The 72,089-nt window shown below is 37.8% G+C and overlaps 2 protein-coding genes across 9 annotated transcripts; both read right to left on the reverse strand.

Annotated features, from left to right (window-relative positions):
- Window positions 1-227: 227 nt before the first annotated feature.
- On the reverse strand, window positions 228-29,718 carry BTBD10 (BTB domain containing 10). 8 transcript variants are annotated; one of them, XM_026705765.2, is made up of 8 exons: window positions 29,552-29,718; window positions 10,089-10,279; window positions 8,867-9,152; window positions 8,095-8,197; window positions 7,196-7,316; window positions 4,899-5,096; window positions 2,060-2,170; window positions 228-1,380 (listed from the first exon to the last, which is right to left on the reverse strand). In XM_026705765.2, the coding sequence occupies exons 2-8, from the start codon at window positions 10,240-10,242 to the stop codon at window positions 1,070-1,072; spliced, it is 1,284 nt and encodes a 427-aa protein (XP_026561550.1). In that variant the 5' UTR covers window positions 10,243-10,279; window positions 29,552-29,718; the 3' UTR covers window positions 228-1,069. The 8 variants fall into 8 exon arrangements, with proteins under 8 accessions (XP_026561550.1, XP_087777281.1, XP_087777283.1 ...); XM_087921155.1 differs by having other exon boundaries at window positions 29,535-29,696; XM_087921157.1 differs by lacking the exon at window positions 29,552-29,718 and adding an exon at window positions 28,842-29,046.
- Window positions 29,719-36,727: 7,009 nt separating this feature from the next.
- On the reverse strand, window positions 36,728-37,986 carry PTH (parathyroid hormone). Its single transcript, XM_026704363.1, has 2 exons — window positions 37,901-37,986; window positions 36,728-36,980 (listed from the first exon to the last, which is right to left on the reverse strand). The coding sequence occupies exons 1-2, from the start codon at window positions 37,984-37,986 to the stop codon at window positions 36,728-36,730; spliced, it is 339 nt and encodes a 112-aa protein (XP_026560148.1).
- Window positions 37,987-72,089: the final 34,103 nt, after the last annotated feature.

The raw sequence follows: 72,089 nt of genomic DNA on the forward strand, positions 1-72,089 counted from the left end.
AGTCAAAAGCTGTCAGTCAACTTTATCATGAGAATTTCCAAAATCTCGTGAATTGCCCCATTTAGCCTTATTTTCAGAGGAAAAGTCCTAAAAATGGGGAATCGTAGAAAAAGCAAGCCACTCCATATTAAATAGCAGGAGAGATGACCTGATTATTTCTTCTGTAAAATGTAAACAACTTAGACTGTTAATCACCAATTTCAGAAGAATGAATACTACTGCTAATATTAAAATAATGGAAATTTTATTTGAATGAAAAACTTGAGTTTACAATCAGTTATTAAGTGAAGAGTGAACAATTTGCATTTTTCTATTCTATGACACATATGAAAAACCTCTCAGTAAATAAATATTTCTGTGAACAGATTTAAGATAAGGCATTTTTCAAAGATAAAGCCCATATCAGTTGTTCCTCACCCTTCAACATGGCTCACATCAAACATGAAAAAAAATTCACTGGATAACTCTGAAAAAAAGTAGGCTGTTGGATCACAACCCAAAAGTCCCAGTGGCAAGAATGTTGTGCTCATTCATTAGAGAACAAGTTAATTAACCTATTACCCCTATTCAGAACAAACTATTTACATTTTGTTGAATAGGGAACCTCTGAAAACAGCACTCTGTTAGAATCAACAATGTACACCCAGACTATAAAAATGGCTTTAAGAATATTTTTGTCCACCATTTGTAAAGTGCCACTATCAATTTTAAGTCTGCATTTTGCCCACTGAGTACCAAAATACTGAAGAAACCATAGCTTCCAAATCCTGCTGTTCTTGACAAGAGTTTGAGGCTAATAACAGTCCACCATACAACCAATACCACAAAAGCTACTTACTGGGAAACAAATGCAGGTATGTAACTGAACCTCATGATGTTACATATGTACTCCTACAAACCATAATCGGATCCCACTTTGGTCTTTGTGAAGTCCATACTGCAATATCCTGAAACATTTTATGTTCATTACACAATGGAGAGAAGCTGGAATTGCAGTGCAGTATGAGCTCATTACAGCATCTTCAATTTTTTTAATAATAGCATGCTTTTGTTTAACCCGCAGTTTGGATCAGAGTGGCAAGTTCTGTCCTTCAGGATCTGTGTCGCTGTTGCTGGGTTGAGGATGGATTGGTAGAATATCTAGCTCATCCACCTGGGGGGTGGGGTGCATCACCACTAGCTGGTCCTGGGGAATGTCTGCTGCAGCTGCTGCTAGGTTGGTAATTGATTTACTTTTCACACACTGGAAGTCAACATGGCGACTTTTCCCTTCTTCCTTCTCCCATGACATCCTTATGAAAGGTCTTTGGACATAATTATAGATTACCTCTGGTCTCCCACCAGGTCGCTTCTTAACTTTTTCTTTATATGTGGGATAACCTAGAAAAAAATCACCAATAACATTTACAAATTTTATTTCACTCAACATTTTTGAGGACTCTCAGGTAGAATACAGCATTTTATTCAACAAAAATATTTTATTAAGGTACACCATTATGTAAATCCTTCTTCCAGCTGTTCACCACAGTTTTACTGACACTTTACTTTTAACACTTTCTGTAATTAGATTCATTTCATGAAAGATACATGATTCATTCTAAGTTGAAATTTCAAGCTATGTTTCTGTATAAGAATAAAGCTTAAACTTCAGCAGAACTACAGTTTACCTGAATTAAGACATGATATTGTAGAAAGGACAACACAATGACTGCCAAGGCTTATCTCTTTTTTTGAAGTCATTATGTTGCAGTATTATGTGGTCCTCGTTTAAGTGACTGTTTAATCTTAACTTATCAGTGACTGTTCAAGCTTATGATAGCACTGAATTAGTGAATCCTCAAGGTTCTGGCTGTTGCAGCATCCCTGCATTCGTATGATTGCTATTTGCAACCTCCACTGCCAGCTTCTGATAAGCAAAATCTATGGGGAAGCCACAACTGTTGTTGTTAACAAGGACTACCTTACTCCCTCTTATTTCACTGTGGTTTTAGATCATAAATGTCTACATTCTAGTTTTTCACTACATGTTGGATTAGACAACAAGATCAAATTATCTTACCTTCTATACCTAATCGAATTTTCTTAAGACCCCTTTCCTTCAGGACTGATTTGGCCACATCTCTGTTCTCAATATACTTGAAGAACCTATATAACTTCGTGCTATAAATAACTGTGGAGAAAAATACATTTCATGAAATCAATAAACTGTATATATGTTCAGCCAGTATACAATAATGGTAAAAAAACATCTAATGCATTTTGAAACAAGTTGATTTGAAAAATATACATTGCACACTTCCGGTTGTCGGCTTTGCTGACAGCAGGGATTCGCTTTCTCTGCGATTCCTGCTGTGCTAGCCGCCTTGGTGCCTCCGATCCTGACGGATTTGGAGGCTAAGGCTGCCCTGTTGGGGCAGCTGAAGATAGGGGGGGATCCGGACGGGGGTGAGGGGCATTGCAACCCCACTCCAGCCGGCAATAACCCCCTTTTCTCAAGACGGTCCAGCGGTGGTCTTTTTATGGCCACCATAAAGAAGCCGGCAATTGGATAAAGAATGCGCAGGAGGGAGAAGGAGTTTTCTTTTTTTTTTTAAAGAAAGTTTTTTCTTGGTCGAACTGGGACCTTAAGGATATATTTAACACCTGGGAAAGTAATGACTTGGAAGCTATAATGTTCCCGATTGATGTTTTCAGCTGCGAAGAAAAGTGACGAAAAGGGGAAGTTACTCTCCCTCCCCTATGGAATTAACAAATGGACAAGGGAAACCAGCCTTTTGGTAGAAGGTAAAACCTAAACTCCTTTGTTATAAGTGGGAAGGGAGAGGCTTGGGAAAACAAATTTTTACTCTAAGACTTTGCTGGAGGAGATGCCTTGAAGATAAAGAGAATTTTCTTTCCCTAATTTGACTTCACCCCTAGAAGAGAAACTGTAAAAAGAAGAAGCTTCTACTCTGCCTGGACTGTTTGATGACTGTGGGACTTTGGGACTTTTGGGAATTGTTTTAAGCTTGGAAATAACTGATTGGTTTAAGAAGAGGATACAGAAAGAGAAGAAGAAACTTTAAAATGGCTCTATCTCTTGATGAACTAAAAAAACAATATCTAAAAACAAAGAAAGAAGGCAAAGATGTTATGGGAGAAGCCCTTTGTTTCCTAGATATGGCGCTTGCTATGTGTCAGCAAATTAAACAACAGCTGGAAGAAACCGAGGAAGAAGAAGCCATTTTTAATGAACTAAACGGTGTGACTAAGAAAGGAGAAAGAGAGGAGCGAAAAGGAAGGACTTAAGAAATAAAAAAATATTTATGAAAGAGAAAAAGAAGATGCAAAAACAACAGAATGCTAGAAAGCAAAAGGAAAGAGGAATGCAGAAAGGGGAAATTAAGAAGGCAGAGGTTTTGAGAGGAGGGGGTAAAAGTTTAGGCGGGCTAAGAAGGAAAGGGAAAAGGGGGAAAAAGTTACAAAGATATAAGACAAGATGGAGATAAGGAAATTTTTTTCAGGGATAATGGGTAATATATGGGTTTTTTTAAAAAAGGGGGGGATTCTGCAAAGTACATATGAGTATTGTAATAGTGGTATTTGTATTATAAGTAGATAACCAGAACTTTTTAAGATCTAATAAAAGGCTAAAATATCAAGGTATAACTTTAAAAGGTTTAATAATGAATGATAATAAGTTTTAATAAAATACTAAAGGGAATGTTTAAAATATTAGTTTGAATATAGAGTTTAATGGATTAATGTGTTGATTGTTATGGATTTATTATTGTAGTATTGGTTTTTGAAATAGTAGAATGTACTAAGCAGAATCTGATTGGGATTTAGGTGTTATTTTAAATTTTAACTTAGGGGAATGATAGAAAGGCATCATACTCCGATTAGTGATTCCAGGGGAAACTATTCTTTTTAAATTGGAAATGAGACAGATGTAAATGGAGAAATGGACAAAAGATATAAAAATATTTTTTTTAAAAAAAAGCAAGATTAAATATATAAAACAGAATTAAGATGAGGCAAAAGTGGAGAGGAGTTATATAATAGATATAGAATGGTAAATAAGATGGGTAATGGTATATAAGAAAAGCGTGAATACAACTGAGTCCATACAAAAAGAGGTAATCTGGGGCCAAGTTACTTTCTAGAAGAAAGCTTTATGTTTTTATGTCTGTGTTTTATGTGTGTGTGTTTAATTAAGAATTAAATAATAAAATCTCGGAAGAAGACTAGATGAGAATAATTATAAACAAGCCAGAGGGAAATATAAAGTTGATGACTGGATAGCAGATAAATCAGAAAGGAAATATGATTGAATAATGATTAAAGAGAAACAATGTGGAATTTGGTAAAGGGAATTTACGTGTTTATATGGAAATGGGATAAATTATAAGTATGTGATATAAAGCAATATGTTACCTGCCTTGTAAGGATCTACAATGGAAAGAGGTTTTATGTTTTTAATGTTTAATGATGTTTTGTCTTGTTTGTTTGTTTGTAAAATCAATAAAACTTGTTTTAAAAAAAAAAAGAAAAATATACATTGTATTATTTACATTATCTAAGAATCCATGTATTACTAGATTGAAGAGTGATCGGACATGGTAACCGAGGCTAATATGCCCCGTGCACACTGACTATACTGTCATCTTACACACACAAATGGAACAACGTGATCATAAGCCAAATATGCCTACAATTCTCCAAACGACAGATATGACAGGGCACATTACAGTCAATGTGCTGAACTGCCATCAAATTACGTCTACTAAATGATGCAGGTCTGTACAATGCAGAGTGATCAGAGGTACTGTAGTGCATATATTTCAAAAATAAATGATACAATTAATTATATAGAAAAGGGAATGAGCCAAATTCAACTGCAGTGCCAACTGACTTACTCTGAGAATATTCTTCTCCCATTTGAGGTGGGTACTCTTCATCCCAATCAACAACATCATCATCAGTGAGCACTACAATATGACACTCTCTTTCCCCACTCTGAGCACTGGCTACCATCAGTGGCAGTATCATTTCTTCAAGGTAAAATTCAAACTGTTTCCGAGCACCATCATTTGATAATTCATGCATGAGAGCACCTGAAATGAAAACAATTAAATTCATTACTCTCTGTTCATAAGAATACTGAGCTGGATTTTAGATGATCCATTATTAATTGTTTCAATAAAAATATTACCTTTGGCACAACAGAGGTGCAACTTCTCATAATTCTCATAATTGCTAAATGATGCTCAAATATTTTAAATATGTTACCTTGTACTTCCTAGCTTCTGGACTTAGAATAGTAATTGCTGATGTTTACAAGGCACCTCTGATTTGCATATAAAGCTAAATAAGCTGAACCAAAGTAATGTAACATGAGAATTAATCAACACATCAAAATCATTAAGATTTTGCAGGAACCTCAAAAATTATGTCTTGAAAATAGTCAGATAGTTATTTGAGCACATAACATCCTTTAAATATTTTTCATTTTAGTAGAAGGAAGTCTCTTCCTATATTACCCGAAGAACTAAAAGGATTGTATCTACCATCCTTAATATAGCAAACAAAATGGAGTAGTAATTTATCTGCTACACTGAGCAAAAATACTGGCATCAACGTTTTATGGGGGACCTTCAGTCCCTATTTTAATTTGGCTTTCTACAGAAAGTCTAATCTAAATGTTTAAACTGAGTAATCCAGGCCCTCCACTATCTCAATAAATGTACACTACCTCTAGAGGCTGCTGTGAGTGGAGGCAAAAAATTAATATTATTAGCTAAATATATATTTTTATCTTCTGCCTTCAGTTCCTTTTAACTGTGGATGAATTTCAATCTGTTTGAAGTTAAAGTTGTCTAAAACTCTCTACTTTCTTATTTACTATCCTTGAGATCTGATCAAGCCAGCTCTGTGCTGAACCAGCAAATATTGAAAGCTAATGTGGTGTATTAATTAAAGTGCTGTTCTAGAAACCAGGAGACTGTGAGTAACAGGCCTCACTTAGGCATGAAAATTAGCTGGGAGACTTTGGACCAATCTCTCTCTCTCTTAGCACAACCCACCTCACCTGTTGTTGTTGTTGTTGTTGTGGTGGTAAAAATAGAAGGGAAGTAATTAGTATGATAGCCATCTTGATCTGACAATACACACACACATAACAACTATGGATCTAATTATACATTACTCATATATTTATAGATATAAAGCCTGATCTAAGTAGTGCTCAAATTCTCCCTAATACTGACAGCACAGACATACAGAAGCATCAACAGCTTGACAGCTTTAAACTTGACAGCTTTAAGACTTGTGGACTTCAACTCCCAGAATTCCTTCTCCAGTCATGTTAGCTCAGGAATTCTGGAAGTTGAAGTCCACAAGTCCTAAACTTGCCAAGTTTGAAGATCCTTGATCTACAATATATCTTATTCAATTTAAAGTATCCCAAATGTAGAAGGGGCACTACTTTGACTGTTTTGAAAGAAAGATGTGGAAAATCCTATACTTGGGACATTTAGATCTCTGAAAGTTTAGGGAAGCGGAGCTGAGCGTATGTTTTCCTTCAACATATATACATTGAAAATACTCCAAACTTTTCACCAATTGAAAAGTTTACAAGTAACACAGTTCAAGCTATGCCTATTTATTAGACTAGAACCCCTTTATAACAGCTTGGTCATCTTGATATTATTTATGATTCTTACATGCAGTTTTCAGAATTACGATGTTCATAGTTTTGCAAAGTTTAAGCTCTATGTTCCATAGCTTAGATAGCTTATGTTCAGTGACATGTTTTGTGGTTCTCTAATCTATTAATATTTTTAAATATATTTTATATTGCATCTTCTTTCTATATAATCAGTAAAATTATTTAATGTTAGACATTTGTAACAGTAATGCTAATACTTTAAGTATTTCTCCCATTCTACAATCCAGATATATATGGAGTTGTTGGTTATAAGCTGCATTGTTAGATGCTGGTCTACGAGTGAAATAAAGTTTTATATATAAAGCCTCTATGTACTTAACAGGTATAACTATAGTATATATTACTAAACTCAATCATTAACCCAATCTATAATATATTTTATGATATTAAATGCTCAAATATTACTTAAAGTGGTTTATGGGCAGGAAACAGCATCTTTAAAATGTACGTATAGATAAAGCAGGTTAACAGCAATGTTACACTTACTGAGGTCTCTACATTTGATAGTACTATAATCAAAAGAAATACATAGATAGTCACACGCTTCTCGTAGTTCAGGAATAGATATTCCATCAGGACAACGTATCACCCCAGTCTTGTAATAATCCTTAAATTAAAAAAGAAAAAAGAAAAATTTATGAGAAAACATTTATTTTGTACAGAATAGTTTTTCTAATCCTTGCATGTTTTTCTGCTGCTGCAAACAAACTGGGTATCCAGTGGTGTTGCAGAATGAAGTAATCTTCCTGTCATATGGAGACTGAGAAGAGATTATGATAGAACTCGTACAAGAATTCCAAGAACAATTCAAATTGCTTGGGCTAACAACATTATGTTTAATGAATCTTAGGAAATGTCTCTCCCATCAGAAATGTTATCATACGAAGATTTTAATGTCTTCATTCTGTCTCTCAACTTTAGTTTTCTACTCCCTTACTTACAAATAGCAGTGTTGAGGAACTCCGGTATTTTCTTGGGCAAAATCTTTTCAATTAATATATTAGTAATCATGAACACATTTTTATGAAAAATAACTTGCCTCACTATTGCTGCCTTTCCCCAACAATGCACTGCAATATTCCAGAAAATGGCACATAGATGGCAAGCCCAAAATGAATGGCCAGTATCTTAACTAAGCTGAGAATCCTTTAACATTCAGACATACCAATGAGATGTCTGAACATAGTAAGTCAGACTTACATCTAAATTCTTTATTCCTGAATTTTCCAAGTTTTTGTAAAATTCCAGCATGTACTAGTAGTACTTAGTATCTTGTTTAAATAAATTATAGATGTTCATGATAAGCTTTTATAGGAATGGATTCCTTTTTTAAAAATTTCATAAATATGAAAGGGTGGGAAGAACAGTATCTTATGAAACCTCACCAAGATAGCACGAAACACAGTGGAACCAATTCCTTCAGCCACTTCATATTCTCCTTTTTCATTGGGCCGTGTGAAATTATGTTCCCTTCCAGAACCAAACATCCTATATATAGAAGAAAAAAACATGTTATTCAAAATCCACACAGTGCACATAGTTCACCAGTATTTGAATTCAATTTGGTAAAATTTAGAAGGAATTATAGAAATTCAGAATATGTACTGTTAAGGGGACTTACAGATTTTACAAGAGGTTACATTATGTTCATATATCCAAAGTAAAAAAAAATATTTTGAAATATTTTAATGCATGCAAAATATGAATTCAAAAACATTCATATCTGAACTTCAAAGTTTAAGACAGAAGTGTTTTGCAATTTTTAATAATATTTCTATGTAAAGAGATGAGTAAGGAAAAATACTGATCTCCACATAAGTAGTATCTAGTAGTATTATTTAAGCACTTAGACTTATATATCATTTCACAGTGCTTTACAGCCCTCTCTAATTGGTTTACAGAGTCAGCATTTTACCCCCAACAATTTGGCTCCTCATTTTACTGATCTCAGGATGAAACACTAACATGAGAATTGAACTGCTGGCAGTTGGCAAAATTAGTCTGCAATACTGCATTCTAACCACTGCGCCACTAGGGCTCTTTAACAGAAGAGCAAATAATGAGATAAATAATATTTCATAATATGAAGACATTTGTTTTTAGCCATGATTTACAGGGATATCTGATGGTATATATGCAATAAAAAGCCATACCAACCTGCCCAGCATTGTATTTGGCTGTGCAGTAAAAACTGAAGGATCTACAACAAATCGAGTATTGTCCACTATAAGTGTGACTCTCTCTGACGTTCTTATGTTCCGTGCTCCCTCTTTTACATTCTCATACACAAAAACCATTTCTCCAGCATTTTTGCAACTCCCATCTGAACTTGACTGGCTGCTGTTTCTACTACTGTTTACTAGACTGCTACTGGATCCATTCGGAGAAGCTTTCTGAGGACGAGGGCTGCTTGGTCGAGATGAGCTATGATCCTTCTCACGCTCTGCAATGAAAAGTAATACAAGTATTTAAAACTAGGGTGTAGTATCAGAACATGTTATAACTCAAAAACATATTTACAAGGGCAACAGTTTTTTCCTCACATTAAGCCAAACTTATTTTTGGATTTTGGTTTGGTGCCAGTAGTAACTCAGAGTACGATCTCTTGATGTGTTAGAGAAAACAGGCAGTCTTCTGGCACTAGCATGTTTGCTGCAACTTATAAAGTAATAAAGGTAGGGAAAAAAACTAATTAAAATATAATTCAGCAACAGGATTATACTTTAAATTATTCTAAAATCTGAGGTACCATAGACCAGTTTTCCCTAATGCTCTCCAGATAGTTTGGATTACATTTGCCATCACAAAAGGCTTGCCAGCATCCAAAACAAGTGGAAGATGATAGATTGAAGAAAAATGCCACACAACCAGTTTCCATGCTTGGACCTCAATACAGGGTATCAAACAGAACATACACATGTAACATTGTCCCGAACATTTATGTATCTGAGGCTTAGATAATTTCCTTGGTAATTTTTAATTTGACACAAATTATAAATATTAAATGGTGAATGAGGATTTATATTTCTTCCATCCTGGAGGCAGTTACTGCATTAGAAGATTCCCCCTCCACTCTATTGTATACCCTCCACTATCTTAGGTATTTCTTTCTTTTTAATGTATCTGTACATCTTACCATTTTAATATTTTCTACTGTTTTACCAGATCATAAGCCACCCAGTGCCATGTTACATAGGCAGTGAATAAATTTAATAAACATTCTCAATGAGATTCTTAATTATGTTAATTTTGAAGCTTTCACATTTTAGGTTTGTGACACAAGAACCAAAGTGAAAAGATTTTATGTTTGACAAAAATATGTACTAATAAAAAATAGAAAATAAATATCTTAAACAGAAACAGGTTTCTTGTGATATACCTCCTTGATGTTGCCTTGTTGGTGAAGTAACATTTCTGATGCATGGAGTGAGCTGGGATTCAAGACGTTCATGGGATGAGTCACGTGATCTATCACTTGACCGTCTTCTGTCTCTTGATCTTTCATGTCCACCACTAGCCCCATGAAGACTCATTTTGTGGCAATCACCCTTAATAAGATGAGATGAAGTACTAGAAGATAAATGAACATGAGATAGTATTTAGAATTTTTAAATAGCAGTCAATATAAAATAGATCTTATATTGTGAATTTTTATTTTTTCAATTTCAGTAGTAATCTAATACCAACCTCTTTCCTGAGGAGTTTAGAAAGAGGCACAATGCTTGTGGGAAAGTCATATGTATATGGCAAGATTTTCACCTTTTCATGACATCCTGACAATATGTACATAAAGAGTTGGGAAATGCCTTGGAAACAAAATGAGCCAAACCAGAAATGCAATGGATGTCTGGATCGGATGCCTGAAGGCTATCAGGCACTCATGCTGCATCACATCTCAATAACTGCATCATACTGGGGTTGCCTTCTGAATAACTGGTCATGGGGTTGCCTTCTGATTAAGATTCTTAAGTTTGTACAAAGTGTTAGGCCATGTGCAAACAGATGAAAACTGTTTCACAAATAGTAACTCAAATTTAACCAGTGTACTGTTTGCCAATGAATTTCTGAGAATAATTCAAATGCTGATTATTACCTATACGATGGTATGTTCATGGTAGAATCTGTCCTAACATTACGATTGCATGTTTTGTCTTTTCAACCCTTATGGAGTTAAGAAGACAGGGATCCAAAAATTTGTCTTTCCTATGTAACAGCCTGATACCATCCACATATGAACACTCCCTCTTTCTCTAGTTTTTCAAATATTAATTGTAGTCATATATTGTTACCATATATTATCAACTACGCTTAATATCTTTTAACTATTTTGTGATTTTTTAATAATTTATAGATGAATATGTAAGCCACACAGATATATATTTTTTTTTTGCTAAATCATGAAATCTAAATACATCATTATGAAGCATGTCAAGTTTAATTTAAAGTTTGGAATTCATACTCTTTTCCACAGAAATCTCAAACCGCTCTATTTGAAAAAATTCAAAATTAGATGAATATTTCAGGCTACATCAAACTGAAATTTTTACTAGTTGCTTAATGTCAAATTAAAATGTTAATCAACTGGAACATTAAAATCATATTTGGCCTGGTAACTTTCTATTAAACCAACTAAATACAATATGAGGGGTACCAGAAAAATAAAGTACTACTTTGCCTTTGAAGTTTAATAACCTCTTCTACACACAAGCACTGAAGGAAATGTACGGTACTTGGCTTCCAGTTTACATTATTTTCCTATAACCTCTAACTCCAATCTCACTTGAGGCAATTGTGAAATCAGCAGCAAATCAAATCATTTTTTTTTTTCATATTTGAGACTTTTGACTATTTCAAGAAACTTTACATTCAGGTGCTATAATTTTTTTAGAATGTATTTAACTTCTTATATAAAGACAGCATTTTCCCCATTTATACAGTACTGACAGGATTTTTTTTAAAAAAACAACAATATTATTGTGACATCCTCTGGCCTTTTACAACTGAAGACCCACAGATATGCAGAAAGCCCACAAAAATACTGAAATTGGTTACAATAATATCCAAAATAGTCAATACAAAAAAAGTTGCTTCTGAGAAGGTGAATATAGTGGAACCTCAGGTCGCAAACTCTTCTGTTTGCAACCAAATCGAGTGATAACCAGAATTTTTAGAACAGTTTTGCTTCTGGTCGTGAACAGATCTTCGGGTGGTGACCAAGCAAACCTGAAAATTGCCGCAGCTATTTTTCCTGCCACGCCCATTTCCCCCTTGGCACCATTTTTTGGGGGGGTCTGCACATGTGCAGACGGTTCTGCTTCCGGCCAAATCAGGTTGCGGCTGTAGTCCTGGAACAGGTTACAGTCGCAACCCGACGTTCCATGGTATATTCAAAGAAGAAATCCATTTAGGAAAAAATTTAGAATTGCCCAAGGAAGTGCACCAGCAGCATAATTTTTATCCTACTGAGCACATCAATTATACTGAGTGCATTAAATTTTGTGATCAATATCACTACAGTCTCATTGGTCTATAGATACACAGAACTTAGGGCACTGTCCTAAAAAGGAGGAAATGACAAATCATTTCTGAAAAAACCTTGCAAAGAAAACTGCAGGGACTTGTCCTGGTACTCTGAGAAGCCAACATGACTGAACTGAAGGAAATAACAAACCTTTCAGAACTAGAGATTTTTCTGCAATTAAAACTGGTAGCAAATCTTTCTTCACCCTGCATTGCTTTAAGTAGATGAAGGAAATGGGGATACAAAAAGAGAAACTAATTGCATGAGTCAAAAAGAGGGTTGTGAAAATATTTACAGACCCCTCACATCCTGAGCATAAACTGTTTCAACTCCTTCCCTCAAAACGATGCTATAGAGCATTGCACACCAGAACAACTAGACACAAGAACAGTTTTTTCCCAAATGCCATCACTCTGCTAAGCAATTTCCTCAACATTGTCCACCTATTTACAAAGTCTGCACTGCTATTACTATTAATCTTCTCATCACTCCTTATCATCCATCCCCTCCCACTTGTGACTGTATGACTGTAACTTTGTCGCTTGTATCCTTACGATCTATATTGACTGTTTCCTAGTTTGATTTGATTGCTTATTGTACCCTATGACTATTATTAAGTGTTGCACCTGATGATCCCTGACTCTTGACAAATGTATCTTTTCTTTTATGTATACTGAGAGCATATGCACCAAGACAAATTCCAATCACATTTGGCCAATAAAGAATTCTCTTCTTTTCTGTTCTATTCTCTTCTAATGTGAAAGTATGTACTTAGCTACACATTTTAAATAGCCAATGTTACAAAAGTACTTAATTATATTAAATAAATATGTTAAATGTAATATAACATTCCTTGTATTAAAATAACTGAGAAAGAAAGACAAGATTACATAAATTAGGGATAGTAATTTATGCAATTTTGTAACAGTCAAAAATAGTATTTTTTAATAAATGTTACTGGTAAATAACTTAATTTTCCTTGCTGTTCAATATTATATGTATATTTTCAAGTCCAAATCATGTTTAATGGCCCTTGCTTGTAAGCCTTAGAACTGTAATGTTGGCAACATCAAGCAAAATATTGGATAATAGATTCATACAAATACTCAACTAATCCATTTAAAAGGTTTTCAAGTTTATAATATGAATACAGATTATACTAACAAGCAACTAAACATTTTAAATAATGATAAAGAAGAATCTTCAAAACTTTAATATTTCATATAACTTCTTGGAAATGACAAAAAAAATTCTGTATTAGCATGGAATTAATTTTACACATTAATATAGCTAAACTCATGTTAGAAAGTACTGATAGCATCAGTTATGACATAAATTAGACAAATGATAAAACAGACACAAAAAAGACAAACTTATTAGGAAGTTCTTATTTGTCACATATGTAAAATAAGTTTTTTTCTTCTAAAATAGCAATATTTTTATCCAGTTAGTATATATTTTTGCTTCTGCATTTTAAAGTTAATTTTCCCCAATGGCTTTATATATTCTGTATGGATAGATGCACGGATGAAATATGCCTAAAAAAAAGGATGACAAGATCTTGGGAAAGTAGAATTTGTTCTTAACCAGTAAATCATATCACAGAAATTTTGTATCATGAAAGTGTACCCCATATTCCATCCAAAAGAAATAGAAAATGAGAAATCATACAGAAATATCTAATGCTAGTGTTATATTTTATTATTTCTCATCCATTTCCTAAATGCTAAAATGCTTTTCTGAATTCATTTTCCAAACCTATAAGCTGCTTAAGGAGAAGTGCTAGTTGGTAAAAAAAAATAAAGAAATCTCAAACTTTAAAACAAGGAATAAAAAGATAACTTTAAAACCCTGAATTTTAGCCATGGAAATATAATATTTTCACCAAGTAAGTAGACATTTTGTATCTATTTCCGGACATAAATGAAATCCATTTGTAGCTGTCCACTGGTAAGAGCTAGTGAGCATTTTCTGCTTTTTATTTCTATTCCTCTATCCACTTAATTAGTTCTAGATACTCTAGCACAGGGAAATGTGATGCAGAAAAAAAAAACAGGAAACTTCAATTATAGGAGCAAAAATCTGCTTACCACAGCGTTAGATGAAACACAGTTTTTGCTCATTCCAGAAAGATAAGTTTTGCTCTACAGCAATCTTATAAAACCCGCAAAATGAAACACAATCGTCTTCAGAAATGTCCAAACACAAGGCAAGTTCATGCATATTAACACTTAGATATATCTATGGCAAACACATGCTACAGGAAGCATGCCTGATGACTCAGATAAAATGCTTCCTACTCAAGTGATAAAAACTCTAGCGAGATAGTCATTATGCTACAAAAATTTCCTCAAAAACAATAGTATAAAGGTTTATACTCAATGTTCTCATCAACCAATTCAATGGCATCTATTAAGGAAATTGGTTTTCTCTTGTTTGCAGAATCTTCCTTCCAAGTTTACTCAAGATTCTAGACATATCCAGAAAAGATTTGGGTAAATTTGCAGGGGAAAGAGAAATGTGTTCAAACAATGTTATCAATTTTACTTTTAAGATTCCTAAAAATGAAAGGTTTAAATAAAAATGAAAATATAGTTCTCACTGTATTTGTGAGAAGTAAACTAAACCTTCAAAGTGAATCTATTTCACTTTTATACTGGAAATTAAATAACCCAAACCTTCTAAAAGTTATAGGGTATGGAAATATGAAAAATGCACAGGAAATTTTTACTAATTTTTACAGCAGCTTTGTAATGTAAAGTTCAACCAGCTGCATTATTCAACTTTCCTTTCCCATCTTATCTTGCATATTTTTTTTCTTTTGCCAAATTCCTATTGCTCAACTGCTACTACTGTGTTTTTTTTTCTTCACTTAAAAAAAAAGCATGTAGCATCTGAAAGTGATTTGTGTTTAGGGACATTTCATTCCAAGAATAAAATACTGCCAAATAGTATTTTTGTTTATTTGAACATTTATATCCTAGTAAATGAGATATGATTTCCCATTCTCCTCAAATATTTTAGTTCTGTTACATTTTGTTTAATGAGGAAAGTGAGCCTTTGAGATATTTATAAAACATGTTAAATTACATGCCACTTTGCTTTTATTAAACAAACTATTTTGCTAGATTAGATTTGTTTCTCACTTGCTCCCCCCAAAAAACCATGTTAACTATAAATCCAGGTGGAACACTTTATAACCTCTATATAATTATAATACTCTAATATATAGGCATTTGTAGCACCAATTTCTATCTCAGTCCAACCTACATAGGTGATGTCCTTGTTCAACTTCTATATATTGTTGTTATAATGTTGCTATTATATAGCAGGCTCTTCACATTGTTTCAGGGTGACAGCTGATCCAAGCTGTTTCCATACAGCAATCTTGCTGCTAACAATTTACTGATCAGCCAATTGCATACAGCAGAAACGTCTTGATAAAATACACACACCCAACTTTAGAGTGCTCTTAGAGAGTAGTTCCTATATTATGACACTGTCATTCATTCTAACTATTCAAATCAATAAATTAAGCATCACCAATAACAGCTGAAAAAATTGCATAACATCATTAACAGAAATTGAAATGTAAACTGTAAAAAGATGTGGTTCATTTTAATATTGTTGTGTAAGGTAAGGATGATATGATCTAACTTGCATCATACTCTCATGAATCATCTTTTTTCTTTCTTAATACAGAGTGGACTTGAAACTTTAAATGTTACATTTATAAATTCTTGGCCCAGAAGACCACAAATAAAGAAAAAATAATCTAATGAAATCTAAACAATAATCAAATTTTAAATACATCATTTCATATATTTTCTATTTCTGCTAAATTCAGCTTTTGCTCAATAATATTTCTATTTATGTTATAACAGTTACTTTAGATTCATGGTCAGACTTCTCTTTATCATATAAATATTTCAAGAGATCAATTACACAAAGAACTATTCCTCCCCTTTTCATATTCCCGTCTTAGTTAAGTACTGAAAACCGTATTGGATTGTTAACAGATACGCACCTTCTTTTTGAGTAGAAAAGGGCAGGAACACAAAAACATGGAGAAAATGTTGAAAACAAAGTACAAAAGAAATCTGCTCCTCTCCAGCCTGCAGATTTAGAAGCCAGTTCAGCATTCTCTGGCATTACTTGCTAAGTTCAGCATATTTGTTCTTTCCATTCTCCTCTTAATACTTTACGTCTACAGCATATATTAGCCTCACTTTCTAGCATCCTCTTTTCTTCTCCATCTCAAGGGTAACACTCTTGTTACAGCTTTTCTGTGCATTAAGTACTCAGAGAGGTAAGCCCGCAAGATATTATTTCAATTCATTTTCTCACAGCCACTGACTCAGCCATGCACAGTGCAGCACTGACGTCTAACCTCACAGCCTCCAGTAAGCTGAATTGATGCTTACCATTTCCCTTTTTCTAAGCTGCCATTGGCTGGCATATTTGATGGATAGTGTACAGAACGCATAAGGAAAGAGCTGCCTGGTATACTGCCAAGTGCCATCTGTGAAGCTATTTCTAGCCCTACCCGCTTGTCAGATTTTAATAAACTAATAAAGCATCTGAAATGTTTTTTCTGTCACCTATCTTTCATGTCTCATTCTTTAGGCTTTCACTGCAGCTGAAATACCAGAATTCATTCAGCATATAGTAATTTGTCTGGACAGCAATTCACAGCAAGAGATTCTTAATAAAAGTCCTGTGCCGTTTGTTTGAAACACAGGAGAGAAAGACAATTGTCATGAGAAATTTATGTCAAGAAATTGCATGTACTAAAAAAGGAAAACATGTTAATTATTCTAAGCATAATATTTCAGCCCCCAAAAATAACATTTCAGTTACATGAATGCAAAGAAAAATCTTAAGGTTTTAGTTTCAAAGAACAAGTCAGAGAAACAAATAAAAAAGTTTCTGGTCTTATCCCAGCAAGCAAAATTCAGTTTGTGAAAATCTGTGATTTTCAGAATATGTGCAATATATTTGCACAATGATAGCTGTATATATGTTTGTATCAATATTATAACTTCTGCAAAACTCTGAATTTGGAAGAGATGCTGTTCAATACATAGGTATACAGCACCCATCTATGACTTATTGAAACAATCATGACTATTTCCCAATTAAACAGCAACTGTCAAAGCCTCCACAGAGCAGCCCCACAACTACTGTCTTATACCTATACTATACTAATCTTTTTTTACACCTATGATCTGCCTGCTTTACTCAGGACTCAGGGCGCAAACAGTTCTTCAAGGAATGCTAAAGAAATGAGAGAACATAGTTCAACATGCAAAAGGCATAAGGCAAATATGGCTGGCAAATTAAAAGGCCACATCTGCTCACATACATAAGGGTAAACAGGTTCTATCTATTAGGTTAGGGGCTGAAAACTAGTTTTCTCACCTGCCAGCAGGCCAAAGGAGACAATCTACTTTAATGTCATTGAAAGGAACAGAGCTGGAAGGTGTTAAAACAATTTCAGTTGAAGGCTAAGGGTAGAATGGGATTCCAAAGCCTCTAACGTGGAACCATACCCATTATCGTTTGTTCATTGTTCAAAGAAAAGTATTATCACATTCACTTACATCTGTTATATGTATCTAGATATCCAGAATCCAGTTTCAAGTTTAAGATTTTTAAAAATGTAGAAACACCTACAAAATACACAAGGAAACAATAACAAATAACCTCCAAAGCAGGACTCAATTCTGCAGAAATGTGAAAAATGTGAGTCATAAACTGAATGAAAACATTCTGTGTATTTAGCACTCACATTTGCTGGGAATATTTTGAATATATGGAGTTGTATTCAATTGTGCCTTCTAGAAGAATACCTGCCATAAAATCAGTTTCTCATTTAGTAGCCCCAATTAGAGCCAGCAATTTGGTTGTTAAATGAAGTGATTGCAAAGTGAAGCATCATGAATTTATTATTCTATTTCAGCTTTCCTTTGCTTTGTAGACCAACAAAAGTCATAAATACAAAGAGTGGTTTGCAAGATTAGTTTTTCATTACCATCATAACTGCAAATGGTCTCTAAACATGGCAGTCAGTTAAGACTTTCTTCAATAGGAGTTTCTTCAATCACCACCTTTTCAAGATAAACGGAAACATGTCCTCTTCCAAAGAAAAGAGGACATGAGGACTACTTGTATTTCCCTTCTGCACACCTCAATTTGCATAAAAGTTATTAGAATCTCTGGAATGGGACATAAACAGAATTGTACATAGGAAGAACAATGGAAACCATTGTTACACGAGCAACTTACAGGCATAACACTGCATAAAGTTGGTAACCCTATCCAGAGCTAGTAGTGCAGCCATGAAGTCATGTTGTTTCTAGAAAAATAGAAATCCATCATGTTGAGATTAAATCTAAGCTTGTTTATACCCATCACAACTCTACAAACTGGGTTAGATTTGAGGGCATCAGTGAAAAGCTGACTATCATCAGTGGACTCAAAATACTTTGGACGGTCGGACCAAAGAAATATATGACTTCTCAGTAGCTTCATATATGTATGTGCTAGAGCTACTGCCACCCTGATCACTCCTTACTCACCAGTACTAGCTGAAACCAACCACAAAGAGAAGAACCTTTGCAGAAAGGTACCTTCATCCCTTTAACACAAAAGTAATCCAGTAGGATACCGTGATAGTAACAAAAGCGGCTGGGAGAATCTGAATTGAAAAGAATTCAGATAAACCAATTCATAAAGGTCCTTTATACCTGAATCACCCATACTTTCTGAACAAGAAATAACAGCACCAAGAAAGGGAAGTTGGAAATAAGGCAATAATTCTCCAACAAGACTAGATCAGACTTTCTTTAATATAGGCGATTCTTTAAAACACCACCTTTTTCAAGAAAGCAAAATCATGTTTTCTCAGAAAGAAGCATTAGCCATCTCTTGGATCCAGCCACTGACGTATCTACTGAATCTAGAAGAAGGAAGGGCATTGTCCCTGATCATATGCACCAACTTTCAGAGAGAGAGCCCTTAAGTTTCCCAAAGTACAAACTAATCTCAGATAACATTACAAAATATTATCTCTACTGTCACATCAAAATCTATTAAAGAAGCATCAAGCTCAAAATTAATGTAAGCAATTTTATCCTTGAATTATTTAGCAAGAGTGTCACAAGTTGCCACTTGAAACATCAACTCCACTATTCCTCTAAAGAAGGGAGTAAGCTAATCTAAACAAAACAACTAAAAATTGCAGACACAATAAGGACAATAAGGACAGAGAAGTCAGCATTCTCCCATGAACTGTTCAGAGCATCCAGAAGTGGGAGGTGCTTCAGTCTCTTCTGGAAAGGCTGGGCTTAAAACTCCGGGACGCTCCTCCTCCTCCACGGGACACCTCCTCAGCATCCCCCCAGCGTCCGCAGGCAGCTTGAGGCTACCGCCTCAGGCAATTACCTTATCTAACTTTCCGATCGTCTTCTCTGCGATCGTAGCGGAGCGCTCGCAGCCGCGACTCACTTCGCCTTGCCGTTTTGTCTGACAGGAGCATTTAACTCGCAAGTTAGAGCCTCAGCAGCAGTGGCTCATTAGACGGCTCAGACATTAGCAATGGAGATTCTGCTTCCCGCCCTTTTCAACGGCTGGCTCAAGTTCACGCCTAATTATCACAGGCTCCATTCCCCACTGGTTTCCCTTTTGGGGGACCGGGGCAGTACCTTCCCACTTTGTTCTCCCTGGGTTTAGCTCTCCCTTGTCTGGCTGACATTGGATAAGCAGGCTAATCATTAAACAGGCATTTCTTTGCAATTGCCTTCAGATCATTTCTTCGGAGTGAAACTACAAGTGCCATTTAAGTTGAAGGATGTTTGGTTTTGACAGGAATGGATTAGCTCAGATCCTGTATAGCTGGTTTCCCTTGTTGGGGACCAGGAATCCAGAGTTTTTCTCACTTGGAGCACTTGGGGGTTTCCCTTGTTGGGGACCCTTAGATACTGTTTACCATATGCACAGTTTTACATATAGATATAGGCACATGTATACATATACAGGTGTGTGTGTGTGTGTGTGTCTATATATATATATATATATAGACTTACTCTCCTGGAGGAGCGTTCTACTTTCAACCACAGGGGAAGGCATCACCCCAAACTACAATTACTAATAATAATACTAATAATAATTAATTAATTAAAAATTAAAGTCGGAGGCAAGAGAATCAGTCATCCACAATGGAAGGTGACAACGCCTTAAAAAAAAAAGCTCCAAGACAAATAAGTCCTGAGATAAGCCAGTGGGCCCCCAAAAGGCCTCTAAGGTGGAGGATAAGGATGCCCATAGACGGCACCTAGCTTTGGAAAGGCAATTGCAGAAACGAGCCAGGGAGGCAGACAAGATGGCTATGACACAACAATCTGCTCGATCCTTTGTGCATATGGGACATCAAACTCAGGTATTCTCCAATATTCCTAACATACCAGCCCAGAGCCTTCGGGAGGAGGTAGAATTTGAGGATCAGGATGTTCCCATGGAGGTGGGGTCGATCCATCAGATGGACTTGGGGTTGTCAGAGGCTGACCCACTAGAACAGGGAATGTTGGACGACGAAGGCCTCATTCCGGACCAACCTACTTTTTCTGGCCTTTTTCGTCCGTACCTCTTTAAATCCTTATTGTTCAAGGCAAAGAAAACAGGGTCTCAGGACGAATCCGAGGATCTAATATTCTCACAACTGGCTAATTAGGCAGAAAATATTCCTGTCCCTCGTATGTTTGCTAAATTAGTACAAAATCAATGGGCATCAGCAGCATCATACCCAGCCCCAACAGGGTACGATAAACGATATTATAATTTGGCAGCAGTTTTCAAATTTTTTCAAAACGCTGGAGGTGAATGAGCCCATTGTGGCACTGGCTTCTTCTTCAACCTTTCCCAACGAGGCCGAGGAAGCCCTGAGACCGGAAGAAAAGAAAGCAGAGTTGGCACTCCGTAGGGTGCACGTTCTGATGCCTGGGTCATGAGGGCAGCTACAGTGCCGTCCTTTTTTTACATGGTCCTCCCTCCAATGGCTCTTCCACTTGAGGGATATATTGCCGGTGTCAAATGTCAGAGCCCACCAGGACATAGCTAAAATTATTGCAGCAGCAGAATTCTCCACCGACACCACATTTAATGCAAATTCTCATCTAGGGCCATAGCATCTTACGTATCAGCACAGAGACTGCTATGACTCAGACATTGGCAGGCGGATACCAAGCATAAATGCAAGTTGGCATCAGCCCCAATATCGGGGGATAAATTATTTGGCAGTGTCTTGGAGCCCCTCCTTATAGAGAGTAGAAACAAGAAAAAGGTGCTTCCCCCTCTCTTTCAGAGGTTTAAAAACAGAACGCCCCAGTCGTTTAGAAGGGGTTCCTCTTGGCCCTACTATCAAGGCCCATACGTTCCCGGATCTCAGAGAACATCAGGCTACAGATCCAGTTTTAGACAGGATAGGTTTCTGCTACCTTCCCAGCGATCTGGAAGAGCCATTTCCAACGTCCAGATAAAGGTACTGCACAATGTTCTCTGATCGCTCTGCTGGTGGTCGGAAAACATGATAAACAAGGGGTGTCCTTTCAAGGAACCTTACAGGGCAACGATCATAACCAATGCCCAGCCCGGTAGGATGGGGAGCTCACTTCCAATCCCACACTGTGCAGGGAATTTGGACTATTTCCGAACAAGCACAAAGCATCAACCTGTTGGAGCTGCGAGCAGTTCACCTGGCCTTACGCAGCTTCTACCCCTTTTCCAATCACACCACGTTCTGGCCGTGACAGACAATATCACAACCAAAGCCCACGTAAACAGACAGGGGGGTACCCATTCCAAACTTCTGATGCTGGAGACGGCCAATTTGTTCAAAGGGGCCAAGGCCGATCTTTTTTCGCTCAAGGCAGAACACATAGCAGGGGCCTTAAACACACAAGCGGACTGGCTCAGCAGGGCCACGATAGATCAGGCAGAGTGGCGCCTATACCCGTCTGTCTTCCAGGAAGCAGTGCGGAGGTTTGGGCAACCAGTGATCGATCTATTTGCCTCTCCTCTCAACGCCCAATTGCCCCAGTATATTTCAAGGTACCCGACTCAGGGGGCAGAAGCCGTCAATGCCCCGCGTTGTCAGTGGCCTCCCAGACTTCTATATGCGTTTCCTCCACTCCCGGTAATACCCAGGTTGATCCAGAAGTTATTGGAGGAACGAGCGGAATTGATATTGGTCTCCCCTTACGGGTCCAGGCGAACGTGGTTCGCAGACTTACAGGACCTGTCAAGAGAACCTTGGAAAATTCCACCGTTGAAGGTTTTCCTCTCCCAAAGGCCGATACTTCACCTGAATGGCTCAGTGTAACCGTATGGAGGTTGAGCGGAGCCGTTTAAGGGCTCAACAGATTTCAGAGGATACTATTGCCACCATTCAAGCATCCAGACGGTCCTCAACAAATCATGTATACGAGGCCACGTGGTCCGCCTTCTGTCGCTGGTGCTAGGGGTCTAAGATCGACCCAACTGCCCCATCAATATGACAATTATTGGCCTTTTTACAGGAGGGGTTGACCAAGGGCCTATCTCCAAATACTTTACGCAGACAGGTGGCGGCTTTAGCCTTGGTGATAGCCTGGGTGACCTCTAGCCCACAGCGCACCATCCACATGTCTGCAGCTTTCTTAAGGGTGCTGCAAACTTGCGACCTCCTGTAATTCACCACTATCCCACCTTGGACCTCAACAAGGTGTTAACCGCACTTACAACTGGCCCGTTCGAGCCTTTAAGAACCGATAGTCTTAAATTCCTGACATATAAGGTGGCCTTCCTAATTGCAATCACATCAGCAAGTAGGATTTCCGAATTGGCGGCATTGTCAATGAGAAAGGACCTGTGCGTGTTTCATGCGGACAGAGTGATTCTCTGACTGGATCCATTGTTCACTCCTAAAGTAAATTCAGCCTTCCACAGAGCGCAGGATTTGGTGCCTCCAAATTTTTGTCCGAAACCATCTCATAGACTGGAGCATCAATGGCATCGACTTGATGTTCGAAGGGCCTTAAGCATCTATCTAGACCGCATGGCGGCATTTCAAAAATCTGAGGCTCTATTCCTATCCTCCATTTTAGGGCAAAAGGTGTTGATGACCATCAGTAGATGGTTGAGAGCCACCATAGCTAAAACTTATGAATGCCAGCCCATCTCAGTTCCTAAGGGCATTGCAGCCCACTCAACAAGGAGTGCGGTAACATCAGCAGCATGGGCCACACGGGCTTCCATAGATGAAATTTGCAGAGCGGCAACTTGGGCTTCACCATCTCCCTTTGTCAGAAATTATAAAATTGATGTCTATGCCTCAGCAGATGCTTCATTTGGCAGAAGAGTCCTGCAGAGGGTCCACAGAGTTTAGGAGTGGATTTCGATCCAGATGGAGTCCCTCCCTAAGGACAGGCCAAGCTTTGGTATGTCCCACTTCTGGATGCTCTGAACAGCTCATGGGAGAAAGGGCGTTGGTACTTACCTGATATGCCCGTTCTCTGTTAGCTGTGAAGAGCATCCAGCCCCACCCATTTCTTTCCGTCTGGTGGGGTTCCATTCCAGTCAGGGATCTAGATTAGGTGATGAGTCCCGGACTTTGGCACTCAGTCTTCGCAAAACTGGGGGACGCTGAGGAGGTGTCCCATGGAGGAGGAGGAGCGTCCCGGAGTTTTAAGCCCAGCCTTTCCAGAAGAGACTGAAGCACCTCCCACTTCTGGATGCTCTTCACAGCTCACAGAGAATGGGCATATCAGGTAAGTACCAACGCCCTTTTCATCACTCTTAACCAACAATGTATAACGTATTAATGTAAAACATGAGCACATACTTGTGGTCAGTCTTATTCATTCCTTGCTAAAGGAAGGCTGGAACTCACATAAGTTAAAGGAAAGGAGAAGCAACATGAAGCAATATTAAACATCAAACATATCCTTTTCTTAGTAATCTAACTTTCTGTATGTGGGAAGATAATGTGCCTAATTGGATAAAGCTGGAGTATGTTTCTAAATAAGCTAGGAATATGGATCTTATTTTAACCCAATATTTTTAGTCATTTTATTAACTAAATACAAATTGGCACCCTATGAGATGGGGTATTGCTGTCTGAACACTTATTACAACCATTTAATTGGCGAATCATTCAATAAAAACTGATAGTGTCTTTATGTGTAGTGGAAGCTGCCTTTATGGATATTTTACAATGATGCAGGTGTTTTAAAAACAACTGCTATAATTATTAGATTAATCATATTATCAAAGTTTTGAGCATATTATTTTAGCCAAAAATTATAGCAATATTCTGTCTTCTGGTTCCAATAATTAATGCACATACATGAGGTTTTCAGAACCATCACATGAAAAAAGAGACAAGCTTTCGGAAATGCAAATCTATACTAACTATACCATTTGAGTTTCTAATATATTGATCTATTGATTGTTTTTACACATTTTTGAATATCGATACACTAGTAATTAAAATGAAATTCCATGCAATAGTTAAAACCTTGATTATTTTAAAAATAATGTAATGATTTATACAAAACATGTTTTCAATAAATATCATTCCAAAATTAATAACTTGGTCATTACAAGCAGAAGCTACAAATGGATATTGGTTTACAATTATTTCCACCTGAATTCACCTAACCTAAACAAGGCTTTATTTGCATTAACTATAGTTACATATCAAATGCACCAAGCTATGGTACAAAAACCACATTTTCAAAATAAGCTATAATTAATTAGTTCAAAATCAAGCATAGCCCATTCTATTTTATTACAGAGAATCTAGGGAGGATTTTGAAAAATCTATGCGGATACATTCATCAGAACTATTTGAGAGAAACCATATTTGCATGAGAAACATACCTTGTTCCATAACAGCAAATTGGCCATATTGTTGGACTTTACCATGGAAAACAAAATCCTTGAAAACAGTTTATTTCTCATTGGAAGGTTTTACAGAGCCCCAACATGGCAGCTAGATACAAGTATTCTTGTAAAGACTGCTTGTGGTACCTGGCAGTTCAGACACTATTCGATTCTAAAAAATAATTACAATATTTTAAATACAATTAATTAGGGGGGTTGTCATGCTATTAAGCAAAGTAGCATATTTTAACATTATTTCGTAGATTGCACGCCTTGATGTTTCATAGGCCTAAAAGGCAGTCTTAAATAAAATACTAATAGTGAATTGGTCCTATGTTTCTAAATTCATCCAACTGCCCAGAGGTGTCTGCCTGCTTAGATAAAATACCAGAGTAAGCCAATCAAAACTCAGGCAAATATAGGCCTATTAACAAACAAGTCTAACATAACTTCAAATGTAAAAGAAGTATATATTTTAAACCAATAAAGGTCTACTTTAAATCAACAGGTCTATTTAGGTTCTGATTAAGTGAAATGTACAGAAAGGAGGCTGTTTTAATCTTCAAACTGGATTTTAATATGTTCTGCTGATGAATAGAGTGTCTTCAGCTGATTAGGTACACATAAATTCGATATAATACTTTTACAAATGATAAAATGTTTGCTCAGAGCAGTAGTTGTAGCTATCTAAGAATTAGGAATTATCTTGTTATACCTTGCACATTACCAAATTAAACAAAAAAATCAATAATACAAATTAAAGGCAAATAAGTATAAAATCACATCAGGAAATAAATCATTTGTCTTTAATCAGCAAATGTCCATTATAATATTGTAACTAAGGTGTTATCAGAAAATAATTAGAATTTTTATTTATTAAATTTATATCCTACCCCTCTTGCTATTATGGAACTCTGGTTTTAATTTGTACAAAATTACATTAAATATGACCCAAAACAAGATAGACATATGAAATAGAATAGGATCATATTACAGTAGTACAAGGTCCACAAATATCTAAATCAGGGGTTGCCAACCTTTTGGACCTCAGGGACCACCAAACTCATAATTTTAAATCCAGCAGACCAAAGACCCTGGGAAAATCCCCCCCCAAAGTCTGAGGAAAATTCCCCACCCCGTTTTCCTACCGATCATTCTTTATTTGGGATCACAGGATACTGTCTCCAGCTCCATTCTCAGGGGGAGAAAGAGAGAGAGAGAGAAAGAGAGGGAGGGAGGGAGAGAGAGGGAGACAGATAGACTTTTGGCTTCATGCAAGGAAAGCAGCAGAAGCAGCAAAAGTCTTTCTTTCTCTCTCCCAAACTCCGCCAGAAAGGAGCCTTTGTGAGACTTGTGCTAGCACAGCCTCTTGGAGCAGGATGCCTTGCAGGGTCCCAAAGACTCATTTCTGGGGGAGTTTGGGGGAGAGAAAGACTTGTGGTGCTTTCCTTGCGTGCAGCCAAAAGCAGAAGAAAAAAGCAGAAAGAAGCAGCCCAGTGGCCTGGCCAGGCCAGGCACATGGGACAAGTTCCCCCTTCTACCTCACTACCACATGTTGTTCGCAATGCAAGAAACGCAAGCCTTGTCTTCCCGTGGGCCATGTGGGCGGCACAGCCTTGTGTTCCCAGGCAGCCTGGATTAATTGCTTTGTGGATCATATTTCTTTGCAGATCACCAAAATTTTCTTGTGGTCCCTGGCCCACTGGTTGGTAACCACTGATCTAAATCACTGACAGACTTCAAAGGAAGTAGCAAATTAACAAAAATATCAGGATTATTTCTACATTTTTACAATAAATTGTACATTTTACAAGTAATTTATAATTTAGAAGATAAAGAATTGCTCATTGAAACATTAGTACCTAAGTATTTTAAAAATATGTTTGTATTAGTCCATGGACAGTAATCACTGTTTACACTTGTCAATTTTAATCATTAATCTAAATCTCTGGAATAGCAAAATACTGATTTTTTTAAGAATTCAAGCAACCCCAGGGATGAATTAGCATTAAAAAGAATGTAAAAGGAAAATCTTGTATGTTTATAAGGCAGTTGTATTATGAAAATAAATGATTAATAGGCAGCTTTTGTTAGACAAAAGTTAGCTAAAGGATTAATTTTTAATCTACTCAAAGAGTTATATTAGTTAAAATCTTTATAATGGTATAGATGGTATCAAAAGAACAGGTAAATAACCAATATGACTCTCTACTAGAAGGTGTTGTCTAATGAAAGGGAGAAAGGGAAATTTCTCACACTGCCTCAGTCTCATTCTTAAATCAGCAGCCCTGGAAAGGTGGTTATGGAATACTAAAAGTCTGTGACTGGAAGCTTCTCTTATTCAAGTGTCTATTAATGTAGAATCACTAAAGGGCTAACCAATGCTTTAAATATATTATTTAAAATACTAACATTTAAATTAAGAAAACAGAATTGAAATTGTTACTCAAGGGTCGCAAAATACATGACAAACTGGAATAATGACAGTCATTTCTAATGCACTGGATTTTTAAATACTAATATGGATTAAAAAATTTGTGACTCTTTTTATTCCACTCATAGAGCAAGTTAGATAAACCGAGGTTCATACTATTAATATACAATTTATGAAGGTAAAAATTAAGCATATTGAAAACCTTGCCCCTGGATACCAACTGTTGGAATTAACTCAGAGCAGCCATCCAAACTCCAAAAGAAGATGTCCACATCACCTTCAGCACAAACAAGATGTTCACAAGGCAAACTGTGACCATTCGATTCACAGGGCAACTATCTAAACACAATGCAGCCTTTCCAATGAATTTTCCATTTGAAAAAAAAAAAGTGTCTGGAAACAATACAGCACAGCAAAAGCTTTTGGTCAAACATGACAGCCGGTCTCCCTAATCTGGTTTCTTAAACGGGATCACCACTTCATTAGCTCTAAAAGCAAGGAAAACGTACAAACAGTGGCCCCACAGGACAGAATTGCGCAAAACAGAAGGAGTGAGGCCATGACAAGGCAATTTTCGCAGGAACTGCCACGCACACAAGCCCTCCAAAAGCTAACGTCGGTTCCCAGATGCGTGGAGGTTAACAGGAAACCTTCATCCTGGGCGTCAAATTTCCATTTTTTTTCTCCCTCGGGAACGGCTTGTTCCGCGTTTGCCGCAACGGAAATCACTCCCCTCCTCTCCCTCTGCCACCCCCACAGCATCTCAAAAAGCCATGTCCTGCCTCCCATTGCCACCAGCAAGGTCTCCCTCACCAATGCCACCATCCCACACACCCCGTCATCTTTCCCACACTTGTCTACGTCGCACAGCGGTACCTGGCAAGCCGTTCTAGTTGTGGCACAGCAGGACGATACCATCGCCCACGACGCCATCCAGCCGGCATCCTCACAGCCCAGCTAGCGACCTACCGAAAAAAAGCCCTTCCCGAGTATTACTCCTCCCAAGGATTACACACAACCCGAAATCAGACCAGGACTCAGCAAGGTATTCATTTAAAGCCAATGCTCTCCCCCCACTCCCCCCAAGCATAATCCGAAACGCGCTGAAGAGGTTTCCTCCAATGGGGAACGAAACGTTTGCAACCAAATCGCCAAGTTCGGAGCTCAAACCAACAACATACCTACCAACCCGAGCTACTAATAGTCAGACATTTCATTACTCCTCCCTCCCGAGGTCTCCGCTTCAAGAAACCTACCTTCACCACCGGCCGTGCCCTACCTGTTGGTATCGATATTGCCCATAAACTACTAGGAAGTTCCCCAAACTGACAGTTTCCGAAACTGCCGTTTCTCCCACCGTTGGGCTCTTCTCCTGCGCCCCAGACAGCTTCCCGTCTATTGAAAGCGTGCGCGCACACACATACACGCGATACACCACGTCTGAATGTCCCAAAGGCGCTCTCCCCCAGGCAACTGGACTTTCCGGTTTTTCTTTGAAGAACGTTTCGCTTCTTCAGCTTTTTGGATGAGAAGGCGAAACGTCTTCAAAGAAAAACTAGAAAGTCCAGTTGCCTCTTCATAAAAAGCACCTTTGGGACAACCACGACCCGGATGACTGAGAATCTCCACAGACATACAACGTCTGGATGTTGGCGAAAGAAACAGACCCGCCGCCGAACATCATTCGGGTTCCCCACCGCACATGTCATATCTAAAGCTGGATTAAAAACAAAAACCCGACCCCTTATTATCACGAGTCCACCACCCAGACGTCCATCTTTCAGGGGCTCCATTGCCACTCAGAGGCTCCCTTTCTACGGGCAAAAGGAACCCGGGGCGATGATCACCACCTGTTTCTCAACCCTCCAGGGAGCCTTCCCGACCTCCAATATACCTTATCGCCAAGCAATTAGAGGCACGCCAAAAAAAAAACCCTCCCCAAATCCTACCTTCTTTTTCACCTCACCTGCCGCGCCCGACGTCCGGGGGTTCAAAACGACTCGCGCTCCTCCCCACCCCGACCCCCGGCACCAACCGGAGGGATTACTACCTCCACAGCTGAGTACGATGCCTAGGCCCAGCCAACCGTCAGCTCAGCTCCCGCGAGAAGTGGATTGCCCTCGTCTGACGTTCGAACGCTCGCGATACTTCGACCAGAAAGAAGAAGTCAGGAAAAACCGATTTGAAATTTCCCCGGGGAAATCAGCTGATCTCTGCCGGCTCAATAACAAGCGGCTCGGATCCAAGTCGCCGTAGTGGGAGTTCTGCGGTTTCGTGGCAACGGCTTGTTTCTTAGCGCTGCCCTCGCGGGTCCAGGAGAAGCTGGAATCCTTGCTTTTTCGTCCTCGCGTCCCTTCCAGTAGTAGCAGCGCCAGCAGCGTCGTCTCCTTCTGGCACTTAGTCAGAGAACCGTCCTCGAGGTTGTGGCTCGGGATGAACGTCCGAACTGCCCTCGTTATATATTCAGTGCCGTTCGTCTATGGAGATTTCCAGTCATCCGGGTCATGGTTGTCCCAAAGGTGCTTTTTATCAAGAGGCAAATGGGCTTTCTGGTTTTACTTTGAAGACCTTTCGCTTCTTATCCAAGAAGCTGAATAGAACAGAATACTTTATTGGCCAAGTGTGGTTGGACACACAAGGAATTTGTCTTGGTGTAAATAATCTCAGTATATGTAAAAGAAAAGATACATTCGTCAAGAGTCGAGAATCATAAGTTACGACACTTAATGATAGTCATAGTGTACAATCAGCAATCAAATCATATTAGGAAACAGTCAATATAAATTGTAAGGATACAAGGACAAAGTTACAGTCATACAGTCACAAGTGGGAAGCGAAAGAAGAAGCAAAATGGCTTCAAAGAAAAACAAAGCCATCCTGGAGTTTAGAATAGAATATCAGAGTTGGAAGGGACCTTGGAGGTCTTCTAGTCCAACCCCAGTCGGAAAGCCCAGTTGCCTCTTTAAAAAATTTTGGTTCAGCACCTTTTCCTTCTGTGGTGGATCAAAAGGTGCATTCAGCTCCTCAGCAGCTTAAACCTAGATCGTCACAGCTTCTTCCAAACTAGAATCTATACCAGAGATAACTCTGGTTGATAAAATACCACGAGTAGAAAAAAAAAAGAAAGAAAGAAAGCAATCTGTTGCACAGTGGAGACATTCAAATTAAAGAACCAGCGGCAGATGGTGGTTTGGACACCTTAATGAAAAGGAGTCCAGTCCGCCCTTATTGAGAAAATCTGATTCTTTAGTGTTTGTTTAGAAAGAAACCTCATCAAGTTCCCTGGATTACAGTTCAGATTATAGGTTTGAATCCTGCATTTGATTGCTGAATCCATTGAGTTTCTTTATGGCTGGGCATGACCCCAAAAAGAAGAGCAGAAGTCAGAAGTCCATTTAGCAAGCACATGTAATATCCATGTGATAACATGGGCCACTGAGTTAAAAACAGGAAGCTACCTACCACGGTAATGTATTTTGCAAATCCAGATGTATTGTTATTCCAGCAGAAGAGATTCCATGTAGTTTAGGGTTGAACTATGGAATCCTTCACGGTCTCTGGGCTTGTTTGCTTGCAAGAATTTCATTATCTGATTAAGTCAGGACAGTGGGAATTTAAATACAATAGCTTGCTCTGCCAGTGTTGTGGGGGAAGGGGTGCTTTTCTCCTTGATGGTTACTGGATTAGAGTACTATTTTCTGCTCTATTAACAGTTGATTGTTAACACTAGACAAACAAATAGAAAACAACTCTAATCTGGGAATTACCAAAGACACACACACACACACACACACACACACCCCTTCACACCTTCCCTCTTAGGGCAAGCTGCAAACCCCACACTTACTAGTCCTGATATTACCTTGGATAATGTAATGTCTGCAAATAAGCAATTGATAATTTTATATTGTATTTTTAATACTGCTCTCAAATTATGCGTAAGTAAGTTGTGTGGTATTTCACATGCCTTTGCAGCTACAATAGTTCCTAGATCATAAATCATTTTTAAAAATGTTTTAAAAGCCTTCTGAAATCCATGAAGTCTGGTCAGACTTAGACATCCCAAGAAGGAACTGTTTGCTTCTGTGCTCAATGCTGTTAAAATTTAAACCAAAATCACAGTCAACCCTGTTCCAATCCTGTTCAACTTAGGTCTCAAGACCAAGCAGAAGAGTTAAACCTCCGTACTGAACTTATGCAGGGGTGTCAAACTGGTGACCCATGGGTGCATCAGGGTGCAGGTCATGTCCATCCCAGCTCCACGAAGGGGAAAAATGTTGCAATATGTCACATGACAGCAATGTGACCCGGCAAGTTTGACACCGGTGTTATAGAGCAAGGCCTCACTCCATTAGATAATTAATAGTCCGGGATTATTTGGGAGTGTTTGCAGTCTGATCCAGAAATTAAGTTTCTAGATTAAGACAACATTCTAAACCTTAAATGAAATGAATAAAGCATATATGGTGAATTAGTCCCTGAAATATCCAAGGGCTATTTTGGGAGCAGTTATCTTATACTTTTGAAGCTTGTCAGGTTATCCTTTCTTTGTTTCATTTTGTTTTCCAAACTCTACAAAATGATACAAAGCCAAGGGCCCTAATCAGGTTCGGGCTACTACATTTAAACTACAAGACTTTTTAGTCTCTTCCACTAACTAGCACACTCATGGAGGACAGAAGAGAGGGGACAGAGTTGCTTTACCCTGTGTCTCTGTATTCACAGGCTCTAGGAAAACATTAAATTAACACTTTGTTCTTCCTGTTCAAATGAAGGTGGTGTACACGAAGTCCTTGACTTACAACAGATTGTTTAGTGGCCATTCAAAGTTACAATGGCACCTAAAAAAAATGTTCACGCTTAACGACTGTTGCAGCATTCCTAATGGTCATGTGATCAAAAGTCAATCACTTGGCAACTGACTCGTTTATGACAGTTTAGTGTCCCGGGGTCATGTGATTACCTTTTGCAACCTTCTGACAAGCAAAGTCAATGGAGAAGCCAGATTCACTTAGCAACTGTGTTACTAACTTAACTGCAGTGATTCATTTAATTGTGACAAGATAGGTTGTAAAATGGGGCAAAACTCATTTAACAACTGTTCCACTTAGCAACGGAAATTTTGGGCTTAATTGTGGACGTAATTCAAGGACTATTTGTACTCAGGATTACCTCTGTACAAACTCAGCCACAAGGTTTGTACAGGGTTAACTTTATACAAACACAAACCAGACAACTCCATTTCAAATAGAAACTGTCTTGTACTCTTCAGTAGAAAATTTGTCAATGACTTTAGTCCTGCATATTCATAAATTAATAAATATACTTCTGTTTAGAAACTGTTTGGCCAACTTTGAATCTAAATTTGTGATTAAGCAATTCTTAAAGAGAAAGGATGTACCGTTTTTGATATACAGATTTTTACACTGTATTGCTGCTGACCAGTTTCCTTCCGATTAAGCCAGCTACTTTCCTTTGCTACTTGCTACTTGCTGGAAATAAAATATCTGAGAGATAATTTATTTTTAAAAACTTTTATAGCTCCCTCTGGTGGTGTGAATTGTAAGATATAAATATTTCTGGCCATTGTGATTTATGCTGGTAGTCTGCAATTGACAAGCATCCATTCAGCAACCAATCAAACTTATGACAATGCTGGAAAAAGTGAGTTATGGCTTGTTTGCAAAGTTACAACCATTGCAGTACCCCCACAGTCCCGTGATCAAAATTAGTGTGGTTGACTGCCCAACCCATACTTTTAAATCACATGGAATCTCCAGCTCCTCTCTCTCATTTATCTCCATCATCTGTGCCCTTTTGGCTATCCTACATAGCAGCCATTTGGCAACAGAGAGATTGAAATAGAGGCTTGGGATCCTTGACAATCTCAGCCAGTGCTACTGCCCTCAGATTTCTATTTCAGCACCAGCATTGCCGCTGCTACTGAGAAATGCCAACTCAAATCCCGCACCATAACCAAGCATCACAGCACAAAGCCCCCATTGACCCTGCTGCTCTGTGCTCCATAGGCCCTGCTACACCCAGCTGATTTTCAGCATCTTTCTCTCACTGCGAGGCAGTGCTAACTGTGCTAGGCCTTCTTCCCAAGGCCACTAGCGTTCTTTGAACCACCCATGCCATTCTCCAAATAGTTCATCCCATTCTTGCAATGCTTTGGAAAGCCTTTGGAAAGCTTCTGAGGTCTTCCAAAGTCTTGCAGGAAACAGGGTGCCTGCCTTTTTCTAAAGAGCGTGCCAGTTCTCACTAGACCTAGAGAAGATGGCCTCCCATGGCGAGCAATTGTCTCACAAAGACCCAGGGAAAGCAAGCCTCTTCAGCAGTGGGAGGAAGCAGATGGCAGAGATCAGCTGGGTGTGTGGGATAGTGAGAGTGGATGGGTTGGGTCGCACTTTTTGACCAAAGCTCTGCACTGTGCTCTTGGCATTTCCCAGAACTCTGTGGCTTTGTGCCATATTTGGCATTTCCTGGGTGTGACAGCTTTGTGCTACCCTTTTGGTCCTTTCTGGAGACACAGCAGATTTATGCTGTGGGCTGGGCTGTGGTTCAGGGATTTTTTACGGCCTCAGAACTGTAAATGATGCACCAAGAAGCCCTTGAGCCCTAGCATATTCTTTCCCTGGCTGCCTTGTGGTCACATACATGCATATATCCCACACCATCTTTTCCTGGCCTCCTCGAGTTTGTGTTGTACTGCAGCAACATCTGCCCCCCAAACTAGAGCATTGCCTGTTTGCAGTCTCCCCACCTCCCGCAGTATCTCTACTCTTTACCAGGGACTCCTTCAGTTCCTGCTTAACAGCCCATGCTGGAGTTATGATGACAAAAGTGCTAGGATTACTGTTGCTAAGAGACATTGTCACACGATGTGTTTTATGACCACCTCCCTTAGCAATGGAAATTCCAGTCCAGTTGTGGTTATAAACCAAAGAGTACCTATGACAGATCTTTCTATAGTTGTTTTTGCATAGAACACCCTTGACACATTGGATAGGGTTTTTGTTTCAATGTTAAACACGTCCACATTATATCTTTTTGTTAAATGCTATAAAGGTGATTGTAGATCACAGAATTTGGATAAATGGGGACCAAAATGGCAGCTATTTCTAGTTTGAATGTCATGGTGACTACATTCATATATGGCATGGTGACTACATTCATATACTATGCATACTCATGATTAATATTGTTTCACTGAATCCAGTTTTCTTAGGTCTCCAACCCCTGGGCCATGAGCTGTTCAGAACTGGACTACAGAAGCAATGGGCAAGCACACAGGTGCACATATCCCCACTTCCATGTGCAGGAGGTGAGCATATATGTGCTCCATTTGTGCAATGGGTGGGCACATGTGCTCACCTCCCACAAATGGAGCCACGTGCACTTGTCGGCCGCTCATGTAGAACCATCCCTATTCTCACCCCTACCCCCACCAGTCCGGGAAAGTTGGGGAACACTCGCATACACCAAATCATTGAATAACAAGCCATATTTAAAGAGCACCTTAAGCCAAAATCCTGGATTGTTTGTGCTTTGGTGTATCAGGCAAACAGCAACAGAATCTTTGTCAGTGAATTCGGCTAAATTATTTCATTATTTTGTATTAGAAGAAAAATCATATAAATAATGACAGAAATGCTGAAGAGTTTTGCTTTTTAACTACTATTGTCCAACAGCTTTTGGTCCATTTATTTGATAAGGCATTAGCAAGATACAGTTATAAAGGAATTAAATTGAATTTGTGTAAGGTAGATGTTAACATTCAACAAAAGAATAAATAAAAGGTGCATTTTTAAAGCCTTGCTTCCATCAACACACAATATCTCATATCTGAACCTTGTTCCCATGGAATACTACTGAACGCAATATAGATTTCTGCAGATTCAAGGGTCTGTATTAGAGTAATTCCTTGTTATCAGATCAAGTCAGTTAAGGTACAAAAGAATATTCTGACTCAGTTAAAAACTTTGCCAGAGGTTTTAAGAAGCCAGAACATCATTGCAGATGCAGCATAATAATTATCGGATTATTCACTTCTAGATTAAAAATGGTGAACATATTTTATATTATTTATTATTTATTAACCAACTTTTGCAGAATGTCTGAGATGCAAAATCTAAGAGAATGGAATCTAGAGACTATATTTGATAAATCAATATACAGTAGAGTATGTTACTGATATTTAAAAAGTTAACCTAGTTCATCTAGCATGTTTTATGGCTCTTTGTGTTCTTGAGCCCATCCATGCTGTCTTTATTCCAAAGTTAGTTCCACTAAGTTCTGTGACCAAGAACTTATGTGTATATTCAAACTAGGTTTCTACATAGATCTTTTTTTTTCTTCTTTTTGTCTTCTAGAGAAATATATTCAAAATTTCAGATTCATGTAACTTGAAAGTTCTTTTATATGGTTTTTCAGTTGGTTTGTTTGAATGATGAGGGACTACTACCCAATCATGTCATTGTTGAAATAGCTATATATTGTAAATGTATGAAAAAATATGCATGTACTACTGCATGTTCCTCCATATCCGTAGTGTTTCAGATTTCAACATTATGAAATAACATGTTCCCATGAAATAAAATAGGTATTCAACCCTAACTCTTAAATTATTTTCATTGTGTTGGGATTTTAAAAAGTGATTAAGGCATCATTCTCCAACGACAAGGTCCCAGTTGTTCCTACTGCATATTTTTCTTCTGTTGTCATCTTCTGGAGAGCAACCTAAATAGAATTGCCAGGATTTATGCCTTCCTTTGTTACTATGATAAGTTAATGAGCTAAATCTGGAAATGAAGCTTCCAAAGTAATAAAAAAAAAATCACCAGGAAAAAATCTTTATCACCAAGTCTTTGGAAACCCCAATAAGCTGGTAATGTAGATTACTCAATGTGATCTCACAATTTGTCTTGTAAGCTACATAGACAACTGAAGAAACAGTGTAAGACAAGGGATCCACTGAGTATGGGCAATGGAAATAAAATGCACAAAATAAGTACATCCAACTTTCAACAAGTGACATTATGCAGATATCCTCTTAGACATCGTTGTTTTATAAATAATAAATAATAAAATGCCCTAATTGCTCATTACTACTGAATTGGAAAGAAAGGTTATGATACTTTCACTGTGGTTTGGTTTTGAAAGCGATATCTTTATAACCTTTGTTCCAATCCTTTGGTTTCTTCTGCATCTTTGGTTTCTCATGATCAGGGCGCAGTCTCCAACTCCTCACTTCCCGGGGCTTAGTTTCTTCAATAGCCTCAGGTTCATGATGTACAGTTTGCAGTTTCTCAAGGAGCCAGTTTTGCCGATCTGCTGAATGTAGGTGTTCTCCCAAATCATGCATAATCTGGACTTCACTTACAGACCTCTTCCTGTAATGAAGAAAGAGGAGAAAAGACAATAACCTCTTGGAGTAGCAAAGAGACTAGACCTTTAGTTCTGCATAGTTACAATAATTGTGACCCTGTGTAATTGGAGGGAGGGTTATTCAGAAAATTGGTGAGAGAGGTGATCTATTCAGATCATAACAGAATGGAAAAGATTTCTGAGAAAATCACTTCAAAAAGGGGAATTCTGCAAACAGCATTCTTAAAATACTAGCTGTCACGGAGAAATAACAAGACAGAAATTTAATTTCTACATGAACCTTCACACTGTATCCACTGGATTCTTCATGCAATTTATTTATAATATTTGTATAATTTCCCAAATTTAACATTTTGATCAGTGAATGCAAAGCAATGCAGAAACAACAGCAAATAAAAAGACCAATATAGTTTAATGCACAAGTGGAGCACCCATAAATGTTTTGACATGAACATAAGTTTAATGAGTAGTTTGAAATGGCTTATGGAATATAAAAAGAAAATCCAGGGCACCTCTAAGGAAAGAGTGTCAAACTTGTGTCATCATGATGGCATCACATAACGTATCAGGACTTTTTCCCTCTTTGTTAAACTGGGTATGGATGTGCCCAGCCTGTAATGCATCTAGCCGGAAGTTTGACAGCCCTGCTCTAAGGGAACCTACTTAAGAGCTTGGCAGTCCTGATGGAGATAGCATTCTGTTCACCCTACTCTTCCACCTTTTCACAAGAAAGGCGTTTTAGCAAAGACATCGGGTGTTAGGACCGGCCAAGCAGATTTGATTCTAGCAACACAATGTCCAATACTACACCTTAAAAGGCTTTAAAGGTAAAAAGTAACACTAACTAAACTAACTACTTTTGCTTTTGTTGTTCCTCAACACTTGTCAATCTCCCAGAAAAGGTATAGCTTAGTTATATACTTACATCACAGCTTTTCCATCAGAATTTATGAAGAAACAGATGGCATATAAAATGAATGCAGATTTAGTCATATCCTTGGTTGATGTCATATTAACTGCAAGAAAAGTCAATAATATATTTTCACAGATAAAATTATTCTGGATAGTACAATAAAAATAATGAAGCAATGATGGGAAAATGATTTATAAAAGAAAATTGTGTTTCTTCATGTAATATGAAGAAAGGAGATAATTGAGGGTTAAATTAATCACAGATATATGTCTAACATTTGCTATGCTTTAGATTCCCCTGGCTTAGTGCCTTTTGTCTTTTTAAAAGATAATAATATATGGTATTTGTATTGCTGCCAAAAATGTAGATTGACCCAGCCAGTATAAATGGTTCTCCATCATATTCCTTCCTTTTTAAGCTCCTGTTATATCCACATTAAATAGAACTGAAATGCTTTTAACTTGTTTAATAATTCCCACATCTCATACCACTCTATCCAAATAGATTTGGAGGTCAGAAAATATGATAAGGACCACAGTCTAGAAAATCATCACTACTTCATTAACTCATTAATTCCATATCTGACAGCATATGGTTAAGATTAGAAGACTAGAAACCAGGAGACTGTGACCCGTCATCCTCTTTTATATATGGAAAAAGACTGGGGTGAGTTGGACTAGTTGCTCTCAGTCCATGCCATCCCATAACAACTAGAAAAAATAGGTGGCAGAACATTACCTTAAATTGTTCAGAATAAAGATGGGATATACATTCATAATATCACATCTGCAATACTGTGTACATACTCATGTGTGTGTGTGTGTGTGTTTGTGTATTTTTATCAAAATGTTTAAATGATTAAAAACTGACATAATATAGAAAAGAAAAAGCAAAATGTGCAAGGAAGAAAAAAGTAGAAAAATAGAAAAGAAAGAAAAAAGATCTAAGGAATTAGCATCTGATAGTCTTCACAGCAATTATGTGTAAAAAAAATTTTTTAACCTTTCTCTCCAAAGTTACATCATTTTGTTCCTCTTTCTATAATCTATGTTTTCTAATCATCAAAACACTGAATCGCAAATTTATTTTTTCATTTTTACACAAAAAGTCCATAAGGGGCTTCCAGTCACCAATAAAATACTGTGTACAGTTCTGTTGACTAAATTTGAAAAAGGATATAATAGCTGAAAAAGAAACCAAGAGAAATAGGCAACCAAAACTATTAGAAGGCTTGAATGCCTTCCCTATGAGAAAAGCCTAGAACGGGTGTCCAATTCATGTCATCATGTTGTCACATGATGTATAGGGACTTTTTTCTCCTTTGCTAAACTGGGGGTGGGGGTGGCCATCGTGTAACACATCCAGCCTGCAGGCCGCAAATTTGACACCCCTGGCCTACCATGTCTCACCTAGTAAAAAGGAGTTTGAGGTGAAATATGAGCAAAGTGTGCAAAATTCTGCATGGCCCAGAGAAAGAAGATAAGGATAATTTTTCCTTTCTTTCTGAAATCATTAGGATCAGAGGTCATCCCTAACCAGAAATAAATTTAAAATTGACAAAACAAAGTATTTTGCACAGTGTATAATTTACTCACAAGACTCAGTGGCCATTAATAAGGTTCCCCATTATTTATCTGCTATGCCTCTATGATGTTTTCATGGATAATGATTTCAGTCCTTTTGAAAATTTGCAGATATCACCACATTCTGTTCTATTGAATTTCTTACATAGGTTATGTATTGATTGAAGAACTATTTATTTATTTTGGCAAAATCTTTTTATTTACCGCCAATAAGGGATTATCTTGGTTTTGGTAAAATTAGTATTCATAGACCCAAAGTGAATCTCTTGATTACATGGATCGTGTGGTTTTAAAATGTGGTGATGCAGTCAATATGGTTGCTTTAACAGCTGTGTTAATTCGTTTCCTGTTAACTGGACAGAACTGATTATCTTTCTCTTGATGTGCTTCCAGGTAGATAATTAAGAGTTAAGAGATGGCTTTGAGATGTTTAAGTGGATGAAAGTGGGAGTGGGGGAAAACATCCAGAACAGGATGTTCAAAAGCATATGCTGAATATTGCATGCATGTTCTTGGATATATAGAAACATTTCCCATCTAACACTTAAGACCTATTAATTTTAATTTTAAAAATTATCTCAATTCAATGAATGAACAATTTGACAGATTTAACCTCTTATCTGTGAAGTAAATTAATCAAAGTCAAAACTAAAACCACAGGCATAAAAGAATAATAACTTGTTACTGAGTGCATCACTAAATGGACTAAATGTCTATGGAAATTCTCAGTCATCCAAGTCATGATTGTCACAAAGGTGCTTTTTCAAGAGGCAACTGGACTTTCTGGTTTTTCTTTGAAGGCGTTTCGCTTCTCATCCAAGAAGCTTCTTCAGAGCTGAAGAAGCTTCTTGGATGAGAAGTGAAACATCTGAAGAAGCTGAAGATGCTTCTTGGATGAGAAGCGAAACGTCTTCAAAGAAAAACCAGAAAGTCCAGTTGCCTCTGGAAAAAGCACTTTTGGGTATTGTTACTGAGGTAACTTTGATTTCAAATGAAAAAAAAAAGGCATTCACTAAACTTTTAAATGGCTATTAGCGGTAGAAGGGCAGCATAAATCAGGTAGGATGATCAGTTTTGGCCCATGGGGTGTAACTTGCCTGTCCTAGATAAACATCATCAGTGTCACTGAATCAATGACTGGACATCATTAATTTGACTGGAGCAATCAAACCAATTTTGTCCCTAACATAAACTTCCCATCATTTAGAAATTCATTGTGCTGTAAATGATACTGCAACCCTTTTTCTCCCTTTCATAATCTTCCTATTTTAGCAGTAGGAGGCATTTCATTTTATTTTTTCCCTCCGGAAAATGTGTAGGCATCAAAAATCTGTTCTTGAAAGCATTTATACCATCCTAAAGCTATTATTATCACTGGAAATTTTATTGACAAAGCCATTTGAGTTTCTTGAGGGAGAACAGAAAAACTGATGAGGATTTAAGAAATAAAATGTAACTTAAACTTAATTCTGAATCCAGTTATAAATTCCAGTGGTAATTTTGATTGTCAGTGAAATGTATAGCCTCAAATAATTTTTTTACGAAGGTGCTATAGCAATGCTAAAAAAATATTAAGCAATTTACAATGTATGTATATACATTATTTTTACTACAACCTAAACATAAATATAATTTGGATATTTCATAATTCTATCTACATTTTTTTATCCAATTTTATACACATATATATGAAAATTAACTTTCAAAATAAAATAGAGTATTCTTACCAGATAGCTTTTTATATTGGTTCTTCCTTTAGATAAATCTCAGCAAGCAGAAGTTGATTTGAAGACTGCTTAATTGGTCTAGAAGACTCCTTAAATGCAACTTTAAATAGAACTTCTCAGTAGCTAAGGAGCCCTTTTATTGTCTCCTTTTGTTGATGTCACTTTCGAACACACCCCTGACCTTGATGTACCACCCATCGTGTGCTTTTGTTAATGGGGCATTGAAAGAACAGAAGAAAGGTTTAGGGCAAAATCCAGTAACCTGGGAAACTTCACAAGAGTTTGACTTTTAGAGAATCCGAGTTTAAGGTTAGAAAAAAAAAAATGCCTATAAAGAAATTATGTCAATTAAGCAATGATGATCAGCTTTAAATGTTAATGAATCCAGGGATGACTAAAAACTAACCTTTGTGTTTGGGGGTACCCATGTTCAAGAACATGAATGGCCCGCTGCAGGAAACTTTATTCAGTGTCATTAAATTTAGTCTATTCAAATTGAAAAAATTAACATTGCTTGGGAACTTTACACATCAGAGATAAACCTTGAAGTCTTGTAAAACTAGCTTATTGATCACAATTGGGCATCACTTTAAGTACAAACATGGATATTGCTGTGACCGAAGACATCAGACTTCAGTTTCTGAATTTAAAGAAATAAATTATTAATAGATATATACTTTCGATATACTATATACCCAGATGGAACTGTTTAATATAGTAATTTCATTTCTGAACGAATGTTCTACATAAGGATATGTGGGATTTTAACTGAAGTTTTCCTTGGAACAGATAGAATGTTTAAAAAATTAAAAAGTACTTGCCATTTCAGTTTTAATAAAGACTGTAGAGACTTTGAGGAATGCATTCTAAAAGACTAACTGCTGAGCCCTCTCCCCCAATTAAAAACAAAAAATAAAATAGGTTTGTGCTTACTTGTTTTCTCTTGCAACAGGTGGCTTGATTTACTTATTTGAGTCAGAGTCTCAATTCTGCAAGCAAATTCTTATGTTCAAAAGCTTTGTTTTTCCAGTCAGACTCCTGCAAGTTTTAGATAGTATAGATTATTGTAGAGCTATACAGTAGTGCTTTCTGAAAAAATAAGATTTTGGGAACATTTTGCTCATATGATGCTGTATCATTTGCTTACAAATTAGTAAATGCAGTAGGACAGGACTATCATCCCCGATTTGTAAGATTCATCAGATAAATAATGAAGATATAGGTTTTAAACAGGTAAGTTTACCTGCGAATGGTGCTACCATAATAATTGTCCTATTATTCTAGAGGGAATATAAAAGGCAGTTTTCTCTTCATTCAACAGAAAAGCTTTTTCAAATTTTGCCCTTATTTTATAGAATTCACATATCAGGTACATTGATATTAAAGATAGAAAGGCAGATAGATAAATAGAGTAGAGTAGAGTAGAGTAGAGTAGAGTAGAGTAGAGTAGAATAGAATAGAATAGAATAGAATAGAATAGAATAGAATAGAATAGAATAGAATAGAATAGAATAGAATAGTTTAATGGCCAAGTGTGATTGGACACAGGGAATTTGTAAATACTCTCAGTGTACATAAAAGAAAAGATACTCTCAGTCAAGAGTCAAGAATCATAAGGTACGACACTTAATGATAGTCATAGTATACAATCAGCAATCAAATCACAATAAGAAACAGTCAATATAAATCGTATGGATACAAGCGACAAAGTTACAATCATACAGTCACAAGTGGGAGGGGATGGGTGATAAGGAGTGATGAGAAGATTAACAGTAATAGTAGTGCAGACTTTGTAATAGTTGAACGGTGTTGAGGGAATTATTTGTTTAGCAGAGTGATGGCTTTCGGGGAAAAAACTGTTCTTGTGTCTAGTTGTTCTGGTGCATGTTCACCTTATTCAGATGCAACAACCATTTCTTGCATTTCTGTATGAATGAGATGAGAGCCACACATTTATTTATATCCCACCTTTATTATTTTTACAAATAATTCAAGGTAGTGAGTTATAACAACATGAGTTCCCCATAACAACAACCCAGTGATGTGAGTTCAGCTGAGAGGACTAGTCCAAGCTCACTCAGCTGGCTTTCATGAGTAAGTCAGGACTAGATCTCGCAGCTTCTGGTTTCTAGCCTGGTGCCTTAACCACTAAGCCAAACTGTCTCTCAACAATTACTGCTAAACCTAGCATCATGTGGGCCCCATACTCCCACCTATGATAGCTATGTGCTTAATTCAAGCACTTGCAGTAAGGAAGACTTGTATATTTTATTCAGTATACAGAAGAGTCTCCATCATTCAGAACCTCCTGCAGCTACAGATTATGTTGATATTGCAGGCCAAAATTTCCTTCTTGCAGATATCTACAATGAAGTCACATGTGTTAGACAAGGAGTAGCATCCTTGGAAATTCAGCCTCCAGACATTCACTTTTACACATTGATTCAGAGTGAATGTTTTATTTCCTAAAGGGACTCTTGTTTAAGAAAATATTTTAGGGCTAAATGCATTCTCTTCCACTGAAGCAAAAACACATTTTGTAGATAGGAAAAACTGAAAAAACATGGAGAATATATGATTAGAAAAGGTTCATATTGAATGTGACAATCATAAATTAACTTCTGCCTGATCAGGAGACCTCCAGCATAATTATCTCTGGTCTTAAATTTCTGTGAGTGTCCAGAAAAACCACTTTGGTATTAAAAAACAGCTGATAATGCATAGCATGTCTTATCACTGCATCTCTTTGAGCCCGCTTTTTTGTTATCTATAATCTATAATAATGTGTTAAAATGTACAATAGACATAATGATGACATTGGCTTGGTTCTTGAATGTACCAGCTCCGGGCATCAAGAATTTGTAAAAAGTGGTGATAGGGCATGAAGATGCTGGCTACCCGCTAAAGGAGAAAGAGCTGACAAGACTTTTTCCACTGAAGAGATGAGCATCCTTGACTAACCTTCACACATGCAGCAGAGCAAAGCATGACCAAATATTGCTGCCATTGCATTGTAAGAAAGATGCACAGACATGCAACTATTCAATACCAAGTGACAGAAGGACCAATAATGGTGATGTAGATTGTCTTCCTACTATATCAAATGCAACCTGCCATGCATCTATTTTTTGCCCAGTTTCCAAAGCTTTGGTTATTAATTTTGGAACACTTAGAAAATGATGATGCCTTTCAAAGACCAAGCAATCATGGCTTTCTAAGTATTGATGAATGGTGAGTCCCTTTATCACTCACCACTGAGCAATATAGCTGGGTATGATGGTAGTTCATCAATACAGGTAGTTCTCATTTAGCAACTGCAATTTGTTTCTGAGAAATGGTTGTTTAGACACATGGTCATTAAGTGAACCACATGACAATGAAAGAAAGAGACATCCTGCAAGGATTGCTGGTTGCTCTTGTCTCCCTTAAAAAAAAAACAAGCATTCTTGTGCATCAGTGCTATTCTCACTTTGGCACACATTGTTCTCAAGCTCAGAAATTTATGGCATTCATTGACCAGAAAATTAATTTTTAATTACTCTTTACTACTGTTTATTACTACTGTTGAATTTACAAATGATCATTATCCAAGGCAGTTGCTAACAAGGATTACCAATCTCTCCAAAGTCAGAAATTCTCATTGCTTTTCCTTGCTTATAATAGGATTAGGGACACTTCCATTTGTTCATAGATCTCCTATAAGCTCTATGTTAGTAGGATGATTACAACTCATGCTTTGCTTTCTTCGAAGGATTATGTGTATTTACTAATATACTTAGTAGATTCACTACTATACTGAAAATAGCAAGTAGTAAATGGTGGCACAGGGGATGATTGTAGTGAGACAATAATGCTAAAAGTGTCTAAGGAATGTTTCTCTCCTGACACAATGAAATCTGAAGACTGCCAGTAAACCTTTAGATCTTCATTTGATTGACAAGATTTGTGGTTTCTTAAATACCATAGCAGCATGCCTGGTCAATGGCATAATCATCATGATATAGCCTCAGGTGTCTTTTGCACTACCTTAAAGAAATCTCTTGATGAAGGATAAACACTGCACAAGTACCTTTGTACTAAAATATTCCTAATAAGCATCTCAGTAAGTACCACAGCTAGACAATTCGTTTACTTAAGACGACTATTCTTTTGAAAGCTAAAATAAGACGCGTGTTAAGCGTGCTCCCAAACACCAGCATAATGTTTGTTCACTAAACAAGGAAGAAGGCTCATTGAACAAATACGTTCTATTGTTTCCTCTTTCAATTATTCTGCCAAAATTAGGCCAGTCATTTTCTGAAGGCTCTCTTCCACAGTAAAAAACAAAAATGAAACTCCTCTGTTATTCTGTTTCAATCTTAGATTATTTTAGAGCTTTTTTCAATGGAGTTATTGGTCTTGCTTTTTTACCATGATAGTTGTTAATATTATTATATTTTTGTTAGGCATTAATCTCCCATCTCTGTGGCGACATTTGTTTGCTGACCTGAAGAAATCCAATGAGAGGTTGTCCATTTAGCATATAAAAATATATGGAAAGCGAGGGAACCTCAGATTGCTGAAAACCTAACTGTAGTTTGAAAAGCTGATTGTAATATGTTCTTACATACACCTTACACCAAATTCTAAGGCATTGTACAAGTGCAATGATCTTTCAGCCTTATCCATCAAAATTATACCAAAATGTTTTTCATCAAAAAAGAATAGGTGACAATTTCAGTTCCCTACAATTGGAGAATAAGATCAAAGTATAAATTAATAATTCAGCACAAATGTGACAGAATGTAGTTTGTTATCCTCTGTAAGTCTCTCTGTCCTTCTGGGGACCTCCATCTTGGCTTGTCTGTCCTTGGCCAAAGGTCCTTGTTGTGGCTTCCCTCTGGACTCCTGCCTCTTGAGTGCTTTTTCTATCTTAACAAAGTAGGCACCTTTGGGTGGGGGGCCTCAAATTCTGCCTGAGAACCGATCTTTGTCTGCCAAGTCCCCCACAATCCCAAGGACGAACAGTAATAGGATGTTAATAGGTAATAGGTCATTAATAGGTAACAAAATGGTAAAATGACAAAAAAATGGAGAACAGTTACAAGATTTAGGTATGACTAGTCTAGAGAAAAGTAGGACCAGAGGTGGCATGATTGCAGTCTTCCAGTGTTTGAGGGGCTGCTGCAAAGAAGGGGAGGCCAACCTATTCTCCACAGCACCAGAAGGCACGACAAGAAACAGGAAACCAATCAAGGAAAGAAGGAACCTGGAGTTCAGGAGAAAGTTCCTGACAGTGAGGACAATTAACCAGTCGAATGGCTTCCCTCCAGAAGTTGTGGGTGCTTCATCACTGGAGGTTTTTAAGGAGAGACTGGACAATCACTTGGCTGAAATGGTATAGGGTTTCCGACTTGAGCAGGGGTTGGACTAGAAGACCTCCAAGGTCTCTTCCAGCGTTGTTCTGATTGAAAATCCTTGGGCTCTGTAACTTCAAGCCATCTCCTAGATGGCAATTATCCAGGTGTTTATCTTGAACATATTGAGAGTGGTGCGGCGGCCTAGAGGTGGAGCTCTCACCTCACAATCAGGAGGCTGTGAATTTGATCCTAGGTAGAGGCAGATATTTCTCTCTCTGGGTACGATGAGAATATGTCTGCTGAATATAACTGCATTGGTGACAGGAAGGGCATCCGGCCAGTAAACACTAAGCTCCAATCCGTTGCCCAGACTCCACCCCGCCAGGGATTATGGAGTCATTGAATGAAGATGATATCCTAAGCATACTGCGATATTCTTGCAGCATGAGGAATACAGCTAGTGATTGCCAGCATACGAAGTACATGAGCATCTTCAAAAACTATTGTATAACTATTTCTGAATATTTGATTTTCTCCTTTATATTGCAATCTTGAATCTTTTTATTTATTATCACTTGACCTCAGTGGAGGCTTTTAGTTAAAGAAGGCATAAACTGTGAAAGAAGAGCTAAGAATCACATTTACTTCACTGGAAACATCAAAATCTCATATACCAACAACTAAATCCAAGGATTATACTTTTTATCTGATGGCTTATTAATTCTAGCTGTGAATCTCTGATAAATCAGTAGGGTGGGGTTTATCATGGTTTGTCTCAGTGATTTGAATCCAACTCATAACTACCTCATTCCAGATCCTGCATACTCCAAATTATTTTTGCTGGTTATGTACACATGCCATGGATATGCCATATTTTGAAGACTAGTTGGTATATGAATCACTCTGCCTTTTGTATGCTATTTCATGCCTTCTCTTCAAGAGCTACATACAGCATTACGTAGTGGTTCTGAAGCCCTGGTTATGTCATCATAACAATGAGAGGAATCCCAGGCAGGATGGAGTTGCCTAGAAGAATGCAGTTAAAGTTATGAAGATAAACGTCATTGTATTTGTCTCAGAGACATACCTTAGTGATCAGTAGCAGGAAAGCCATTGTGCAGTCACAAAACCATTGCTGAGATGCTGTAAATATGTGACACAATCCAAAGACACGCATACATTAAGGGTCTTATTTCCAATTGTATTTATTTGCATGCTGGAATAATTTTCATTTGTTTTCAAGACTCTAAGAAGACATGTTGTCAGGGTCAAAGGTAACTGTTCATTAGCTCAATATTTCCTAATAGATACTTATGCCATACAAATGACTGGCTTACAAGAGCAAGTGAAGAGTTCATAAGTGATATTTTATCCTATACCACTGAATAAAAAAAAAAAGTAAGGCCAGACTTTACATGCCTGATTATTGTTCAGCCTGCCTCAGTCCACAGTGAGATTACTGCCTCTAGTAACAGATGCTGGGGAATTTCAAGTGGCTTTGTGAAGTTAGAAGATAATTATGTCTGCCATTCAATTTATTCTGCATCCTGAGGAATGTTGCAGAAAGCTGCTCAACCCACACATTGTAGATCTTTGGACTAATTGGCATGCAACAAAAATAATGGAAGAAGATGATGCTTCCACTTTTTAGGAACTTCCTTTCCGGAAGAGATAATATCATCCTTTGATTCATGGTTCCATCAGAAACTCCATACTGCAACATCAACAGAAGCTTATTGAGACAGCTCCTTCACAAGAAGTGAAAGTGACCGCATTACAGATTTTTTCTTTAGCCAAAGTTTCACTTGGCTTCGGTGAGTTATTAGAAATAAATTGTTTCAGCAGGAATAGCTTCAGCTGTCAGAACTTACTTGGGTCTACCTAAGATACTGTTTCTCAATGCCTTCCATCCAAAGAGCTTCACCATAAATTCAGCAGTTTGCATGATATCAACTCCCAGTTAACCATGATTTATTCAATTCTTAACCCCATCTTCTGGGTGTGTATAATGCACAGAAACATCAATTGCCCACATTGGATGAATTTCCATAACCTACATAACCAGCTTTAGCTTAGGTTCTTTTGAAATCCAGGCCATATCCAACATAAATATTGCATTATCCCTAAATGTTTTGATTTTAGTTCCTAGGTCTGCTTTACCTACATATTTATCTCATCTGCCGAGATGTGACTGGTTTACTTTCACTGAGCTTTTTTAGCCTAATCTGACACTGTTCCCTTTTCCATGAGTCTCATAAAAATATAAAATATAAATAAAAAATAAAAATAAAAAAGGCATAAAAATATTGCCTAGGTGACCACTCTCTTTCTTACTTGTACTTCAACAATTACATTTTAATAATTAGCAGTGTGTTTGCATGCTTGCTAGATTCATCATTCCTATAGGAGACCAAGGCAGTTTCTTCGTTCCCATTTTTCTTCTCTCTGTAATTAATGAAAAAGTCACTCAATGCCTTTGAGGGAAAATAACAGTCTTTTTCTCAGAGATACATTCCCTATTATAGAGAGAACTGACCTTATTTCAAACATTTATAAAGGCCTTAAAATGACATTTTAACACAGTTTAATTATTGATGGTTTTATTTGTCAGCTTCCTTTTAATTTGTAATTAATTCTAATTTTATAATAGTAATGTAAATGGTCATGAGATGATAGTGGTTTGAAGCATAATAATTAACCATAACCAAAAAAGAAGATGTTTCCTAACCATATGAATTTTATCTAAAGCAATAGTAGGAATACTTGGAAACCCAGCCAGTCCGCTTGGATTTTCTATGCCCTGTTCTTAGAGGGCTTTTCCCCACCCCCTTGCCTTTCTGGAGTTCGTGATATGCCGAAATATAATAGGCTAGAATGGCGCAACGGGTGGGAAAGATACAACCTTTTATTCTATGTTGTTATTCAAAAGTACCCAGGCATCATAGAAAAACAAAAAACAGCAAGCTATTCTTCAGTGGTTCTGTTACTCTTATTACTTAATTTTCTTTTACAAATGCTAGCTAGATGAGTCTCCAGATTTATTGAGCTTCAGCTCCCTAAATTCCCAATTGCCAAGCCCTGTTGATTCAGAATTAGGAGTATTAATAATTCTGAAGGCCCCAGGCTAAGAGAGGCTGTGAGTTCCGATATCCCTGTCTTACGCACTTGAGCTGTTTTCATAGTGGAAGACGCAATTAACAGGGCTGTAGATCTTGTGTCACAATAGATTTTTCAGGATAGAGAATTTGCATTCACATAAGGGTGATGGCCTGTTTCTAATTCCCTGTTAAGGTTTCTGTTATTTTCCTTGCAAAAACATCAGGGACAAACTCTCTCCTCTCCAAGAGTGATTCCTTTTTCTCTCTCATCTCACCCCCTCACCCACATCTCTCCCCAATTCTCATGCGTAGCCTATTCGAGCTCTGTTTAACCCTTTTGCAAAGGATTCCAATCTTCCCCACCACCACATAAAAACTTAAATATGCTTTGGACATTCAGCTTGCATTTCTTTTCTAACAGTTTATATATACATTTTCACTTTACATACATAAGTGCTTAGTGAACAGCGTATTCAATGGTGGGATTCAAGTTTTTTTTACTACCAGTTCTGTGGGCATGGCTTGGTGGGTGTGGTGTGGCTTGGTGGGCATGGCAAGGGAAGGATACTGTAAAATCCCCATTCTCTCTGCACCCCACTTTCCAGCTCCGTTCCCCTGTGCAGGGCACCAAAAGAAGACCCAGTCGATCAGCTGGGACTCGGGAGGCAGAGAATAGATGGGTACGGGGCCAGTCAGAGGTGGTGTTCCAAACTCAAAATTTCCACTACTGATTCTCCAGAACTGGTCAGAACCTGCTGAACACCACCTCTGAGCATATTGTCTGGATTATTTTGCTTTTCCCACTCCTAATTTCTACCTCTGTTATCCAACCATTTGTAAAACAAGTTGCACATTCAAACATACTCTGAATCTTCTTTTTCTTTTATCTTTAATGTCAATCTGTCCATTTCTGCACAATCTGAATTTTTTTTAATTACATCTTCTTCTGTAGGTGTTTCCTCATTTTTCCAATACTGTGCAAATACAATTCTTTCTGCTGTCAAAACCTGTAATATTAAATACATGCTCCATTTATCATACTTTTCTGGTACTATGCCTTATAAAAACATTCAAATGTAGTAAATTTGGAAAAAATATTAACCATATAAAGCTTGCATTTCTTGATGCTTTTTTGGGTGGTGAAGATGGGAGACTATCTAATGCAGCGATCCCCAAGATTTTGGGTGCCAGGGACTGGTTCTGTGGAGAGCAGTTTTATCATGGACTGGGGGAGGGAGAGTGGTTTTGTGCACTTCCTGGATCCTGCACATCAGTGGTGGGATTCAAATTATTTTACTACTGGTTTGGTGGGCGTGGCTTGGCTAGGCATGGCGTGGCTTGGTGGGCATGGCTTGGTGGGCGTGGCAGGGGAAGGTTACTACAAAAGGCTACTACCCCATTCCCTCCCCACCCCACTAACCTGCTTTCCAGCTCTGTTCTCCTGTGCAGAGCAACAAAAGAAGACCCAGCCAATCAGCTGGGACTCAGGAGGCAGAGAATAGATGGGGGCGGGGCCAGTCAGAGGTGGTAGTTGTTGGTTCTCTGAACTACTCAAAAATTTCACTACCAGTTCTCCAGAACTGGTCAGAACCTGCTGAATACCACCTCCTACTGCACATGTGTAGACATGACTTTGTTCGCTTTCATGGCCAGTTCCTGTTGGGCCACGGACCAGGGTCAGTCCATGGCCCAGGGGTTGGGGACCTGTGATCTAATGGATAATTGTGGAGTTGAAATGCATATATGTCAACTGGTGCTGTTCATCTGCCCAACCCCATGTAGCTATTCTCCAGCTTTTAACGTATTGTTGGAGTTCAAAAGAAAATGATGATATGCCACAGCAGGACCATCAAACTGACATCTTCATCAAAATAAGGAACTGAAAAGGTTACTGAATATTGTTAAGGATGTATTCATGATTGTTCAGTGATTTTGTGTGTTTTCTTGAGATAAAATGCTATATATTTCAATTGCCTGGCTTTCACAGTTTTCCTATAAATAGTATTTCAGTTTGAACAATACAGGATTGCTAGGTAATTGTTTTGTAACAATGGCTAAAAATGGCTGAGTTTGCCATTTCAGGAACACTATGTTTTGAAGAAAAAAAAAGTGTGAATCCCTCTTCCCTTGGAGAATGCCTCTGCATTGTCATATACTGTTGTCACATCAATTTACAGAATTTCTAGGCAGAAATTATCAATTCATCTGTAGGCTTTGCAGAAAGCATTGGACCTTGAAATGTCTTTCAAACAACAGTTCTTGGATAACATCTTGCTAGTGTTCATGTGACAATCTGCGTCTTATCAACAATATTAATCTAGGACAAACCACGAAGCTATCATTTGAAGGTGACTAATAGATCACCTTGACTATGTCAAAACAACGTCTGCATTTTGGGGGTGTGGGTTGCTCCTTGTTCTCCAGAAGTAAACTCAGAACCTGAAACAGATCTGAGGGTCTATAAAAACAAACATTTGAACTAAATGAATTTGAACAGGTCATTAATGAGAAGCTCAATACATATGAAAATACCTCACATCCTCCAGAATATATATGGGGAAACAGACAAATAATATCTATGAAAGACAGATAGACAGAAGATTAGATAGATAGATGGATGGATGGATGGACAGAGATCTCTTTTTTAAAATATATCATTTCATTTACCTGTATTTCTGTTTTTATACCTCAATAGGCTGTTTTTCAAATACTCCCTTTTAAAAACTGTCGTCTCCTCCTCCTCCTCCCTCCTCCTCCTCCTCCTCCTCCTCCTCCTCCTCCTCCTCCTCCTCCTCCTCCTCCTCCTCCTCCTCCTCCTCCTCCTTCTTCTTCTTCTTCTTCTTCTTCTTCTTCTTCTTCTTCTTCTTCTTCTTCTTCTTCTTCTTCTTCTTCTTCTTCTTCTTCTTCTTCTTCTTCTTCTTCTTCTTCACTTCATTAAGGGAACTCCGTTCACAACTATTCCACATATCCATCCATGAGATACAACTAATCAGAACCTTTTCCTATCAGGAAATCCTTAATCACATTCACTCATCACACTTGTATTGTTTCTGTTGTGAATATTTATTTATTTATTTATTTATTTTTGTCAATTGATTACAAGATAATAGGTATAAGTAAAAACATAGTTATGAATACATGGATACGTATAAGAAAAATAAAAAAATAAAAGAAACAATAGGATAGGGATGGTAGGCACGTTGGTGCGCTTATGCATGCCCCTCTTAGGAAAGGGGTGAGGTCAATAGTGGACAGTCTAAGGTTTTGGGGGTTTGGGGAAGAAACCACAGAGTCAGGTAGAGTATTCCAGACATTGATCACTCTGTTGCTGAAGTCGTACTTCCTGCAATCAAGCTTGGTGCGGTTAACCTTGAGTTTGTATCTATTGTGTGCTCTTGTGTTGTTATGGTTGAAGCTGAAGTATTCATTGACAGGTAGGACATTGCAATGTATGATTTTATATACCATACTTAGATCGGACCGAAGGCAGCGTTGTTCTAGATTTTCTAGGTCTAGAATTTCGAGTCTGGTGGCATAAGGTATTCTGCAACGAGTAGAGGAGTGGAGAACTCTTCTTGTGAAATATTTCTGGACTTTCTCAACTGTGTTAATATCAGATACGTAATGTGGGTTCCAGACTGATGAGCTGTATTCGAGTCTAGTAAATGTTTTGTATGCTCTAGTTATTAGTGTAATATTACCAGAGAAAAAGCTACATAAGATTAGGTGAACAACTCTTAATGCCTTTTTGGCTATGTAGTTACAGTGGGCTCTAGCACTTAAGTCATTAGAGATGAGTACTCCAAGATCCTTGACAGAGTTTGGATCATCAACAAGGTCTTGACTATTCAGCCTGTATTTTATTTTCTGATTTTGTTTTGCCAATATGTAGGACAGAGCATTTATTTGTTGAGATTTGAAGTTGCCATTTGTTTGACCATTCTGATACATAGTCAAGATCTTTTTGAAGGGTAGCAGTATTGTCTGTGGTATTGAACAGCTTTACATCATCAGCAAAAAGAACGCAGTTGCTCTTAATATGATCACAGAGGTCATTTATCTAGAGTATAAAGAGAACTGGTCCTGGAACACTGCCTTGGGGGACACCACTGTTAACAGGTACAGAATTTGATAGGATGCTCCCAATTTTGACCATTTGTTGTCTGTTTGACAGGAATGCTTCTATCCAATTATGCAGGTGTCCAGAGATACCATAAGATTTTAACTTTAGCAGTAGTTTGTTGTGTACCACTGAATCAAAGGCTTTACAGAAGTCTATGTAGATTTTGTCTATTGCTTTGCCCTGATCGAGTTGTGTAGTCCATATGTTTTTGCAGTGTAAGAGTTGCAGATTACAGGATAGTATTTTCCTGAAACCAAATTATTTATTAGAGAGTAGATTGTTTGTTTCTAAGTGGGGGATGATGGATTGGTTAATAATTGATTCCATGACTTTACAGGTGATGCAGCATACAGAGATTGGTCTGTAATTTTCAACTAGGCTGGGGTCTTCATTTTTGAAGATGGGGATGACTGTGGCTTGTGACCATCATTTTGGCAAGGAGCTGGTCCTGAAAGATTTGATATAGCATACTGTTGGTCCAAAGACAGATTATCAAGAGTAGGTCAGAGAAAATACATGTCACAGTGCTAATAATTGTGCTAACTACAGTAGTTTATTACCTTGTTTTAGTTTATGTGTAGACCTTCCCATTCCCGAGGTTTGGAAGAGTCTCTTTAAACTCGGCTTTTCAACACGAACACTTTCCAGCATAGCTTTCATGCTTCACATTGCTTAAGCAGGATACATTGACAGCTGTTATTGCTGATGTGGATCCTGCCTTCTTTTTGTCTTGTACTAAAAACCTGTTCTGTATTACCTCACTAAATCAGTATGATTCTTACTTTGTCACCAGCATTCCTTAACTTTGTAGACCATTCAATGACAGTAAAACACAGGTGTATCCAGGACTTTGAATAGTCTAGCATGTTTAGATTCTAACACTTTAGGGCAGAAGTACATTATTCCATTGTTTTTGGCACTTGCTTTTTAATAAAATATTTGGGAACTATTTATGGTTCGGTTCACTGCCCTAGTTTTGATTAGAGAGAATAGCAGGTAATATGGCTATATGTGTGAATAATGTATAATTACACTGGAACCATATGACTGAGTTAATACCTGGCACTAAGCAACAATATGCTTTCTTGGTTAGACTAACATGCTGTGAGTACCCAAGCCATTGAGGTTTAATGTTTCACAAAATTTAGCCCTTCTTGAATTTTGTATCAGTATTATTCATCTCCAAATGTTCCCTTTGGCTGTATCAGTTATTTTAAACTTACTTTTCCTCCAGATTTTCTACTTTCTCTTTTTCCATATTGTTCGTTTCAATCTACTTTGCTGTATTTTAATTTTGCCTCCAGAAGTTGTGATTGCTCCAACTCTGGAAGCTTTTAAGAAAAGATTAAACAACTATTTGTCTGAAATGGTGTAGGGCTTTCTGCCTAAGCAGGGGGTTGGACTTGAAGACCTCCAAGGTCCCTTCCAACTCTGTTATTTTATTTTAATTTATATCATTTTCTGATATTGAGATTGTTGTCTCTCTCTCCCCCCCCCTCTATCTCTATGGCAAGGGTCTTCAAACTTGGCAAGTTTAAGACTTGTGGACTTCAATTCCCAGGATTCCTGAGCTAACATAACTGGAGGAGGAATTCTGGGAGTTGAAGTCCACAAGTTTTAAAGCTGTCAAGTTTGAAGACCCCTGCTCTATGGTATCTATATCTATTTATCAAATTCTGTACTTGCATACACTTAGTTGTATAGCACATTCTTAGGATGTTTTATTATCATATCAGTATTAGCAGAATCCTAGCAATTTAATGTGTGTGTGTGTGTGTGTTGAAGGAAAAAAGTTCCAAGGTTTATCAGAAAGCATTGATCAGGTATAACACCCCATTTCAGCAAATACAGATGGTACTTACCATTAAGTAAAATGAGGGAATCACATTCATATAGGCAGCAGCTGAATTCTTCTATACTCATATTGTCTCTTCAGGCCCAGACCATGGCAGGAAGAATATTGATCATTTGAATATAAACATAGAGGAATAACCAGCCAAAGCCACAACTTCTTGAAAGCCCTGCAATCCATTCACTGTTTTGCCAGCATGTAACAGTATGTTGCCTTCAGATACAAGGGAGAAGATTGTCTGTCTTATTGCACTTAAAATGCAACTGCTATTCCTATTGCCTTCTGCCCAGAAGAAGGTGAGCATCGTCCTCATTTTTTACTTTAAAAATTACATACTTTTATGTGCAATTTCATTGGATAATATCTTTATAATTTCAGCAGGTGGCAGCACCTGACTGACCTTCTCTGGGCTAGCAAAATAAGCAGAGTCACACATCTGATTTGAATAGAGACTATCAGAGAATACCAAGGCTATAGGCTAAATAATGAAGCTGAAAAAGATCCTGGAAATAGGAAATTACTTTGGTACTGTAGTAAGCAAATTACTATTCATGTGTATTCATGAAACCACCAAGTGCAAAACTTAATCTGGAGAGATTTGATTTAACTTTTTGATGGGCTCATTTTGCTTTTTCTGTTTGCCACAAGGCAAAGGTATCTCAACTAATTGTTTGCTGAAGACATGTCATCACAATGAAGCCATCATCCCGTTACCCAGGCCACTGCTGAAACAGTGTCAGGTAGGCTGAATCCTGTCTTGGGTCTTCTGTCCTGAAAGTCACACACGTTCCCTGCTATGTGGGCAGATGCCCTCTAAGAAACATCTCCCCATTCAGGACCTCTTCATTCTTGACTATATTGTTTCTTGCAATGTTACAGAAACTTCTGAAGTGTTCTATCTGCACTGCATTCAACTTACCAGAACATGCCTGTTCCGCAAGCCAGAAATGTAAGTGATTAGATAGTTAAGAATTGAGAAAAATAATGTACTCCCCTTACCTTGCAACGTGTGAACTTGTAAACATGTGGAGATGTTCCTGATTGTTGTGATATATTCAGATATCTATAGGATATTTGTTACCTTTGAGAAGATGGCATCGATACTGAAAAGCTGTCTTATTTGAATCAAAGATGCCTCATTAAAAATATTATATTTGGGGATAGGGATGACAGGTAAAATGTTTCTGGAATTTACGGAAGAGGTTATTCTTAACTTCTGGAATGGTTTGTAGAAGAACAGATCCCAAAGTGAAACCCCAGTAATCAAGCTATAGTACAAAGGGGTGGAAGAAGTGAAAAAATGAATTCATGTTTGAGTAGAAGAAATCTTCTTGAGATACTTGAAGGCAACTCCCTTCTTCATAAGATCAATTCATGATGCAATCAGTGCAGAAAAATTAGGCATACATTCACAATGCATATTAGTAAAGTCCCTCAAATGTGTTGTATTTCTGTGACTGCCAGTGATGGCTCCCAGAACAGATCCTTCTTTTGTTGTTGTCCCCCCCCCACAAAATGATAGCCCAACATATTAATTTAATGTAATGATAGAAGAGAATATTTGTACCTCAGTATTGAACTGTAAAGTCCTTGATGTTCTCTGAGCTTGCAGACATTTCATTACCCAATTAATTAACACAATTAGTGCTAGTAAGCAGATCAAAGGCAGAGTTTTCTAGCTTAACCCTCAAGCCCAACTCCAGAAACAAAACAGCAAGATCCAGTTAAGTCTAATTCTTTATTTGCTTATATCTAACGGACAGAGTCTTGTCAAATTAAAGCTAATTAAAGCTACTTCTACCCCACTAGATGCATCCTAAGAGATTCTAGAATACAGCTACCCCAATCTTTTCCTCTCCTCCTACACCCAGTCTGGGACTTCACAGTCTCTTAATCCAGGCCTCTTTCTGGGAAAGCTCTTTGACAACAATCTTCCATTCCCTTTGCTCCTGCACATTCAATCGCACCCAATGGCTCTATTAATAGAGGTATTGGAAAACTGCTCAGACTTGATTAGTAGGGAGGAGAGGATTTCAGAATCAATCAACAATTTAGCTGAGTAAACAATCAACTTGTAAAAGAAAATGAAGGATAATATGAATCATATATTTGCCAACCTCTGGCACATTACTACACACTTAAATTTTCCATAGCAAATATCCAAGGTAAATAAATATTTGGGTCCCTCTTTCATGTGCGTCAGAGAGTAAGCAAATCTGAAATCCAGTCAGGCAAATGCTATCCTTCCTCTGCCTTCTTTTATTTTAAAAGGAAAATAAGACAGAAGGGAACACAGTTATACATTTTATGAATGAGACAGATTCATAAAAGTTGCAAAATACAAAGAGTATGTGAAAAAGCAGAATGATATAACATAAATTACAAAATGTAAAAGGTTTAATTGGATAAAATCTTCACCTTTAGATATCAACAAGTTAAAACAAATATAAAAATATTGACAGTTTAACATTTCAGCATTTTTGAAATGATTATATTTTAAGTATGCTTAAAACAATTTTTAGATTATCTAAGAGATCTATATAGTAAAATAATCATAATTAATAAATAATCATAATTGTTTAAAGAGAACTCAGAACTTGGTATAGCAGTAGCCTATACACATGATTGTATTCCAAAACCATTTCCAGATTAAATTGAAACTAAAACAGGATAGATTTTCATATATGAAATGATCTCAGATATTGATGAGAACTTCTATAGTTTCAGCTATCCCTAACAAAGGGATCTTTAACTTTGCCGTAGTAACTGTTTTGCATTTTGTCTTATGAGATTTCTATGTTGTGTTATAACAATGTTAAAACCCATCCCTGGAGGCTGTGAGGATCTGGACAGGGAGAAGTTCCAAGACCTAGTGGCTGTAGTTGCTGCGACCATCTAAGTTCAAGGATCTTCTCCCATTCAGGAATGGTGCACAATCTGGAAGTCCTCTGGGATTCACAGCTCTTGCTAAAAGAACAGATGGCCCCCGGAATGTCTTTGTCTAGCTACATCAGGCAAAGACTCCTCCTGCATTTGGTAGCCCTCCAGATATCCATCATGTCACCTCACATCTCAAATACTGCAGTGTGTGCTACATGGGATTGCCATTGAAGACCACTCACAAGCTGCTGCTCCTGAATGAACCAATATGAGCAGTGGTGGACTTGCCTTGGTATGCCCACATGATTTCCCCTTTCACAAACCACATCGGTGGCTTGGATGCTTCAGGGTGAAATTCCAGAGGCTGGTTATTGTCTATAAAGACTTACATGGTATGGGGCCCTATTATTTGAGGGAATATCTACCTTCTTTCTGGACTGTATATAGTTGACAGAACTAACACACTCTGGGTCCTCTCAGTCAAGCATTGTTATCTTTTGGGACTCTGGAACTTTCAGACCTCTCTGTAGCAACACTAATGTCTCCTCCTGTCATGCCCTTGTTGGAGTCTGATTCTGAGGGGGAGATTGAGCAGCTGACAGGGAGTGGGAATGTGGCTCCGGTGGCTGTGGAAGAAACTGGGGAAGGGCACAGTCAGGCTGGGCATTCAGAGGAAGACCCAGGGCCATCCCCTCTTCATCCTAGGGCATGCAGGGAGGAACGGAAAAGAGAGCAACATGGCTTATGAGAGAGAAGGCCCTGATCCTTTTCATTAGTTGCAGCTGGGAGAACAGAATGTAAGTGGGGCATTTGCACACGGCTCCTTGCTGGAAGCAAAGCATGCATTATCATGGTTGAGCCTTATCTGGGTTTTGGCATCCTCCCAACTATGGGTGCTGCATTATCCTTTGAAAGTCAGCAATTTATCATCCTGGCCTGCCGTGTTAATTACTTCAGTGTGGTTTTATTATTATGTTGGTTTTATTATTTCTGATTATCTTTACTTTGAGTTCGGACTGCATTTCTGTTTTTTGAAGAATTTGATATCCAGCCAAGGATAATTGGACATTGGGGCCAAGTTGGAGGCATTAAAGGGAATTTATTCTATTTTGGTGACTTTGTTATTTATGTGTTACACCCCGGGTCATCACACCTCCCCTTCTTACACCCAATTGAATTAGGGAGGTATCTGAGCCACTTATATATTTGTGCTTGTTTTGGGCTTTAAGCCATGTTTTTCTACATGTTGCTTTGGTAAAGCATCTGGCTTAATTCTGTCAAGGTCATCTTCCTTGCTCTTTACATCTAGTGTGCTAGGCATGTCTTAAGTCAATTCACCTTCCAAAACTCATCCAAACTAAGGATGAAATCAACTATTCATTCCCAACAGCAATTAAGGTTTTAGATGAACTATGCATGAGAGCTAACAGATAACAGATAATCAGAGTTGGAAGGGACCTTGTAGGTCATCTAGTCCAACCCCCCCGCCCAAGCGAGAGACCCTACACCATTTCTGACAAATGGCAGTCCAATCTCTTCTTGAAGTCTCAAGTGATGGCACTCTCACAACTTCCGAGGGCAAGCTGTTCCATTGGTTGATTGTTCTCACTGTCAGAAAGTTTCTCCTTATTTCCAGGTTAAATCTCTCCTTGTTCAGTTTCCATCCATTATTCCTTGTCTGGCCTACAGGAGCTTCATGAACTACACCAGATTCTCTCTGGAACCCCACCAGATCCATCAGATACCTGGAGTGAATTGGTCAAATAGGTTGTCCCTTCTCCCTGCAGTTGGGGAACCACCACAGAAAACTCCATTGGCTAACAAGAAGTAATCTATCCATGTCAAGGAACTGATGACAGCATTTTCCAATCCAAATCACAGTCTCACTGCCCGAAGATAAAAAAGTTAGATCTAACGTGTGACTCTCACTGAGTCAGGCCAACAATAATTTGGATCAAATTGATGATTGCCATGAAAGCCAAGAACTCCTGAATATCTCCAATTGTGGGCCAAGCAAAGACCAGCATTACAAATGGGGAGCTCTACTGCCAGCCTGCAAACGTATGTGGGAATAACCTTAGGAGACCAGGAGAAGGATGCAACCAAAGAAACACTCCCTTGAAAGGCAATTTAGCCTACATTAGGAAGAGGGGCAGGGCAAAAAGCTCAGAAGGGACCTCCCTAGTTTCTTGGGCTGTAAAGGGAGTTGGGGCGGGGGATGTAGTTTCACCCTTGCAAGATTCTGTTAATGCAACCTTAAATAAAGTAGAATTAGCTCATCTGCCTGTACTTCCTGTGATCTACCACACAAGGCTGCCTTTCACTTCACCATTGCCCTGGCTGTATCTCTTCTCTCTTGTTTCCCAGGATCATTCCCACATACCATTACACAGCCTGGTCATGGAATCAAACAACTCCCTAAAAAGCAGGGATATTGGTAAACAAACAACAATACCAAGCTTCATAAATAGGAATTCACATCTGATCACATGTAGAGCAATGTTCTGGAAGCCACCAGAGTCTCCAGATGACTATGGCTACACCATCACCTTTGCTCTGGAATCTTGGCTATTGCTACATCCAAAACCCACATTTCTACTGCCCTCCCCTCAAAATGTATCCCTGTAGTGAAGCCAGGCATGATCCTCCTGCATGTTGATGTATGAGGTTTCTATCATCCCTGTGAAGCCTGCCATTTTGACTCTTTTCATTCCTCTGGGACTTATAGAGTTAACAATATCTCTAATAGCTTTGATGGTCTTCTCCAATTTGACACAGAACTGCCATAATGTTTTTCTTGGCAACTCTTTGCCTGTTTTAGGTGTGGGAACTTTCTTGCATGCCATGGTAAACAAACCATTCTCAGAATAAAAATGGTAGGGAGGGAGGGAGAAAAGAGATAATCTAACTGATTGCCACTATGCATCTGTCTACCTGATTTGTGTGGCATCTTGACAAGAAGTCAATATTTATGGTCTGAGAGGTAATGAATATTTAGCACTTCTCAAATGTATAAGGTCCAACCACAGGTTGTTTAGGTCAAAAATATGTTTTCAACTCTGTATGCAAATGCGGTGGACCACAATGGTCTTTAAACAGCTAGTGTTCTTCTGGTATTTTAACGGAAAGTAACTGATTAAAAAAAGAAAGTCAGCATTTAGGAATGTTTATCCTGAAACAGATCATGCAATAGAATAGATGAGCTGTATGATGCTTCCATTAGATAGAGTAAAACATTCCAACTTGATTTTACGTACCCAACAATTTCTTAAATATATATTGTCTCTATTAATAATCACCTCTGGAGCAATGTATTGGTGAGAGAACAGCTTGTACCAATTTCTTCATCATATATTACAATGAATGTTTCTTTTCCATCAATACACCCATTGTTGCATATCAATTACCTAATGTGCTAAGCCTGTCTTAAGTCAGTTCATCTCCCAAAGCTCATCTGAGAGTGCAATCCAAACTAAGCTTTGAATAGTTTTCATTCTCAACAGCAACTAAGGCTTTAAATCGGGGGTGTCAAAATCGATTTCATTGAGAGCCACGTCAGGATTGTATTTGACCTTAAGGGGCTGTGGTGGGCGTGGCCAGGATGGGCATAGTCAGTTCAATGTCACTCGTATCTGGAGTGCTTTGCCAGGTAGAACAGGCTCCCAAGCTCTGTTTTCAGCTGCCATGGCCTCCTGCAACCCCCTGCCAGTGAAAAGGAAGCTCGGGAGGACTGCACACAGCTACCAGAGTCTCCCAGATGACTATGGCTACACCATCATCTCTGTTCTGAAATCTTGGCTATTACTACATTCAAAATCCACATTTCCACCATCCTCCACTCAAAGCCTATCCCTGTAGTGAAGCCAGGCATGATCCTCCTGCATGCTGATGTATGAGGTTTTTATTGTCCCTGTGAAACCTGCTATTTTGACACTTTTCATTCCTCTGGGACTTACAGTGTTAACAATATCTTTAATAGCTTTGATGGTCTTCTCCAATTTGACACAGAACTGCCATAATTTATTTATTTGTATTTATTTATTTATTTGATTTGTCAATTGTTTACAAGATAATAAGTATAAGTGTATACATAGTTATGAATACATGGAATGGGTACATATAAGAAAAATAAAAGAAACAATAGGACAGGGATGGTAGGCACGTTGGTGTGCTTATGCACGTCCCCTAGAGATCTCTTAGGAAAGGGGTGAGGTCAATAGTAGACAGTCTAAGGTTAAAGTTTTTGGGGTGTGGGGAAGAAACTACAGAGTCAGGTAGAGTATTCAAGACATTGATCACTCTGTTGCTGAAGTCGTACTTCCTGCAATCAAGCTTGGTGCGGTTAACCTTGAGTTTGTATCTATTGTGTGCTCTTGTGTTGTTATGGTTGAAGCTGAAGTATTCATTGACAGATAGGACATTGCAATGTATTATTTTATATACCATGCTTAAATCAGACCAAAGATGGCGTAATTCAAGGTTTTGTAGTTCTAGAATGTCAAGTCTGGTGGCATAAGGTATTCTACAATGAGTAGAGGAGTGGAGAACTCTTGTGAAATATTTCTGGACTTTCTCAATTGTGCTAATATCAGATACGTAATGTGGGTTCCAGACTGATGAGCTGTATTCAAGTATTGGTCTAGCAAATGTTTTGTATTTTCTAATTAGTAGTGTGATATTATCAAAGAAAAAGCTATGTAGGATTAGGTTAACAACTCTTAATGCCTTTTTGGCTATGTAGTTGCAGTGGGCTCTAGCACTTAGATCATTAGAGGTGAGTATTCCAAGGTCCTTTACAGAGCTTGGATCATCAACAAGATCTTGACTATTCAGCCTGTATTTTATTTTCTGATTTTTTTTTGCCAATATGTAAGACAGAGCATTTATTTGTTGAGATTTGAAGTTGCCATTTGTTTGACCATTCTGATACATAGTCAAGATCTTTTTGAAGGGTAGCAGTATTGTCTGTGGTATTGAACAGCTTTACATCATCAGCAAAAAGAACGCAGTTGCTCTTAATATGATCACAGAGGTCATTTATGTAGAGTATGGAGAGAGTTGGTCCTAGAACACTGCCTTGGGGGACACCACTATTGACAGGTACAGAATTTGATAGGACGCTCCCAAGTTTGACCATTTGTTGTCTGTTTGACAGGAATGCTTCTATCCAGTTATGCAGTTGTCCAGGGATATCATAGGATTTTATTTTTAGGAGTAGTTTGTCGTGTACCACTGAATCAAAGGCTTTACAGAAGTCTATGTAGATTTTGTCTATTGCTTTGCCCTGATTGAGTTGTGTTGTCCATATGTTATTGCAGTGTAAGAGTTGCAGATTACAGGATAGTTTTTTTCTGAAACCAAATTGTTTACTGGAGAGTAGGTTGTTTGTTTCTAAGTGGGGGATGATGGATTGGTTAATAATTGATTCCATGACCTTACAGGTGATGCAGCATAAAGAGATTGGTCTGTAATTTTCAACTAGGCTGGGGTCTCCCTTTTTGAAGATGGGGATGACCGTGGCTTGTGACCATAGGTTAGGCAAGGAACTGGTCCTGAAAGTTTTTTCAAAGATTATGCTTAGAGGTTCGGCTATGGCAGTGGGTAGCTGTTTTAAGAAGTAGGCACATATTCCATCCGGTCCAATAGATAGAGATGGTTTTAGATTGCAAAGTGCTTTTTCAACATTGTCTTCTGTAAAATCCATATGTATTAGATCATTGTAGTTATCTGTGGTTTGGCTAGGAAATGCTGGGCATGATCCATTGCTGTTTACAAATACCGAGCCGAAAAATGTGTTAAAGAGGTTGGCTTTAATGGTGTCGTCGTTGCAGTCTTTACCATTAGGTCCTATCAGGGATGGGATGGACCTTGAGTCTTTTAGTTTGTTGTTTACAAAATTGTAAAAAGCATGGGTGAAATTGGTGCTTAGAAGGTTTTCCTCTTGTTTAATGTGATAATTGGTGCATTCGGTCTTTATCTGGTGGCATAAATTTTTGCATCGGCTTTTGAAATTGGCAACGTGACCAGATTTGTTTTTCCGCCAGTGATCTCTTTTTGGGTTGTTTTTTTTCTAATGTTTTTCTTGGCAACTCTTCGCCTGTTTTAGGTGTTGGAACTTTCTTGCAATGCCATCCAGTACACAGTAGATAAATTCCAGTAATCCAAACATAGTGTACACTGTAATTATCTGTTCCTGGATCCAGTAATAGGAATTAACTTGGTAAACAAACCATTATCAGAACATAAATCAGAGGGAGGGAGAGAGAAAAGAGAAAATCTAATTAATTGCATCCATCTGTCTACCTGATTTGTGTGGCATCTCAACAAGAAGTCAATTTTTATGGTCTGAGCAGGTAATGAATATTTAGCACTTCTCAAATGTATAAGGTCCAACTACAGGTTGTTTAGGTCAAAAATATGTTTTCAACTCTGTATGCAAATTCGGTGGACCACAATGGTCTTTAAACAGCTCCACCTAGTGTTCTTCTGGTATTTTAACAGAAAGTAACTGATTAAAAAAAAAAAGCATTTAGGAATGCTTATCCTGAAACAGATCATGCAATAGATTAGATGAGCTGTATGATGCTTCCACTAGATAGAGTAAAACATTCCAACTTGATTTTACGTACCCAACAAGTTTTTAAATATATATTGTCTCTATTAATAATCACCTCTGGAGCAATGTACTGGTGAGAGAACAGCTTGTACCAATTTCTTCATCATATATTACAATGAATGTTTCTTTTCCATCAATACACCCATTGTTGCATATCAATTACCTAATGTGCTAAGCCTGTCTTAAGTCAGTTCATCTCCCAAAGCTCATCTGAGAGTGCAATCCAAACTAAGCTTTGAATAGTTTTCATTCTCAACAGCAACTAAGGCTTTAAATCGGGGGTGTCAAAATCGATTTCATTGAGAGCCACGTCAGGATTGTATTTGACCTTAAGGGGCTGTGGTGGGCGTGGCCAGGATGGGCATAGTCAGTTCAATGTCACTCGTATCTGGAGTGCTTTGCCAGGTAGAACAGGCTCCCAAGCTCTGTTTTCAGCTGCCATGGCCTCCTGCAACCCCCTGCCAGTGAAAAGGAAGCTCGGGAGGACTGCACACAGCTACCAGAGTCTCCCAGATGACTATGGCTACACCATCATCTCTGTTCTGGAATCTTGGCTATTACTACATCCAAAATCCACATTTCCACCATCCTCCACTCAAAGCCTATCCCTGTAGTGAAGCCAAGCATGATCCTCCTGCATGCTGATGTATGAGGTTTTTATTGTCCCTGTGAAGCCTGCTATTTTGACACTTTTCATTCCTCTGGGACTTACAGTGTTAACAATATCTTTAATAGCTTTAATGGTCTTGTCCAATTTGACAGAGAACTGCCATAATGTTTTTCTTGGCAACTCTTCGCCTGTTTTAGGTGTTGGAACTTTCTTGCATGCCATCCAGTAGACAGTAGATAAATTCCAGCAATCCAAACATAGTGTACACTGTAATTATCTGTTCCTGGATCCAGTAATAGGAATTAACTTGGTAAACAAGTTAATTGGTTATCAGAACACAAATCGGAGGGAAGAGAGGGAAAAGAGAGAATCTAACTGATTGCATCCATCTGTCTACCTGATTTGTGTGGCATCTCAACAAGAAGTCATTTCCTCCCTCCGATTTGTCTGAGCAGGTAATGAATATTTAGCACTTCTCAAATGTATAAGGTCCAACTACAGGTTGTTTAGGTCAAAAATATGTTTTCAACTCTGTATGCAAATTCGGTGGACCACAATGGTCTTTAAACAGCTCCACCTAGTGTTCTTCTGGTATTTTAACAGAAAGTAACTGATTTTAAAAAAAAAAAAGCATTTAGGAATGTTTATCCTGAAACAGATCATGCAATAGATTAGATGAATATGAATATTTAGCACTTCTCAAATGTATAAGGTCCAACTACAGGTTGTTTAGGTCAAAAATATGTTTTCAACTCTCTATGCAAATTCAGTGGACCAAATTCAGTGAACTTTCAAGCGCTCCACCTAGTGTTCTGCAAGGGCAGCTGGACCAGGGGATGAAGCTTTGGGGGGAGAGAGAGCAAACTTTGTGGGGATGGCCCCACATATGGGCTTGCAAGCCACACTGGATGCAAAGGCGGGTTGGAAATGATCCAATGAGGTGCAAAAACATTTTTTTTCTTGCTCTAGTGTTCAAATTGATTTTTGTACCCCAACAAGTAGTCTGATCCACAGACTGATATTGCAGGAAAAAAAGAGAGCTAGAATAGTCTAGCTATTCTAGCTATAATAATAAGGCTCCTGCATTATTCATAAAACCCATGGAGATCTCTCTTAACAAAGCATGATTGATCCAAGTGCTAATTCAGACATTAAGCAAGCAAGCAAGCAGTTCCCCCTAGATAATCACTCAGGTAGATGCCCTTAGACCTTGCTCTAGCCAGAAAGTCCAAGAATAAAACCCTGAAACCCACTTCCGACAGATCCCGATAGCACATGGTGGCCAATGGCCTGCAGTTGTTTTTCACAGTTATCTCTTAAACTTAAATTCTAACCAAACATGCCTAGTCCACAAGGTCACACATGAAGTGACCTCAGGGAGGAGAAGGAGAGAGGTCAACACAGAAAGAGTGCATCATCTTTTTCAGCTTCTCCCCACCCCCATTTTGCTCTAATGTGGGTTAGAAGATGCCAATATTTGGGTAGCACTCAACTGTAAATTAAAGCTTGGGGGTTGTTTATTTAAAACATTTGTATAGTTACCCATCCTGAAACCAACTCTTTGCAACTATACAAATACTTTAAATAAATAAATTCTTAGATATTCTAATACGGTATCAAGATCTGCTAGTTGCTGTCCTATATATTTGTTTGCTTGCTTTTTTTTCTTGGAGTACTTGTGATACATACGTCTCAAATTTTTGTTTGTCTTATCATTTTTTTTCTCTCTGTATGGGCATTAAGGGGTCCATACTTTGAGACGAGTAGAGAGCAAAGCCTATCATATCCCATAGAAAGTTGTCTACCATGAAACATGGATAGAAGATCTGCTGTGTGACTTATCCACAGAATATCCTGGTCTTCAGTAAATACAGAACAGAAGAAGGACATGATTAGACCTTAACCAGGTGCTGGCATCAAATTTCCCTTATTAACCACTAGATGGTGATCATTCCTTTAAACTGTTTTCAAAGTCTCTAAAGTTAATTATGATACCTACTAGTCCCATTGTCAAGTTAGATTTGGACCACTGAATGAAGAGAAACAACTGCTCAATTTAAAGAAAAATAGACAAATGACACTTTATTGAAAAGACATCAGTGGAGATATTTCCCCAAAGCTAATGCCAGTGTAAAAGCCAAAATAAATTGAACCTTTAAAATAAATTGATCTCAACTGCCAGAATGCCTACTTCACATCTGACTAAACCAACCAAATTCACTGATTACATAAAATGTGAAGACTTTGATGGAGTTAGATTTTAAAAAATCACAGAAACTATGTTCTGATGTTCATTTTGGACAGAAATATTTATATACAGAAAATGGCCGGAAACAACCACTTTTCAATCATCCCGATGAGTTTAATTCACCGCCTGCTTGATACTCAAGGTCCTTGATACAATAATACGACAAATGTCATATTATTGAGAACTACATTCCAACTGATTCCCATTCTGGGTAGAATCCATTATTCCAGAAAATGACTAGTAAACTTCTATTTCCAAGCAGTCAAATTGACCTTGTGATTTAATTTAAATACAATTTGAAACTTTTCTAGCAATATTCCTCTCCGAGTCAGGAAAGTCAAGAAACTCACGAATTACGTTAATGAAGGACCTTGACTGAATAAGACACAAACCTTCAAAAGGAGCCATGTTCTACTTCCCGTGTGCTCCCTTTCAAGCTCCTTTTTCATTAAGACCATAGCAAATGAGACAAGACCATCGTAGTTTTATCTCTCCCCATGGACTGGTTCCATTTGTACCAGCAAATCAATTTTTATTAAAACAAAAAAGCCCCATTTCAGCTCAATAATCCAGAAAGGATCAGCCAAGCCACAGATTTAGAAAATTGTAAATAGTTCCACTCTTAACTAAATTGCAGGTGAAGGCCACTTTTTTACTTCTCCTTGTTTTAGATATGCTCAACCGGCCCTTTCCCCCACTTTCTGGATCCATGTATTACTTTTAATCAGGGTCAGCCAATGACTGAAAAAGGCTTAAGATGTCTGTAGTTGTACCAGTGTTAAAATAATCATTCCTTCCTTTTTCTAGCAGTGCCCAAGGACAGCCTCAAAGTATATGATTGCATTCTTACTTTGGAAAGAAGCCAGGCAAATAGCAAATGCTATGACTAGGAGCAGAAACAAAAGAGGCCAGATAAGGATAAACAGCAGTGAGGACAACAGGTTTCGTACTCTTCCAAGGATTTGAGAAGTAGTAGAACTAATGTAAATGGGTTTATCTTTTAGTTCAAGACTGACCTCATCTCCTTCCCTGTAAGATTTTTGTATGTTTCAAAAATATCCAAAAATATATTTCAAACTTCAAGCACGTGTAGTACATTATCTTATTATTAAGGCAATTTTTGGCTTCTGGACACATCTGAAAAAACTGGGACTTTGGCTTTAAGGGTGGATTCCTTAAAACAGTGGCATTTAAATCAGGGGTCTCCAACCTTGGCAACTTTAAGACTTGTGGAATTCAACTCCCAGAATTCCTAAGCCACAAAGCTGGCTGAGGAATTCTGGGAGTTGAAGTCTACAAGTCTTAAAGTTGCCAAGGTTGGAGACCCCTGATTTAAAGCAGGAAAGATGTAAAGTTGATGAAAAGTTGAGCTAATTTTGCAAAGTCTGAATTTTTTTTCCTGAATCATTTTCAAAAATGCACAGTCAATTTTCCAGGCCTTGCCTAGTTATGAATCTTGCCTAGCACCATCTCACTTTCTCTTTTGTGCTGAATCACCTTCTGCATGGTCAGAATTTTGTATCTCTCATATTGCACCACCTTTCTCAATTAGGTCCATCAGTGTCAGATCTCCAAAGATTTATCTGTTTGGTGCGATTGCCTGCTGGTTGCCTTCAAAATTTGGTTCCATATATACAGTATTTTGACCGAACAAGAAAATTAGAACTTTTGGTGATACAACTTAAGAGATGTTTTAATAGGGGGGAAAAGTAATGATGCTGTTGGGAATCTTTCTAGTCAAATCCTTGACTCCTTGTCTTGTGTGGGTCCTTCACACCTAGTTCATTGTCCTCTCCTCCAAGTCAAGTGTGGTGGGATTCAAATTTTTTTTACTACCAGTTCTGTGGGTGTGGCTTGGTAGGTGTAACAGGGGAAGGATATTGTAAAATGTCTAGTCAGACGTGGTATTTGCCGATTCTCCAAAGTACTCAAAATTTCCGCTATCAGTTCTCCAGAATTGGTCAGAACCTGCTGAATACCATCTGTGAAGTGTACTGCTGGGCAGTTTCAAATGCTATAACTAGGGGCAGAAATGAAAGAGGCCATCTCAGGGTAAACAGGACAACAAGTTTTTACTGGAATAGTTTTCTATTGACTTATTCCTGGGCAGACAGTACTTCAACTCTCTGATACGCAGAACTGTGTCCATTCACCAGGACAGATTTGTCATAATTTCCCCCTTTTAGTATACCATATACGTAGAACTTGTTTCCATGCTACACGAGAACATTGTTACCCAAGAACATTGTGTAATCATTTCCCCAAGTTTATACCCTCCAGATCTTACAGAATTCTAGCCATTTTCTCCCAAGGTGAAACTATAAGACAAGGGTCTTCAAACTTGGCAAGTTTAAGACTTGTGGACTTCAACTCCCAGAATTCCTGAGCTAACATGACTGGAGGAGAAGTTCTGGGAGTCCACAAGTCTTAAAGCTGTCAAATTTGAAGATCCCGGCTATAAGAGATTTATTTTTAAGTGAACATTATAAGTATTCTAGGGTGTCATATGTAAACACAATCAGTAAGTTCGTTGTTTCTTTTTATGAAAGAGCTGCAAGAAATTCATTAGACTGACTTTTAAGGCACTCCACCCACAGTTTAAATAGAGAAAAAGGCTCTATTTGTTTCAAAGAAAGTGCTATTTGAGGCTCCATTTCACACAAATTAAACCAGAAATGTAAGGAAATGGCCCTTGAGTAGCACAAGAATATATACAGAACCCTCTTCCACAAATAGAAATATTTTCCTTATTAAAGGTGTGTCAAAGATACATATCTAAGTTTATAAACTTTCTTTAGCTAGTGCCTATGATCTAAACTTCAATGTTACTATGTGGCTTATATGTACCTTTCAATATTTTCAGTTGCAACACAGAAAAAGGGATAAGTTGTTGTTTTTCCAAGTGTCATGGAAGTTTTTTTATTTGAGTTAAAAATAATACAGAAAAATATTTCCAACTCCAATATGATACATGGGATTTGGGTTTTTGATTTTGTTTTTGTTATTTACTTGTCAACGTATTTTTAAAATACAATCAAGGAAAACATAGAAACAAAAGAAAAAACAAAGAAAGTAGAAAAAAGATTTACTGGGAACCTAAATTTAGAGCATCTACAGCAAGGTCAAAATAGTAGAGATTTATAACTTTTACGTGGTGTGTATATGTTTACTTCTGTCATGTTCTCATCATACACTTAATAATAATAACTTTTACTTAAAAAAGGAATAAATAACTGGAACTATTCACAGATTTGGAAGAATGGCAAATACTTTGAGGTGGAAAAAGTTAAAATTGCCCTGGCTAAGAAGAACAGCAACAGTAAATGGGGATCATCTTTTTAATTCAAGTGGTACCAATAAGAATTGAAGTTGTTAAATGAATAGCAGAGACAACTAATTTTTAATGTATAAATAAAAGACCAAGGAAAGCTTAAGATTTAACAAAACTTGAATTGAACATGGTGAATTGCCAATACTCCATTTCAACCTCTGTTATCAAGCCATCCATCAAACTTGGATTGCTTCTATTGAGGGAACAGGACATGCAGATGATTTGCATAAATGGCTTTGAATATTTATAGAAATGCACAAGCTATTAGAGATTATTCAACCACAATAGCATATTAAGATAAAAATATTTAAAAGATTGGTCTAGATTTATTGCTTATTGCTTCAGTATTAAATCTTTATTTTCATACAACTGAATGTATTTTTTTTTTTAAAAAAGATCAATGGAGAAATTATAATGAAGACTGAAGTAGAGGACTGTAATAGAGATAGTGAGCCTTCTTTCTGAAGCAAGGTTTGATGTGAAGGCACAACTTATTGTATAAAGATATTACCTGTTAATGATACTATAATATACTCTCTCCCCTTTCATTTTACCTGAAAATGTTATCAAATTTGATAAAGAGGTGTGGAAGTTGAAAGATAAAGGATGTGTGGATAAGCATTCCTGAGAGAACAACAGAATAATAGATTTGGAAGGGACATTAAAGGTCATCTAGTTCTACTCTCCCTGATCAATCAGACAACCCTATACCATTTCAGACAAATGGTTGTCCAACCTCTTCTTAAAAACTTCCAGTGTTGGAGCATTTACAACTTCTGGAGGCAACTTGTTCC

This window comes from Pseudonaja textilis, chromosome 1 (assembly GCF_049901715.1).
Source record: "Pseudonaja textilis isolate UNSWEBS1 chromosome 1, rPseTex1.2, whole genome shotgun sequence".
In the NCBI taxonomy this organism is placed as follows: Eukaryota; Metazoa; Chordata; class Lepidosauria; order Squamata; family Elapidae; genus Pseudonaja; species Pseudonaja textilis.

Coding starts and splice junctions, on each gene's coding strand:
- BTBD10 (XM_087921158.1), bottom strand. CDS start 16,382: ATGCCAGAGAATGCTGAACTGGCTTCTAAATCTGCAGGCTGGAGAGGA. Junction 8,198..8,866: donor CCAAATACAATGCTGGGCAG/GTTGGTATGGCT, acceptor TTCTATATATAG/GATGTTTGGTTCTGGAAGGG. Junction 5,097..7,195: donor TATCAAATGTAGAGACCTCA/GTAAGTGTAACA, acceptor TTTTCATTTCAG/GTGCTCTCATGCATGAATTA.
- PTH (XM_026704363.1), bottom strand. CDS start 37,986: ATGACATCAACCAAGGATATGACTAAATCTGCATTCATTTTATATGCC. Junction 36,981..37,900: donor TCTGATGGAAAAGCTGTGAT/GTAAGTATATAA, acceptor TCTTCATTACAG/GAAGAGGTCTGTAAGTGAAG.